Source organism: Nicotiana tabacum, unplaced genomic scaffold (assembly GCF_000715075.1).
Source record: "Nicotiana tabacum cultivar K326 unplaced genomic scaffold, ASM71507v2 Un00026, whole genome shotgun sequence".
Taxonomy (NCBI): Eukaryota; Viridiplantae; Streptophyta; class Magnoliopsida; order Solanales; family Solanaceae; genus Nicotiana; species Nicotiana tabacum.
The window spans coordinates 404,939-477,027 of NW_027438264.1; the positions used below are offsets into that span (position 1 = coordinate 404,939).

The 72,089-nt window shown below is 39.9% G+C and overlaps 3 protein-coding genes across 7 annotated transcripts; 1 reads left to right on the top strand and 2 right to left on the bottom strand.

Moving 5' to 3' along the window:
- Nucleotides 1-2,268: 2,268 nt before the first annotated feature.
- On the top strand, nucleotides 2,269-3,805 carry LOC107807549 (uncharacterized). The gene is made up of 2 exons (XM_075248698.1): nucleotides 2,269-2,718; nucleotides 3,794-3,805. Exons 1-2 carry the CDS (start codon nucleotides 2,269-2,271, stop codon nucleotides 3,803-3,805), a joined length of 462 nt encoding a protein of 153 aa, XP_075104799.1.
- Nucleotides 3,806-15,875: 12,070 nt separating this feature from the next.
- Nucleotides 15,876-24,287, bottom strand: LOC107773584 (uncharacterized). 5 transcript variants are annotated; one of them, XR_012707088.1, is made up of 9 exons: nucleotides 23,750-24,287; nucleotides 21,974-22,177; nucleotides 21,300-21,791; nucleotides 20,164-20,274; nucleotides 19,569-19,757; nucleotides 17,661-17,885; nucleotides 16,775-16,895; nucleotides 16,483-16,683; nucleotides 15,876-16,399 (listed from the first exon to the last, which is right to left on the bottom strand). XR_012707088.1 is itself a non-coding variant. In XM_075248701.1 (8 exons), exons 1-8 carry the CDS (start codon nucleotides 24,170-24,172, stop codon nucleotides 16,553-16,555), a joined length of 1,896 nt encoding a protein of 631 aa, XP_075104802.1. In that variant the 5' UTR covers nucleotides 24,173-24,287; the 3' UTR covers nucleotides 16,005-16,552. The 5 variants fall into 5 exon arrangements, 3 of the variants coding, with proteins under 3 accessions (XP_075104802.1, XP_075104801.1, XP_075104803.1); XR_012707087.1 differs by having other exon boundaries at nucleotides 21,300-21,794; nucleotides 23,750-24,277; XM_075248701.1 differs by having other exon boundaries at nucleotides 16,005-16,683.
- Nucleotides 24,288-25,840: 1,553 nt separating this feature from the next.
- On the bottom strand, nucleotides 25,841-26,464 carry LOC142178898 (secreted RxLR effector protein 161-like). The gene is made up of 2 exons (XM_075248699.1): nucleotides 26,111-26,464; nucleotides 25,841-25,939 (listed from the first exon to the last, which is right to left on the bottom strand). Exons 1-2 carry the CDS (start codon nucleotides 26,462-26,464, stop codon nucleotides 25,841-25,843), a joined length of 453 nt encoding a protein of 150 aa, XP_075104800.1.
- Between the last annotated feature and the right edge of the window lie 45,625 nt (nucleotides 26,465-72,089).

Consider the following 72,089-nt stretch of genomic DNA (forward strand, 5'->3'; position numbering starts at 1 on the left):
ATTCGTGATACTCGCAGGGATAGGGAGCAGAGTAAGAGGGCTCGTACTATGGGGTCTTATAGGGAGCCACGAGTTGAGTTTAGGCCCCCACTCCATCGATATCCACCTCGGTCAGCAGGTAGTTTCCCATCACAGATGCAGGGCCAGCGGTTTGATCGTTATATTCAGTCAGGACCGGGGTAGAGCTCAGGCCAGCCCGAGGGCCGTCGACAGGAGCGTTCTGCACAGATGAGACAGCTTACTCCTCCATGTACTCAGTGCGGTAAGCTGCACACCGGGCAATGTAGACAGGGTTCGAGTGCATGTTTTCATTGTGGGCAGACAGGACATTATATTAGCCGGTGCCCGGGGTTAGGCAGAGGTACACCAGCTCAGCCTTCAGGATTCACAGCAGCCTCTTCGCCCTCAGTCCGTGCTCCTCGACCAGGTCCACAGTCTACTCAGGGCCGTGGTAGGGGGAGAGGTGGAGGAGACACCTCAGGTTCTAGTGGTGGCCAAAACCGCTTTTATGCACTCACAGGCCGACAGGATTCAGAGGCATCCCCAGATGTTGTCACAGGTATATTGACAATACATTCTCATGCCATTTATGCATTGATGGATCTCGGCTCTACATTTTCATATATTACTCCATTTATTGCTAGTAAGCTTGACATGAGATCTGAGTTGTTGCCACAGCCAGTTGAGGTGTCTACGCCAGTTGGCGACTCTATTGTAGCTAATCATGTCTATCGAGATTGTACAGTATTAATTAATGACCGTCCAACCTCTGTTGATTTAGTTGAATTGGTTATGCTAGACTTCGATGTCATTATGGGTATGGATTGGTTGACAGCTTCTTATGCTAATATTGATTGTCATGCAAAGTTGGTCCGATTTCATTTTCCTGGTGAGCCTGTCCTTGAATGGAAAGGTAATGCAGCCACGCCCAAGGGTAAGTTTATTTCATACCTTAGGGCTCGGAAGTTTATTGCTAAAGGTTGTATATACCATCTGGTTCATCTTAGGGATATAGATAAGGAGCCAGCGACTCTTCAGTCGGTTCCTATTGTGAATGAATTCCCGACGGTATTCCCTGACGAGCTTCCAGGAATTCCCCCTGAAAGGGAAATCGATTTCGCTATAGATTTGCTTCCTGATGCGCAGCCTATATCCATTCCTCCCTACAGAATGGCTCCTGCAGAGCTAAGGGAATTGAAGGAACAACTGAAAGACTTGCTCGATAAAGGCTTTATTAGGACAAGTACATCCCCATGGGGTGCTCCGGTGCTCTTTGTTCGAAAGAAAGATGGGTCCTTGCGGATGTGCATTGACTACAGGCAACTAAATAAAGTCACTATCAAGAATAAGTATCCTCTTCCACGGATTGATGACTTGTTCGACCAGTTACAAGGTGCCAAATGCTTTTCGAAGATCGACTTGCGATCCGATTATCATCAGCTACGAGTCAGGGATATTGATATCCCAAAAACAGCATTTAGGACGAGGTATGGCCATTTTGAATTCCTTGTCATGTCTTTCGGGCTTACAAATGCCCCAACAGCCTTTATGGATCTTATGAACCGGGTATTCAAACCATTCTTGGATGAATTTGTGATTGTGTTTATTGACGACATCCTGATATATTCACGATCGGAAGCTGAGCATGCGGACTACTTGCGAGCTGTATTGCAGACTCTCCAGGACTACAGGTTATATGCTAAATTCTCTAAATGTAAATTTTGGCTAACTTCTGTAGCTTTTCTTGGTCATGTTATTACCGACGATGGTATCAAGGTTGATGGCCAAAATATTGAAGCTGTGATGACTTGGCCGAGGCCCTTGAATCCGATAGAGGTTCGTAGCTTTTTAGGCTTGGCAGGGTATTACCGAAGGTTTGTGGAGGGATTTTCCTCTATCTCTGCACCATTGACGAAACTGATACATAAGGGAGCTAAGTTTCAGTGGACTGAGGCATGTGAACAAAGTTTTCAGGAACTAAAGAAAAGGCTTACTACAACACCTGTCTTGACTCTTCCGGATGGCACCGAGGGTTATGTTGTATATTGTGATGCCTCGAGAATTGGCCTATGTTGTGTTCTTATGCAGCATGGTAAGGTTATCGCGTACGCCTCCAGACAGTTGCGAAAACATGAACAGAACTATCCTACGCACGATCTTGAGTTAGCCGCAGTTGTATTTGCCCTAAAGATTTGGCGGCATTATCTATATGGGGTTCATATTGATGTTTTCACCGACCACCAGAGCCTTCAGTATTTATTTAAACAGATGGAGCTGAACCTACGACAAATAAGATGGCTAGAATTACTAAAGGACTATGATGTTGATATTTTATATCATCCCGGCAAAGCTAATATTGTTGCTGATGCCCTTAGCCGGAAGTCCATGGGCAGTCTAAGCCATGTTGAAGCTAATAAGGTCAAGATGACCAAATATCTATGCCAGCTAGCTAGTTTGCAGGTGCGTTTGGTAGATGCAGAGGGTGGACGCATTCTCGTTCAGAATACGGCACAATCTTCTTTTGTTACTGAAGTGAAAGAACGACAACACGAGGATTCTGAGCTTATAAAACTGAGGGAAAGTATTCCACAGCAGCGACAACCTTTATTTGAGCTAACTGGAGATGGAGTCCTTAGATACCAGGGCCGCTTATGTGTACCGTCAGTAGGAGAGCTCCATGCCAAGATTCTTTCGGAGGCCCATTATTCTAGATATGCAGTTCATCCCGGAGCGACAAAGATGTATCGGGACCTTCGACAGATCTATTGGTGGAATGGAATAAAAAAAGATATCGCGGAGATGGTAGCCCAATGTCCCAACTGCCAGCAAGTTAAAGCCGAACATCAGAGGCCTGGAGGCCTAACTCAGTGTATTGAGCTTCCATTATGGAAATGGGACATGATAAATATGGACTTCATCACTGGTTTTCCTCGCACTCCACGGAGGTATGATTCTATTTGGGTAATTATTGATAGGCTTACAAAATCTGCTCATTTCCTGCCAGTCAGGACGACATATTCAGCCGAAGATTATGCCAAGCTTTACATTCGAGAGATTGTTCGTCTTCACGGAGTGCCATTATCTATTATCTCTGATCGAGGGGCTCAATTTACAGCATATTTTTGGAAATCTTTTCAGAAGGGTCTAGGCACACAGGTAAATCTTAACACCGCTTTTCATCCGCAAACTGATGGACAGGCAGAGCGCACTATTCAGACAGTTGAGGATATGTTACGTGCCTGCGTGCTAGATTTTAAAGGAAGTTGGGATGATCATCTACCTCTTATTGAGTTCGCTTATAATAACAGCTTCTAAGCTAGTATTCAGATGGCTCATTACGAAGCACTATACGGGCGGAAGTGTAGGTCGCCGATCGGTTAGTTCGAGGTCGGGGAAGCAGAGTTGATAGGTCCTAACTTAGTCCAGCAAGCAATGGAAAAGGTAAAACTTATTAGAGACCGGCTGTGTACAGCACAAAGTCGGCAAAAGTCTTATGCAGATGTTCGACGACGAGACTTAGAGTTTGATGTAGAAGATTGGGTTTTCCTGAAAGTATCGCCTATGAAGGGCGTCATGCTATTTGGAAAGAAGGGGAAGCTCAGCCCCAGGTATGTTGGACCGTATAAGATTATTCGGAGGATTGGTAGGGTGGCGTACGAGCTTGATTTGCCTTTAGAATTGGAAGCAGTCCATCCTGTGTTTCATGTATCTATGTTGCGGAAGTGCATTGGATATCCTTCACGTATTACGCCCATTGAGGATATTCACATTGCTGAAGACTTATCTTATGCAGAGGTACCAGTAGTTATTTTAGATCGGCAGGTAAGGAAGCTTCGAACTAAAGAAGTGGCTTCCGTGAAAGTGTTATGGCGAAATAACAACATCGAGGAAATGACCTGGGAAGTTGAGGAGGAAATGAGGAAGAAGTACCCCCCACCTATTTACGACTTAAGGTGAGTCGCATTTAAATAATTGCCAATTATTTCTTTACAGCAACTTAATTGGATTTTAAATGACTTGAAAGTGCAATTTAAATTTCTTATTGCGAGATAGCTATACGAAGCCTAGTAGTTGGAATCTTCAGAATTTGATTTATGCTTTGCAAATGTAACAAATATAGCCTCGCAAATAACGTATTAGCGGACAAGAAATGAAACCAAAGAATTGACTTGACCCATTCGCGGACGAATGTTCTTAAGGGGGGAGACTGTGAGACCCCAGGTGTTTCTCTCTTCTCTTACGTAATATACGTAACGTGGCGTGGTTATATTAGGTATATATGATTGGGTATAGCACGTTGGGAGAATAAGACTGAAAATGTGTGGTAATATCAAGGAACTAAACTAAAGCTTTAAGTCAAAGGAATCCCTTAAACAAAGGTTCATGGTTAAAGAAATGGCTCGGGTAGCACCCGCGCGCGTTCGGAAGGTTTAAGTTAACTTGCACCTGTGGGATAAGTCTAAGAGTGTATAATATGCTAAGAATAATGTGTTATGAGGTATTATAATATCACACTGGTCACATGTTAAGTTTTGGAGTCAAGCAAGTTGCGAAATAAAGGTCGACAAAAGTTATCGTAAATTTCTCTAATAAATTTTCTAAACTTTGGGTCAAATGTATCAGATCATTTCTCCCAATATATAAAGAGTTATGGGACCCACAACCTACCAAATCGAAGGTCTACGGGTCTAGTTTACAACCAAAGAAATCTCACATCAAACCGACATTGAAGTAAACAGTTAGGACTGTTTTACCGCGGACTGTCCGGGCTGAAATTTGGTCGCGAACCGGGTCGGGTCAAACAAGTGGTATAAGTCGGAAAATCTGACTTTTAAGACCCCAAAACATTTCATCTTCGTCCCAAAACAGTGAGAAAGCTTAAGAGATGGTTTCATGGTGTTTTTTGAGTGATTAAGGTGCGTTTTTAACGATTTCTATCGTTAAAGTTTGCCCTCGTGCCTAGAAGCGCAATCTCTACGCTTTGCAATCGTTTTCCCCTTCTATTAGCTATGTTTGGAGCTATTTTTGGAAGATAGGAAATTGTTGTTCTTGCTGGTTCTTCAGGATTTATACTTGGTTTGCCAAGGTAATCATCTTGGGACTCTTTTATGATCGTTTTTACAAAGTTTTATGGGCGTTTCGTCAAGTTAGGGTCATATGGCAAATCTGCCGATTTAAACTCATTTATGAACTATTTATAGGTGCGTATAAGCTGCATATATATAGTGGTTTCGAAGCTTAGGACATAAGGAACAACTTTCGTGAAGGAACTACAGGCATTCGGACGTTCGTTGGAGAGGTATGTTAAGGCTAAGCTTCGTCCTTCCTTTTAGCACGAATTTTGGAAAATTCCTAAGACGCCAAATATGATATTTTACTATTCTGTTGCTAGAAAGACCTTCTGTGAAAGGCATTGGTATCGTAGCTGAAGTATTTTCATGATGCTATTAGGTTGATATTCCACTCGTTCGGTTAAAAAGGGTATTCGACATCTATATATGTCATTTTGTCGGCTTTCTTAAATATATGTCCATATATATGAATTCTTATTCGTCTTTGGGTTGTGTGACTTAAAAATAAAGGCATTTAGTATTTGCGATCAGTCCTTCTTCCTTGTTAAAGTGTATTTTAAAATCTCTAAAGTGACACGTCGATTTCAAAATTCCCAAATATAATTTTTATGTTTAAACTACTAAAATATTTGATTTTTTTGAAATACTTTCTTTTACTAATTATCAAGAAATCAGGTATAAGGACTAAGTGAAGCACCTTAAGCTTTTTATGAACATATTCAGAGTTAAGTTATCTTTCTAAAAGTCTAGTTAAGTTTTCAAACTTATTAAAAAAGATATGAGGTTCCACGAGACATTTGTATGCGATACGAAGGTGATTATGAGATTATGAGAATAAGAGTGCCAATGAGCCAAGGTTGGCTAAGTTCTTGTTATGGCCTATTATGTGCATTCAAAGTTCATATCATACATGACATATTATGCATGGACTTCGAGCTATAATCGGAGGTAAGGGGCCTACTTGCCCGAAAGACTATATATATTGTACAGATGGCCACAGGTTGGCAATATGATACCGGTTAGCTATCGGGAGAGACCGCCATTGCTAGCATTTGGTTGGGTATGTCATGCATTTACATCAATATATATGTATTCACGACATACGATTACACGATCATACCATGCATATTTTATTACTATGAGGTCGGATGTCGGCCATGGAGGCTATCAGAGTTTCAGTGTCAGGTGGTATCTTTATTACCTTTTTACATCAGCTATGTATGATTCTACTTTCTGCCTTACATACCAGTACATTTTTATTCGTACTGATGTCCCGTTGCTTGGGGACACTGCATTTTTGTTTCGTGCGTGCAGGTCCAGGTAGGGACTCTGATCGACCCCTCCGCTAGGATTTCGGGGTTCAGCTGTGAGTTGGTAAGCTCCACCTCTTCCTGGAGCTTTCATAGGATGGTTACTTTTGTTGTACAGTTTGGGTATAGTTGGGGCCTTATCCCGACAGTGCTTATGACACTCTTAGAGGCTATTGTGGACACAATATTCTGGGTTTCTTTTTGCTGCTTTAAGTCTCTAGCCCATAGGCCTGGCATGTATATATAGGTGTGTAGGCATGTATGTCTTCAGTCGCGGCCTCATCAGCTAGCTAGTATTTTATTATTTTGGCTTGTCTACCTATGTTTATATGGCTTATTGTTATTCATGTCATAATATGGTCCAGGCTTAGTATTTCAGATGTTGTGCTGCCCGATCTGTTAGGCCCCCAATCTAGTTAGCTAGTATGTTTAGTGGCTAACTCGATCGAATACAGTATCGAGTGCCAGTCGTGCCTCCCCTAGTTTGGGGTGTGACAAAGGTATAGCTCGTACCACAGTTGGAGCAGCACTTGTAGTACCACTAGTTGCTCCAGCTCAGGAGTAGATTTCAGATATAGCTGAGCCGACAGGATCAGCTCAGTCACCAGCTGTGCCCATTGAGATTCCAGGCCTTCAAGAGACTTTGGCCCAGATATTGGCAGCCTGCACTGGTCTGGCGCAGGTGGTTTCGGCTCAGGCCGCACCTGCCACTTCTTAGGCCGGGGGAGGTACTCTTACCCCTGTACCCCGTACTCCAGACCAGGTAGTACAGGACTTTAGATACCGGGGGCACTACCAGCCCAGCCGGCTGCAGCCGCTCAGACCCCGGTAGTTCCTGTTATGGCAGATGATGAGCAGAGGAGACTTGAGAGATTTGAGAGGCTTCGACCTCCACCATTTAGAGGTGCTGAGTTAGAGGATGCCCAGAGTTTTCTGGATAAGTGTCAGCGGATGCTTCGGACAACGGGTATTCTAGAGATTAGTGGGGTCTCATTCACTACTTTTCAGTTTACTGGGGCTGCCTTCAGATGGTAGGAGTCTTACGAGATGTGTAGGTCGGTCGGTGCAGTACCCCTTCCCTGGCAGCAGTTCTCTGGTCTATTCCTGGAGAAGTTCGTGCCTCAGTCCCGCAGAGAGGAGCTGCGCAGGCAGTTTGAGCAGCTTCATCAGGGTGATATGTCCGTGACAGAATATGAGGTGAGATTTTCAGAATTGGCCTGCCATGCTATCTGGTTGATTCCCACAGATAGGGAAAGGATCAAGAGATTCATAGATGGCCCCACTTTTCAGCTGCGATTACTCATAACTAGAGAGAGAGTGTCTGGTGCTACTTTCGACGAGGTTGTCGACATTGCTCGTCAGATTGAGATGGTTCGCGGCCAGGAACGGGTTGAGAGGGAGGCTAAGAGGCCTCGTGGTTCTAGTGATTTCAGCGGTGTTCCTTCAGGGGGTCAGTTTTACCGCGGTAGGGGCCGTTCTTACAGACACGCTCAGGCGGGTCGTCCAGCTCATCGTGTTGTATCAGCTAGCCACAGTTCTTACAGTGCTCACTCAGGCCAGTCTTCATTCAGTGCACTACCAGCGCAGAGTTCTCATCATGCCTCGTCTGCTCAAGATTCTACTGGTAATTATTCGGGTTATCAGGAGCAGCAATTCCGTTAGAGGAGGGGTTGTTTCGAGTGCGGAGAATTGGGTCATTTCAAGAGAGATTGTCCTAGGCTGTTGAGTGGGTCTCAACAGCAGAGTTCTCGACCAATGACACCAGCACCAGCAGTTACATCACCCACCCAGCCAGCTCGGGGTGGGGGTCAGGAAGCTATTGGTCGCCCAAGAGGGGGGCCGATCAGGTGGCGGGCAAGCTCGATTCTATGCCTTTCCTGCCAGGCCAGATATTGTTGCCTGAGACGCAGTGATCACATGTATTGTTTCAGTGTGCCACAGGGAGGCTTCTATATTATTTGACCCTGGTTCTACTTATTCATATGTATCATCATATTTTGCTCATTATCTGGATATACCCTGTGAGTCCTTTGTTTTACCTGTTTGTGTATCTACATCGGTGGGCGATATTATTACTGTGGATCGTGTGTATCGGTCGTGTGTGGTAACTATTGGGAAATTGGAGACTAGAGTTGATCTCTTATTACTCGGTATGGTTGATTTCGATGTAATCCTGTCTATGGATTGGTTGTCTCCATGTCATGTTATTCTGGACTGTCACGCAAAAATTATGACATTGACGATGGCGGGGTTGCCAAAGGTTGAATGGAGAGGTTCTCTAGATTTTGTTCCTAGCAGGGTAATTTCTTATTTGAAGGCCCAACGTATGGTTGAAAAGGGATGTCTGTCATATTGGCCTTTGTGAGAGATGTTGATGCTGATACTCCTATTATTGATTCAGTACTGGTCGTGCGAGACTTTCCGGATGTATTTCCTGCAGACCTGCCGGGTATGCCACCCGACAGGGATATTGATTTCGGTATTGACTTGGTGCAGGGCAGTCAACCCGTTTCTATTCCTCCGTATCGTATGGCACCAGCTGAGTTAAAAGAATTAAAAGAACAACTTCAGAAACTCCTTGAAAAGGGCTTTATTAGGCCTAGTGTGTCACCTTGGGGTGCACCGGTTCTGTTTGTGAAAAAGAAGGATGGTACTATACGGATGTGCATCGATTATAGGCAGTTGGACAAAGTTACAATCAAAAATAAAAATCCCTTGCCACGTATTGCTGATTTGTTTGACCAGCTTCAGGAAGCGAGGGTGTTCTCCAAAATTGATTTGAAATCTAGGTATCACCAGTTTAAAATTCGGGATTCGGATATTTTGAAGACAACATTCAGAACTCGTTATGGCCACTATAAACTTCTTGTGATGTCTTTTGGGATAACCAATGCCCCAGCAGCATTTATGCATTTGATGAATAGTGTATTCTAACCATATCTTGATTTATTTGTAGTGGTATTTATTGATGATATTCTGGTGTACTCACGTAGCCAGGAGGAGCATGCCAACACTTGGGTATTGAATTACAGAGGCTGAGAGAGGAGAGACTTTATGCAAAATTCTCTAAGTGCGAGTTTTGGATTAGTTCAGTGGCATTCTTGGGACATATAGTGTCCAGTGAAGGAATTAAGGTGGATCCAAAGAAAATAGAGGCAGTTCATAGTTGGCCCAGGCCATCTTCAGTTATTGAGATTCAGAGTTTTCTCGGCTTGGCCGGTTATTATCGTCGTTTTGTGGAGGGATGCTCGTTTATTGCATCGCCTATGACTAAATTGACCCAGAAAGGTGCTCCGTTCAGGTGGTCGGATGAGTGTGAAGAGAGCTTTCATAAGCTCAAAACAGCTTTAACTACAGCTCCAGTATTGGTGTTGCCTACAGGTTCAGAGTCTTATACTGTGTATTGTGACGCATTGCGTATTGGTCTCGGCGCAGTGCTGATGCAAGATAGTAGAGTGATTGCCTATACATCCATACAGTTAAAGATACATGAGAAGAATTATCCAGTCCATGATCTTGAGTTAGCAGCTATTGTTCATGCCTTGAAACTTTGGCGGCATTACTTGTACGGTGTCCAGTGTGAGGTATATACTGATCATCGGAGTCTACAACATTTGTTTAAACAGAAGGATCTTAACTTGCGGCAGCAAAGGTGGTTGGAGTTGCTTAAGGATTATGATATCACCATTCTCTATCATCCCGGAAAGGCCAATGTGGTGGCCGATGCCTTGAGTCGTAAGGCGGAGAGTTTGGGCAGCTTAGCATACTTACCGGTAGCAGAGAGGCCTTTAGCCTTGGATGTACAGGCCTTGGCTAATCAGTTTGTTAGATTGGATGTTTCCGAGCCGAATCAAGTTTTGGCCTGTGTGGTTTCTCGGTCTTCTTTATATGATCGCATCAGAGAGCGCCAGTATGATGATCCACATCTGCTTGTCCTTAAGGACACGGTTCGACACAGTGATGCCAAGGAAGTCACTATTGGAGCTGACGGTGTATTACGGATGCAGGGCATGCTATGTAGGCCTAATGTAGATGGTTTGCGTGAGCTGATTCTCCAGGAAGCTCACAGTTCGCGGTACTCTATTCATCCAGGCGCCGCAAAGATGTATCAGGATTTGAGGCAGCACTATTGGTGGTGGCGAATGAAGAAAGATATAGTTGGGTTTGTAGCTCGGTGTCTAAATTGTCAACAGGAAAAGTATGAACATCAGAGGCCAGGAGGATTGCTTCAGAGACTTGAAATTCCGGAGTGGAAGTGGGAGCGTATTACCATGGACTTCATAGTTGGGCTCCCACGGACATTGAGAAAGTTTGATGTTGTTTGGGTGATAGTAGATCGGTTGACCAAATCTGCGCATTTTATTCTAGTTGGTACTAATTATTCTTCGGAGCGATTGGCTGGGATTTATATTCGCGAGATTGTTCGCCTACACAGTGTGTCGGTGTCCATTATTTCAGATCGGGGTACGCAGTTTACCTCATAGTTTTGGAGAGCAGTGCAGCAAGAATTGGGCAAACAAGTTCAGTTAAGTACAACATTTTACCCTCAGATGGACGGACAGTCCGAGCGCACTATTCAGATATTGGAGGATATGCTACGCGCTTGTGTCATTGATTTTGGAGGTTCTTGGGATCAATTTCTGCCACTCGCGGAGTTTGATTACAATAATAACTACCAGTCAAGCATTCAGATGGCTCCGTATGAAGCTTTATATGGGAGACGGTGTCAGTCTCCGGTTGGTTGGTTTGAGCCTGGTAAGGTTAGACTATTGGGTACTGACTTGGTTCAGGATGCTTTAGAGAAGGTCAAAGTAATTCAGGAACGGCTTCGCACGGCACAGCCTAGACAGAAGAGTTATGACGATAGAAAGGTTCGTGATGTTGTTCACATGATTGGGGAGAAGGTTCTGCTCAAGATTTCACCCATGAAGGGTGTGTTGAGATTCGGGGAAAAGGGCAAGTTGAGCCCTCAGTATATTGGGCCTTTTGAGATATTTAAGAAAATTGGGGAGGTGGCTTATGAACTTGCTTTGCCACCTAGTCTATCAGGTGTTCATCCAGTGTTCCATGTATCCATGCTCCGAAAGTATGTCGGGGATCCGTCTCACATTCTGGATTTCAGTACCGTACAGTTGGACGGTAATTTGACTTATGATGTGGAGCCGGTGGCTATTTTAGACCGGCAGGTTCGAATGCTGAGGTCAAAGAACATAGCATTAGTGAAGGTGCAATGGAAAGCCCAGCCAGTCGGAGAAGCTACTTGGGAGATTGATCAGGAGATGCAGAACAAATATCAACACTTATTTGAGACTCCAGGTATTATTCTAAACTCGTTCGAGGACGAACGTTTGTTTAAGAGGGGGAGAATGTAACGACCCAGCCAGTCATTTTGAATATCATAACCCCTTTCCCCCATTTACTGCTCAATTTATGCCTTGCAATTGATTTATGACTTATCAGGTTAGTTGGTTCGGGTCCGGAAGGAATTCGAAATGAAATGAGACACTTAGTCTCATAATTAAAAATTTAAGTTAGAAAAGTGGATTGGATATGGACCTATGTGTAAATAACCTCGGATTTGAATTTTGATGATTCCAATAGCTCCGTATGATAATTTTGGACTTAGGAGCGTGTCCCGAAAATTATTTGGAGGTCCGTAGAGGAATTATGTTTGAAATGCCGAAAGTTGAATTTTTGGAAAGTTTGACACAGGGATTGACTTTTTTATATCAGGGTCGAAATCTAATTCTGAAAATTTTAATAGGTCTGTTATGTCATTTATGACTTGTGTGCAAAAATTGAGGTTAATCGGACGTGATTTGATAGGTTTCGGCGTTGTTTGTAGAAATAAAAAGTTTCAAAATTCATTAGGCTTGAATCTATGTGTGATTCGTGTTTTTATTGTTGTTGGATTTGATTTGAAGACTCGACTAAGTCCGTATGATGTTTTAGGACTTGTTGGTATATTTGGTTGAGGTCCCGAGGGCCTCGGTTGAGTTTCGGATGGTTAACGGATCAAAAATTGAACTACAACAGCTGCTGCAATTTCCTTCTGTTGGAAATTCTTCAGCCAGATTCGAGCCCAGAATCGAGCCCAAAAATCAAACCCAGAATCAAGCCACGATCGAGCCCAGGGTTGAGGGCCACGATCGAATGCAGGGTCGAAGACATGATCGAGGGCCAGGGTCGAGGGTCAGAATCGAGGCCCAGTATTGAGGATCTCGATCAAAGGCCAAAATACAAGGCCAAGATCGAGGCAAAACCGAGGCTGTTTGGGCAGAATTATAAAGGAGGGACTTCGTCCTATTCGCCATTTTTGACAAATTGGAGCTTGAGGAGAAGCGAGTTTTGGTAGATTTTAAAGGAAAACTTGAGGTAAGTCCCTTGTGATCATTTCTACTCCATAATATTGAATTATCATTGACTAATCAGACTAGATTACGTGATTTTGAGGTGTAAATCGGAGATCGGAACTTAGAAATTTGAAAATAAGATTTGTAGATTTGAGGGTTGAGTTGAGGTCGAATTTTGGTGAAATTGGTATGGGTAGACTCGTGGTTGAATGGGCTTTCGGATTTTGTAACTTTTGTCAGGCTCCGAGACGTGGGCCCTACGGGCGATTTTTGAGCTAAATTTCAGATTTTTATGAAAAATTAGTATTTTCTTATGGAATTAATTCCAATAAATTTTATTGACTGAAACGAATTATTTGTGACTAGATTCGAGGCATTCAGAGGCCGATTTGCGAGGCAAAGGCATAGCAGAGTAAAGAATTTCACGTTTTGAGGTAAGTAACAGTTATAAATCTTGTCCTGAGGGTATGAAACCCCGGACTTTGTGTCATGTGATTATTTTGGAGGTGACGCGCATGCTAGGTGACGGGCGTGTTGGCGTACACCGAAGGGATTGTGACTTGGTCCGTCCCGTAAAACTGTAAAGTTGAATAACTTGTTATTAGTTATAAGCTCTCTTTGTGTTGAAGAAATTTGACTGTAAATCATGTTAAAAATCATGCTTAGGCTATGTGATAGTGCTGTTGGGACCCACATAGGTCGCGTACTTGTTGAATTATTTTCTAATTAATGTCTTGTACTCAGTCATGATTTTACTTGTGCATCATACCTCAGTCTTTCTTGATATTTGTTGATTTACTATGTTATCTTTGTTTGGGCTTATCTTTGTGATTTTCGAGAGCCCGAGAGACTAGAGAGGTTGAGGGCTGAGTAAGGCCGATGGCCTGTCGGTGAGGTAAGGATATATGGCATGTGAGTTGTCCGTGCAGGATATTATAACACATGAGTTGTTCATGCAGTACGTGAGTTGTCCGTGCGGATTATGGCGCTTGGGATGTAGGAGCCCATCCGGAGTCTGTATACCCCCAGTGAGCGCGGGTACCCATTGAGTGTGAGTGTTGAGGGCTGAGAGCCGAGTGGTTGAGCTGTTGTGATGAGTTTAGTGACTGTCGCTTGAGAAGTTGTACTTGCTTTGCATTTGTTATTGCACTTGATTGCTATCTGTCATCGTTGTGAAATCTTTGAAAGATTTTATATCCGGATGACATGAAATTGAACTGTATAAAATTTATTTGACTTAAACTGCCGGATTTGGAAGCATGTCTATTCTTTGCTGGAATTACTGAAAATGAATTGTAACTGTGTAGCTCGCCATTATCTTCAGTTCCTTATTTATTATTGTTACTTGTTGAGTTGGTTGTACTCATACTACACCCTGCACTTCGTGTGCAGATCCAGGTGTTCCCGGACATAGCGGGTGTTGAACATTTCGCGCAGTTGATTTTCAGGAGATTCAGAGGTAGCTGTCGTGTTTCGCAAACCTTGTCTCTCTTTCCCTACCTCTTCATTTACCGTATTTTGGTCTTAGACTATTATAGACCGTATTTTTCCAGACTTGTATTCATATTAGATGCTCATGTACTTAGTGACACCAGATTTTGGGAAGTGTTCGTGTCAGTATTTGTGAAATTTTGTATTGTATTAAATTATTGTATTTTCAAACTTAAGAGATTTGTGGTTTATCGAGATTTTCGGCTTGCCTAGTATCGAGATAGGCGCCATCACGACAGGTTGGGATTTTGGGTCGTGACATTTAGATATTCACCAATAAGTGCTAAGTACTTAATAGAATGAACTATAATTATCGTTTAAATTGATTAGAAGGAGTAAATATTTTTTATACCGTCAATGCTCAAAACTGAAGCTATTACGTTATGTACGTTTATTTCTTTTTCTTGTTTGTGATGATAGCTAAATCAAAATTTTCACTTTGAGTTATGGACCTCAACATCTGATAGTCCACCACTTTATTTTTTGTGCTCTTCCTATTTTTTTTTTCGAAATTCGCTTTTTTTTTTTTTGTCTTAAATAATTAATTTGTTATTTAAAAAGCAAATTTTGCTGTTAGTGTAAATATTTTATAAAATAAATTTAAGGACCTCTCAATATGGTTTCGCCTTATGCCACGAGATCCGTTGAACCGCCCCTGATTGTTCGATGGCGGCCAGTGGTGACATACGTGCTGAAACGATGAATGATAGCCGCTAGTGATGGAGGTGGTTAGTGGTGGTGGTTGTGCATTTAAGTTGGCGGAGAAATGGCTCATGGGGGTGACTAGTAGCAATGGTGAGTAGTGCTGGGAATTAGCAGGAGTGATTGTGTGGAGGCTGGCGGTGGAAGTAGAGATGATTGATGGCAAGTGACTAATAATGGCTAGTGAAGGTGGTTGATGGTGGTGGTTCGTTGTTTTGTGTAAACGGTTGACAATAGATGTCGTGCAGCGAAGGGTAGTCACAAAGGTGGTTAGTGGTGGTAGTTTGTGGATTGATTGGTGGCAGTGGTGGCTGATGATGGTGGTTGGCAAATGATGTGAAGCCATGAAGTTAAAATTGGTAGTCTTTAGCCAAGATTGATAACATTAAGTTGACTCAAAAAGTGCTCGATAAAAATCATTCTTTTCCATAAAGCCACATTATTAATCTATATCCTCGTCGAATTATGTATACCTCCATATTAGGTAAATTACACAACAAAATAGCGGTCAAACTCCTGATATGCACGAGCCGCTGAAGATGCGGTACGCATCCTCGCCATCCACGAGAGAACAGAATAAAAGGGTCTAATCAACAATGATAGAATAAAATCGTACGACAAAGAAGAATAGAAATGAAACTATTCCTAACTCCATAGCCTCCGGAAGATAAGTACAGAGGTTACTCTTATAAAAAGGGTTACATATCCCCTTAAAAGAGATCTCAAAATATGAGATCATCTCTTTAATCCCATAAACTTATGGGATATTCACAAAGAGATCAAGATGCGGCTGGATAGACATAATTTCTATATGGAATTTGTGGTATTTGTACTAGCCAAGCAGTCAATTGCACGGTCATTGAACTGATTGGTAATGGTAATTAATGGACTATAAAATTCTGAACTACACATTGGTGGAAACCAATGTACTAGAATTACTTTCAAAAAGCTCTCAATTTTACGAAATTCTTTGTTCTTCCACTTTATGTTCTTCCGCTAATGGTAACATCAATAGTCAGCATGACATGTTCAGAAGTTAAGGAATGCAGCAAAAGAGGAACTGAAAGTCAGGAACTGAATTAATTCACTTGCATCTTTCTTCTTTTTCAAATCATAGGTCTGGTGACTTCACAGTAAACTTTTTCTGTAACATCTTACTGCAGTACTGAGCAAAGATGACCGGACAAAGCTTCTCAGTTTAGTCAAAACCATTTTAGAGGAAGCACTTCTTGTATGGAACAAAAGTTATGATATCTTGGCCTTCCGTTGGTGCTTACAACTTGCCCCGGGGAAGGGGAGGAGGGCCTTCGAATTTACATGGTTAGTGATGGACTAGGTGTTTTACTACCTTCCACCAAATGGTCTTTCAATGCATTGTGAGTCGGCCACAGTTACTACAGACAGACTGAGGAAGTTCGGGTTGTGTACAAAAGTTGTCAACACATTGTGTCATTTCATCAACCGCACTACTCTGCAGCGATGCCAAGAAAACTCACATGACAGTTAAGTAAAGAGGGAACCCAAAGTATTGTAAATTCCTCTAATCCTTTATACCTGGAACAAGGCTTGCCCATCTCTGTAACTAGTTGTACAAGTATTGAATGTGAAGGTGCAAACATGTTCATCAACAGTTTTCAGCAATCGCATTAACTGGTCTTACCAAAGCAAAAGAACTTTGAGGATTTACTGACATCAATAGTTCCAGTACAATAACATCGCCTGGATGGCTTATCTTGAGACCTCGTTCTATCAAGCCTGCATCCAACAATCATCCTAGCTAAGTAACTGATATTTTCATAGATTAGACCATCAATTAATGAAACAGCTAGTATGAATGTTTGTATACCAGGAGAAAGTTTTGTCCCTCCATAGAGCTCTTTCACCAAAGGGTTTGCTGCCCATTGATTAACAGCAACACGACTGGTCGGCTGGAAGCCAACAATTTTACCATCCTCAGATAAAACAACCTGATTGGCACACGTATATAACCACATCAACTATGATAAGCACATCCAAACCAACAACTTCCAGGAACATATGAAAAAGTCAATTGAAAATGTTCATGACAAATCTATAGCCATACTTTTAACTGGCAACTATAGACTTGGAACACCCAACCATAGGAATTAAGCATGAAAAATTAGAATTGACATCAAGGAATATTTTAGAAGTGGCAGGAAAAGCCATACGCATGATCTAGAAGTAGTATGAAGTAACCTAAACACATTTACAGCAAGAGTTGAAATCCAGATGAGGATAATTAGTTTAAAAAGCACAAAAAGGCCTTGACAAGAAAAAAGAAAAACTAAAATCAAAAGCGTTACGAGCAGAGAAAAAACAATGTAGCAATGACAATAGGATCTTCAGTGCTTAATTTTTGTAATTCGGAAATCCTATTAACTCAAAATGCAAATCTAACTCAAAGGGGGTCCTACATTTGTGAACAGGATTATGGCAAGACCTACGCTAGAGCAAGTTTCAAGATTGACAGCTAGCTTGTTTAATTGTGCATGTCCATAACATGCAGTTGTTAGCTCTTATATTCCTCACTTGTTCCCAATTGAATATACATGGTTCAATGTTCATACGACCAAAGCCTTCCCTTGTCCTTGATTCTGACCATGACTAGCATGCAACCATGCTAATGCTCATTATAATTATTGTAGTAGTTCTAAGTTCACAACAGAAATAACGAGGCAATAAACCCAGAAAGTGCATCCAAAAAAAGAGACCTGATAACTGGCAATATCTTGTGCAGCTGCCTTCATGTCATCTTCAATTCCTTCTGATGGCGTGGAGCTGGAATTAAGATCTAAATCTTTGGAGTCCATCTCATACCTCAGGTATATGGGAAGCTCCCCAACCGATGCAGAGCTTCCAGAACCCATCACTATGTCTCCGGGCCAACAGTAAAATTCTTTGATTCTCCTAATGATCGAGATGCAATATTCTTCCAACTACAGAAAGAAAGAGCACTTGGCACTGTGATGATTTGAACAATATTACCTACCGATTAAAAGAGAAAGAATGGCTAGTGGAAAAACAGATAAATGTGGCGAATAATGCAAAGTGTGTGTCATCTATTAGATGGTCAGAATAATTACGAAACACAAACAAGCATGGAAGTAGAAACTTCTTATTTTGGACAAGTAAAAGAACTGAGCAGTATTAGTTCAGCGGTGTTACCCAAAAGGCGGACGGGGATGTGAGGCTTGATACGCAAGTCATTCCAAGGAGAGAGAGTTTCAAGTATCTGGGATCTATAATTCAAAAGGATGGGGAAATAGATGAGGATGTCACACACCGTACCGGAACAGGGTGGATGAAGTGGAGGCTCGCTTCCGGTGTCTTGTGTGATAAAAATGTGCCGTTGAGACTTAAGGGTAAGTTCTACAAGGTAGTGGTTAGACCGACTATGTTGTATGGGGCAGAGTGTTGGCCAGTCAAAAACTTCTATGTCCGGTAGATGAAAGTAGCTGAAATGAGATGTTGAGATGGATGTGTGGGCATACTAGGTTGGATAGAATTAGGAATGAAGTTATTCGGGACAAGGTAGGAGTGGCCCCTATGGAGGCAAAGATGCATGAGGCGAGGTTGAGATGGTTCGGGCATATTAAGAGGAGAAGCACAGATGCCCCAGTCAGGAGATGTGAGAGGTTGGCATTGGGAGGTGAGAGGAGGGGTAGAGGTAGGCCAAAAAAGTCTTGGGGAGAGGTGATCAGGCGGGATATGGCGCAGCTTGAGCTAAACCGAGGACATGACCCTGGATAGAAGGGGTGGAGGTTGAAGATTAGGGTAGAAGGTTAGTAGGTAGTCGTGCGTTTCCCTGTCTTCTATAGTTCGATAGTATTAGTGCTAGTACGGTACCCTTTTTTCCTTAGTTTGCTATATTCGCATGTCTTGTTCTGTTATTACTTGCCATCGCTAATTCCATAGTTTGCTGGCAGTACTTCGTTCATATTCTCGTTTGTTGCCTTGGATTTAGTTTTCTAAATATATTGTCTTGCTATTACTTGTTATCGGTACCTCTTTCATATTCTCTGTTGCTATCTTCGATTTAGTTTTCTAATTATTTGTCTTGCTATTACTTGCTATCAAGGCTTCTTTCACCTTTTTTTTTTTTGATAACCGTGGTGTCCGGGCCAGCTTGCGCGCACCTCGACTAATTCCACGGGATAACTGTCACCTCCCACCAGCAACAAGTGTCAGGTAACTCTATTCACCAAGGCTTGGATAGATGGGAAGAAATCACCTAGTATTTGCCTCCGCTGGGATTTGAACCTGAGACCTCATGGTTCTCACCCACTTCATTGACCACTAGGCCACACCCTTGGGTGCTCTTCTTTCACCTTCTTTAGTCGAGGGTCTATCAGAAACAGTCTCTCTGCCCTGCCAGGGTAGGGGTAAGGCTGCGTACATCCTACCCTCCCCATACCCCACTTGTGGGATTATACTGGGTGGTTGTTGTTGTTGCTGCTTAGGAAACACTAATTAATTCTTGAATGACACAATAAATAATCAAAGATTTTAAACACAGATGAGGTGAACTACTTTAAAGAAGTAATTGTTCAAAGCAGAACAGTCAGACAACAAATGAACTCGGAAGAGACAAGACCAGATTTAACTAATAACATCCATACCTTGCTAGATTCCATAGACTGATGCTGAATAGAGATCATGTCACATGAGTTGACTGGATAAATTTCCTGCTGATAGTTCTTTCTACTGGGGAGATGAGGAAGATGACATTGACTAAGAACTCTTATAGCAACAAGAAAAATTCCACTTACAAGGACCATGGAGATTGCCTTTGACATAGAAATGCTTATCTATAACCCATAAAGAGAGAATATTATAGTCCATTTGATTCAACAAGACATCTTTTGTACTTAAAGTAGTCATTTAGATAAAAGAAAACTTAAATTCATATCTCATGCTCCCAACAGATAGAGAATGCATGAATGTGAAGGAAAGCAAGATAAAAAAGAAGACAGCAACTAGCCATTTAAGGCCTCACGTGTGAACACACACACACAACAATTTGGAACCCCCCCCCCCCCCAAAAGGTAGTTCAAATAATTGAAGTAGCTAACTTTATAAGGATGCTTCATTAAATCTGTGTTCTTTTACAAAATTTAAATTCTTTTTTTAAAAAAAGGGATTGTTTACAGAAGAAAATCACTTCATGACAAAACCAAATAAAGCAGACATATAAAGACCTTGTACATGCCAAACCTTGTTATCGGGCGAATTGAAAGATTTTGCAACAACACCGGATGACAACTGCTTGTTGGGAAGTGTATAGACATCTTCATAATATATATCTAGAATGTCACTTAGACCAACCTGAAAAAATAAAAAAGATCAATTAACTGTTAGAAATAATCACATGCCCATCAAGTGTGGAGTTTGCATGAAAATTGTTCAACTAGATGACAACAAAACTTAATCTGAAACTTATAAACAGACCAAAAGGCATTGCATTTGGGGAACATCTAGGTAGATCGAAGCACTTGATGCATTTGGAGAAAGTCTAGGCTTCATGGACTCCAGTTCCTTGCACTATTAATACACACATGACACACCTAGTAGGAGGGCTTAAAAGGGCAGCCGGGTGCACTAAGCTCCCGCTATGCGCGGGGTCCGGGGAAGGGTCGGACCACAAGGGTCTATTATACGCAAACTTACCCTGCATTTCTGCAAGAGGTTGTTTCCACGGCTTGAATCCATGACCTCTAAACTAAAATAACATGGATGACCTAATACACGTATCACCGAGAAGTCAAGGTTGCAAATTTTAGATCCTTATGCTATGGGGATAAAGCCTTTAGGAAAGACCAAAACAAGGTGCAAGTGGTAATATCTTCAGCACCTACAACTTTGTCTAAATAATCTTGACATGAAAAAATGTAACTATATGTATGGAATCAGAGAGCTATTAAGAAAAGTATCTTGAGTGGAACTTACTGGAGTTTTCAATGGAAGCGAAAATGAAATGAAACTGAAGAAGTGAAATGTGCAGAAGGTAATCCACTTGCAAATTTATTACAAATGCATTAGCTTACAAAATCCCCATTGGGTGACTGGTTATTTTTCCTTTGATGCTAGGGAAGCCACATATAAATATTGGAAAAATTTAATGGCTGTGGATTAATTAATCAACAGAGCAAAGCACAAGACAGTGAAACAAATACTCATCAAATGCATGGAACTCTGGATAATCGTCCACAAACACGAAAACAACATGAAACACCAACGGTAAGTAATTATCTTTGTATGGTATTTTTTGATGAAGTAGCTGTTGTCTAATATACATCCCATTAACCCTCAATGAGGTGTAAGAGACAAAGATGCAGAGAAAATGGAGTTACCATTTGGGAGTGAGTCAGGAAAACCTCCCATGTGTTTATTGCTGATTCCTTCCACCCTTCAAATTTCACATTGCCAAGCTTCTCAGCATCAATTTGCAATTTGTAAGCGGGTACATACTCGCTCAGCCAAGAAATAAATTCAGGGCCTCCAATTTGTTCCAATTTGGAGTATGCACTTGAAGTTAACCAGTTGCTCGTCCATCTTCCCTCCCTTGGTCTGTAATTTGCCCTTTCTGAAGAAAATTTCTGGAGCAAAATATTGGCATTTGCAACTATCTGAGATTCCAGTAAGTTGTATAGAGTAACGGAGGAATCTTTTGAGACAATACATTTATGATTGTGAAACCAAGGGAAAAACTTCTGCACTGCCCCTCCAGGAGTTTCGTTAAGCAAATGTCTTCTAGTGCTTTCGAGAGAAGAAATACAAATAACCTCTGAAATAACAGAAATGACTCGTTCATCTGATGAGGTGATGGCAAAAGATGGAGGTACCTGCTGATAGGAAAGGAATAACAGAACTGAACCTATCAGTATCATGTAGCACCTGCAAGGCAGACATTATAAATCTGATATTACAAAAGAGCATAATGAATGGAAAGACAGTTTAAAAAGATAGAAACACAGACAGGGAGGGAGTAGGCATAGGTAACATCCAAAAATAAAAAGTTCCCCACCTCTCTCGGTGTTTCAAGATCATCCATATTTCTTTCTGCCCCTGGTATAAAAAGTACCAGTTCAAAGTTCCAAAGATTCTGCAGAAGCACTTGTCTAAATGTCATGGCAAGTATATTTGTAGATGTCGTGCCGGACAGAATCTCTTTAGTTAGGGCACTTTTAAGCTTTTGGGCTTTCTCCATAACTTTTCTTGCAGGTAAGAACTGTCAGAATGTCAAGCTTTAGACACACTATAATAATATTTTGTAATACATTATTCATATCAGCAATAAACAGAACACGTAACCAAATCAAAAACAAGGGCAAATGTCTACCAATATCTGGGAAGATAGGCATTAAACTTCGGCAAAGAAAGTGAAGACCACCCGCGTCATTATTAACTTCAACAACAAGGCTTCAAGCTATCAATATAAGTTACGAATAATACAACCGTACAACAATTTCTGCGCGACTCAAATGGGCAGCCCGGTGCACTAAGCTCCCGCTATGCGCGGGGTCCGGGGAAAGGCTAGACCACAAGGGTCTATTGTACGCAGCCTTACCCTGTATTTTTGCAAGAGGCTGTTTCCAAATAAGCCAAAATATGTCAGAAAAAAATTTGTGTATTAACACGGATCCTTCATTAATTAGTCTCCAGATGCATGAGAATTAGTCTGTCCAACTAATCCACCCCTTCGGCAGATTCTTGAAAAGGCTGATGGCATTTGAATACAAATAGTTTAAAAAACAGAGAAAAAAGGCCCCGTTCAAATGGAAGATTGAATAATTACAACCCATCCAAAGACCACAACTATATATGTAATCCTATTATTCTTTTTCTATTTTTTCTTTCATAGGATATGATCTACTACTCTTGTTTGTTACTCCATTAGTTTCTTTAAAAGAAAGGCTTCGAATAATGAAACTACTTCCACAAATATGAAAAGAAAAATTCCTGCAAATTGAAGGAAAAGGAACATTGGTTGTGCTGGACATATTTCAGCTTGAATAACAGCTTAATTATTCTATGAGCTATGTAAGCGGCATACAAATACAGACCCCCGGCCTTTAGTTTAGTGGTAAGAGTGCATGGTAAGAGTTCAGTATATGATGTGTGGGTAATGCGCACGTCACGAGTTTGAACCATTGACTTATTATCCACACTTAGCTCAGACCAAAAAGATAATTTGATGTTGCATAAAAGAAGCAAAGATACATACTTGGCTCATACCAAAAGAAAACTTGGCAAGCACAAAGGTGGCATTTTGGAGACAAATTAATTTACTTGGATCGTTCTAAAAAGATCTCAACACATTTCACGCCCTCATGAACTATAAGCAGCATGTATTGCATTTACATTAAAATGATTTGTGACAACTAATTACCATGTCAAGTATGAAGATTAATGAATATCAGGTCCAAAAAGCCGCTACTTCCTTGTTATTATAAACAGATGCTTATTGTCGGGGAGCTTAAAGATGTAGGATACAGGGCCTAACCCATGCACAAAGTGCTCCCCTACTACCACAGGGACAGGTGAAGAATGGGCATGTATTGTATGCACCTTCCCTACATTTTTACAAAGAGGCTGCTTTCACGCCTCAAACTTATGACCATAGGCCACCAAAGGAGAAACTTTATTGTTGCAACAAGGCTCGCCCTCGCTTAACCATGCCGGATATACAGAATTAAACTAAATATTCAGATAGACTAAACATTAAATTAACATATGCATAAAAGAAATCTAATTATTCAAATATAAGCACCACTACAATAGTGCCTCTAAATCAACTCACCAGTCTAGTAGAAACAGTACTATGCTCATCATAAGGCCCCGGAAACAACGTTTCAACAACCATAGCTGGCACACCGGCGGCAATATGTTCATTAGCAGCTTCACCGCCGTCCGCTGCCGCAGCAGTGAGAGCCTGCTGGAAGTCAACAGCTCCAACTAAGCTGAGTCGAGCTAAGTCGTTCTCGTAAGTTCTCACACAAGGTGGAAGCGATTTCTCTGCTCCGTTAAAATCAGCTACAGCTTCTAGAATGTTCTCTTCTGTCATAAATGGCTTCTGCGCCGAGCAGGAAATGGCAGTGTGGGAGTTTTTGGGAAATCGGAAGGGTAATTTGGGGAAGTGAAGTGGCCATTTTTTTATTAGGGAATTGGTTTTGGGTGAGAGAGAAGTTGAGGGAGACAAGGAAAGAGTGAGAGTGAAAGCCATTGTAGAAGCGGTTACAGAGGGGCTAGGGTTTATTTCAAAATTCGGCGCTTTCTGGCGGGGTCCTCCATAGTTGGGGCTTAGCTGGGTTCGGAGGTGTTTGCTTTAGAAACAAGTTATCCCATTAGTTATTTCACTCTATAAAAAATATTATAATTTCAGAATAATTAATAACAAAATTAGTTGTACCACAGTTTTATTTTAACTAAACGTAGGATAAACTTATCTCAAATTTAATCTCGTAATTCATTATTCCTTATCCCTCGTATCAAACGACTAAGGTGTTTAAATGGAAATGCTAAAAGAATGAAAATCGGGTGCAAATTTAAGTAGCTACGAGGGTGTTTTGCCTTATTTGAAGATATAAATTTGTGTTTTATTCATGCTAAGATGGTTTATGCCTAAGGATATTCAGCTTGCTAGGAATTAGGGTGAAATGGTTTAAAAGTATTCGGACCGATCTTCTCTTTTGTTTGTAATTGGACATGCCCGAAACAAAGGAATCTTGGCGTAAGAACCCTCTTGATTAGAGAGATCCAAATAAGAGCTTGTTGCATATGCGTAAGAGACCAACTATGCGGTGTGAGAAAAGCCCACTTGACTTTAGAATGCCAACCTCCCTTAGCTTAGCCCTTTACGACCTTTTCCGTTGGAGGAACCTTTTATAAACCACTATTTAAGAAAATAGCCCTGCGTTAAAATTTTAAAGCACGCTGGTTAGAATTCCTGACGATTACCAAATTTTTCAGTCACAATGTGAAAAGTACTGGTAATTAGTCAAATTTTTGTGGCCAATTGAAGAAAAATATGGTAACCAACAGAATTTTATGATAATCACCATAACGTGCAAAATTATGGCAAACGTCATAATTATAAACGAATCACTATTAGACTTAACCCATAATTTCTGACCGGCGTACTTCAAATTTTTGACAAGAGATTATTTTCCTAAGACTTTTGTTATTGAGGTCAAAATTTATACAATGGCACCAAATATTCCTATTTATGTCATTCTCCCTAAAAGTATCATCTTAGTTGGTGGTTCTTTGTAGGAATTGAATTTTAGAATCAAATGATAGTTAATATGCTGTATTTTGAGAAATTTTATTGTAAAAATGGGAATTTCCTTCCCTCCAAGAACATTATTAAACATTAGGTATTAAGAAATGTAGCTCAAAGTAACAATATAAAACAAGAAGATAAGTAGAATAAGAGAAGAAGAGATAACTTTCTTATTTCATCAAGTATTCAAGTGTATCTCATATCATATTTCATGCCTCTATTTATACTATTACATAGAAGATTACAAAAGGATTGTCTTAAACATGACATTAACAATTGAGATCATGGGAGGAGTTATGGAGGTGTGGGAGTTACAATCATAGTAGTGATGAGTAGTGAGAGGTTATTTACATCATGGGTGAAAGTAGTAGGAGTAGCGGGCATCCACAATTACTATAAGTTTTACAACACTCCCCCTTGGATGTACAAAATAGATAATATGCCTCGTTAAAACCTTACTAAGAAAAAATCATGTGGGAAAAAATCTAATGCCTTAGTGAACCGATTAGCCAAATTTTCACATGAACGAATCTATTGAACATTAATTTCACCATTTTGTTGAAGATCATGCGTGAAAAAGAACTTTGGTGAAATGTGCTTTGTTCTGTCTCATTTGATGTATCCTCCTTTCAGTTGAGCAATGCAAGAAACATTGTATTCATATAGTGTAGTTGGATTATCTTTTTTCATAAGAAAACCACACATTTCCTGCATATGTTGAATCACTGATCTCAACCAAACACATTCTCAGTTAGCTTCATGAATAATAACTATTATCTCAGCATGATTTGAAGATGTGGTAGCTATTGTTTGTTTCATTTAACACCATGATATAGATGTACCTCCATATGTAAACAAATAGCCTGTTTGAGATCAGACTTTATGTGGATCAGACAAATAACCTGCATCGGCATAGCCAATCATTCCTGACTTGAATTCATTAGAATAAAACAATCTCATATCTAGAGTTCCCCGAAGATATCTAAATATATGATTAACACCATTCCAATGTCTTCTTGTTGGGGAGGAACTGAATCTTGCTATTAAACTTACTATAAAAGTAATATTTGGCCGGGTATTATTAGCAAGATACATCAGTAACCCAACTGCACTAAGATATGGAGTGTTATCACCAACGAGTTCTTCGTCATTTTCTTGAGGCCGAAATGGATCTTTATTTATGTCAAGCGATTTCACAACCATTGGGGTACTCAATGGATGTGCATTATCCATGTAAAATCGCTTTAAAACCTTTCCAGTGTATGTTCATTGATGGACAAAAAATCCATTTGTTACATGTTCAATTTGTAGGCCAAGAAATATTTTTGTCTTACCAAGATCTTTCATTTCAAATTCTTTCTTCAAGCACTCTATAGTCTTTGAAGCTCTTTAGAAGTGCCAATGATATTCAAGTCATCAACATACACATCTATGATGACAAATTCAGATCCCGACCTCTTAATAAAGACACAAGGGCAAATAGGATCATTTTTGTACCCTTCCTTTAACAAATACTCGTTAAGGCGATTGTACCACATCCTCCCTGATTGCTTCAATATGTATAAGAATTTCTGAAGCTTTATTGAACAACTTCCCATTGAACTTTTATGTGCTTCAGAAACTTTAAATCCTTTAGGGATTTTCATAAAAAATTCATTGTCCAATGAGCCATATAAGTAGGCTGTGATAACATCCATCAATTGTATATCAAGCTTTTCATGGACTGCCAGATTTATTAGATACCTGAAGGTAATTGCATCCACCACAAGAGAATATGCCTCCATATAATCAATATCAGGCCTTCGCGAAAATCCTTGTGCCACAAGTCGTGCTTTATATCTTACGACTTCACCTTTCTCATTTCGTTTTCGCACAAAGCCCCATTTGTACCCCACTGGCTTGACACCTTCAGTCGTTCGGACTATTGGTCCGAAAACTTTACGTTTTTCAAGTGAAGCCAATACTGCTTGAATTGCATTTTTTCATTTTGGCCAGTCATTTCTCTGTCTACATTCATCGAGAGATTTAGGCTCAAGATCTTCATCTTGTTGCATTATTTCAACTGCAATATTATATGCAAAATTGTTGCCAACAGCAACATTATTTTGGTTCCACCTTTTTTCCGTAGAGACATAACTTATTGAGATCTCTTCATTAAAATCATTTCCAGGTACTAGAACCTCCTGTGAGGTCTTATCAATTATTATGTCTTTTTGCTCCTCTTAAGCAATTGCCTCCATGTTATGATCAACTTGATCATTTGCTCCTTTCCTTCTCTGGGGATTCTTATCATTGGAACCAATTGGTCTACCACGTTTAAGGCATGACCTAGATTCATTTGCATTATCATATTGTCCAGCTGGGACATCAACTCAAATTGGAGCATTTACATATGGAATATGCAATTTAGTAACCCATGGAAGGTTAGTAAATGCATCTGGCAATTGATTTGCAATATTCTGTATATAAATGGTCTTTTGAACTTGTTGTTCACATTGATTTATACGATGATCCAAATGAGACAGAGATAATACGTTCCAATCTATTTATTTTTCCAGATGTTTATTTTCTCCCCCTAATGTTGGAAAAACTGATTCATCAAAATGACAATCAGCAAATCTAGCTATAAACAAATCTCCTGTCATAGGCTCCAGATGTTTAATAATAGAATGAGATTCATAACCAACATATACTCCCAACCTTCTTTGGGGACCCATCTTTGTGCGTTGTGGTAGAGCAATTTGAAATATATACCGCACATCCAAAATTCTTAGATGAGAAATATTTGGATCATGACCAAAAGCCAACTGTAATGGGGAGACTTCATGATAACTGGTTGGCCTTATAAGCACAAGTGTTGCTGCATGCAAAATAACATGTCCCCACACTAAAAGGGAAAGTTTTGCCCTCATTGGCAATGGTCTAACTATTAATTGGAGGCATTTAATCAATGATTCTGCTAGACCATTTTGAGTATGAACATGAACAATCGGATGCTCAACTTTTATTCCAGTGGCCATACAATAATCAGTAAAGGCCTGAGATGTAAATTCACCAGCATTATCAAGACGAATTGTCTTAATTGCATAATATAAAAATTGTGCTCTTAACCTTATTATTTGGGCCAACAATCTCGTAAATGTCATATTACGAGTTGATAATAAACACGCATGTGACCATCTTGTAGATGGGTCTATCAAGACCATAAAATACTTGAATGGTCCACATGGAGGGTGCATAGACTCACATATATCACCCTGAATACGTTCCAGAAATGCAGGGGATTCAATCCCAACTTTAGTTGCTGATGGTTTAATAACCAATTTACCCTGAGAACAAGCAGAACAAGAGAATTCCTTAAATTAAGAATCTTCTTGTTCTTCAATGTGTGCCCGTTTGAATTCTCTATTATTCTGCGCATCATGTTATAACCGAGATGGCCTAACCGATCATGCCAAATGATAAAATCATTATAAGTAGTAAACCTTTTGTTTACTATGGCATGTGATTCAACCACACCAATGTTTGTGTAGTACAACCCAGAAGAAAATATGGGTAATTTTTCGTGCACACATTTTTTCTCCACTTTTATTATAGTAATATAAAGGTATTCAACCTTTCCTTCATTAGAGGTCTCAACATGGTAGCCATTTTGGCGAGTTTCTTTGAGACTTACTATAATATAATGCATTATTAATAGTTAGTATCGTTCCTCCAGGTAGTAATAAGGACGCTCTTCCAGATCCCTCAATTAACTTTGTATTACCAGATATTGTATTAACATAGGCCTTTTTCGTAACCAAATAAGAGAAAAATTTCTTTTCTCTTAATATTGTGTGAGTTATAGCACTATCCAAAAGACATAAATCTTCATTACTCATCTTGGATCCAATTGAAGACTGGAAAATTTTATTTTCTTCATAAAAAAATAAAAGTACACCATGAGAAATACAGAAAAACTAACAATACCAACACCAACAACAACATAAGACAACTTAAGTACTACTTGAAAATAAAAATAACTTTAGAACGAGACAAAAAAATACTGAATAAAAATAACAACATAATTGCATTCTCCAGTAAAATGATCAAACTTTAGTTTTGATCTCCAAACAAGTCTTCAACTTGCAAATGAGTAAGATCATCGAAGCCTTCAAAATCATTATCATTCAAAGCAAGATTTGCCTGGGCATTGTCATCATATTTGTTTGAAAGCCCTGCCTCAAAATTATTTTTAAAGGTCAAGTGAGACTCCACTGGGGTATTAGCAGAAGATGCTCCAACATTATTTGCCTTTCTTTTGATGAAGTTTTGATAAAGCCTAACAAAATGCTCAGGTGCACGACATTCAATTTTCCAATGACCTTTCATGCCACATCAGTGACAGTTATCGTTTTTGCCTCTTGAAGGATTATTTTGAGAACCCATATTGTTCTCTCGTTTGCCATGACCACCACGATGATGATTATTATATCGTCTCTTTCCATTGCCATGCCCACGTACATTCATATGGTCGTGATAATTATTCTGTCTTTTTTCAGACTTATCACGTCTCGCTATCATATTCGCTTCAGGAAGCAGAGCTGACCCTGTGGGACGAGTTTCATGATTTTTCAGCAAAAGGGTATTATATTGCTCAGCCACCAGAAGGCATTAGATCAATTCAGAATACTTTTTAAAATCACTTTCACGTTATTGCTGCTGTAATATCATATTTGAGGCATGAAAAGTCGTAAGAGTCTTTTCCAACAAATCCTCATCATTCATAACATCCTCACATAATTTTAATTGGGAAGCTATTCGAAATACAACAGAGTTATACTCACTTACGGTTTAAAAAACTTGCAACTGTAAGTGCATCCACTCATATCGAGCCTTGGCAATACCGTAACCTTAAGGTGATCATACCTTCCCTTCAGGCCAGTCCACAATTCAAGTGGATCTTTCACTGTCAAATATTCAATCTTCAAACCTTTATCCATATAATGAAGAAGGAAAATCATGGCCTTGACTTTGTTCTGGCTTGATGCCTCATTACCCTGAGTAATGGTATCACCAAGGTCTTTAGCGGCTAAGTGAATCTCAACATCGAGAATCCATGATAGGTAATTCTTTCCGAAAATGTCAAGTTCCATAAACTCAAGCTTTGACAAATTCAACATAGTGAAAACTATCAAAGAAGATAAATAATTAGAAATCATTAGCAAATAAACTATTAGGTTATTCACCTAGGTCATGCAAATAACTTAAAATAAAGAAACATAGTTTTTATTTTTATTTTTACACATATCCAGAGATGTGAGAAATTATAAAACTGCATATTAAAGACACTAATCATGAAATCAAAATATACAACGAAGAAAACAGAACGAACAAATATACCTGAATAACGAAAAGAGCTCAACTTCATGTTGATAACGTATTAAAAAATATAGCTCAAAGTAACAATATAAAACAAGAAGATAAGTGTTACATCCCAAACTACCCCTGGACGTGATTGACACCCAGCTAACACCACCAGCTAGGCGAACCTTTTTCTCAAATATTTAGCCATTTACTCAAACTCTAGGAGAACAATTAAGTGCAGAGCTAAAAGTATTATTAATGATTAAAGACGAAATAATTATCACCCAATACCTTCGTCAATTGATAGAAAAATCAACAATTACTCAAATAATAAAACTCTAGCCCAAATCCCACACTAAGACCTTGCAAACCCCCAAAGAAAAAGGAAATAACTAACACGAACTAGACAAAACTGAAACGAAAGCTTCCACGAACAATGCAGTGGCTCATCTCAACAATAGGATCCACTCGAACAGACTCGTCAGCCACTAACTCTATCTCCTGCAACAGTATCTGCATAGAGATACATGTAAGGAGTGAGTTATACGTAAATATAACTCAGTAAGATCTTCGACCCGCTACTCTGAGTACCTCTGGAACAAATGTTAGAAAATACAAATACATCATAACAAGAACATTATACTAAACTCAATAATTATACAATAACACAATATATAGGTATCAACATAGTTAATAATAGTTAACTAACAAGAACACATATATCTCAACCCACTACACACTAAGGGCTTATCATAACTACAGTGAAAGAATTTAACCAACACCTCTATAAGTCCACAACGGCACCGCAATACCTCAAATATGTAACAGAGCATACACAATGCTCCAAATATATATCAAGAAGCATACACAATGCTCGGGTGATGTACAAAGGCATACACAATACCCCCAATATCATGGCTCACAACCGTATCAAACTCAATAACATGGCTCACAGCCGTATCAAACTCAACACCATGGCTCACAGCCTTATCAAAGTATCAAACTCAACATCATGGCTCACAGCCGTATCAAAGTATCAAACTCAATATCATGGCTCACAGCCGTATCAAAGTATCAAATTCAACACCATGGCTCACAGCCGTATCAAAGTATCAAACTCAACACCATGGCTCACAGCCGTATCAAACTCAACATTATGGCTCACAGCCATATCACGCCATCAAACAACTTATAAAATATATATTTTTAATTTTGTATTGTTCATAAAATAATATATTTGCGGCTAGTCTAAGACCACCGATTCTGCCAAGCGCACGCTTGTTCCAACACATGAACCAGGCAGACAATTTTTTTTTTCAAAACGGGTTTTAGAAAAAGCAAGCATCAAAGCTTAAAGTCTCACTTACCTCGCTAGAGGAAAGTTTCCCAACCTTGCAATATCTAAGACACCAACAAAACGGCCTCCAATGGCCACAATCTATCCAAAATATTGAATAACACATCCTAATTAGTCTAGATGAATAATTTTCATGATATTAGGACAAGTCAAAATTAAAGTCAATCCCCCGTCCAATTACTAAAAATCTGTGCAAAATTATCAAACGCCGAACGTTAAAAGAATGCCGAAGCAGTGGAACTTCAGAATGTATTACAATGGCTTAATCCACCCAACACCATCTAATCATTGGCAATCATGAATAATCATTACTTTATTTCCTTATTATTACATAAATAATCTTCCTAATTTTTGTATAGAGTCCACAGAACGTGTGGTTTCCCTTTTCCTTTTCTTTCCTCTTCTTCCTTTTTTTTTTTTAAATTAAGACTTAAATTACTCCTTTTCCTACACCTTAGGTCTTTTGTACATGGGCCAATGAGAAAAATATATGGGTTTAGCCCATTTCTTTACCATTAATCATTGTCTTAGTTATTTTACTATCCAACTTAATATGTATACTAGTTAATTAGGTTCACTAAATATTTAATAAATTTTATAACTCGTAAATTAATACTTATGCATACAAAGTTCGGTTATTACGTTCTCCCCACTTAAACACACGTTCGTTCTCGAACGGGTTAGAAAGTGTACGTACATGACATCTCAAGCATCTGTAGGTAATTGATCTACATGTCTATCCCCAACCACAACGTAGCTTTCTCAATTGGATGGTTGCGCTATAATACTTTCACTTAAGCAACTTTTTTCGAGCTCAATTATCGCACTCGCCTATCAACAATAACTGTGAGACCTCCGTCATATTCAAATTTTTCATCTAGTTCCCTTTCTTTGGACTGAATTTTATATGACTCTTGTCGTAAACACATAAAACACAAGATGTACAACTGAAAGTCACGAGGGTAAGGCAAGTCTATATGCCACTAACCCAATCTCATTCAAAATCTCATTAACTCCTTTCATGGAAAAATCTTCTAAGACTTTTTTTTTTACCTTCCATTTACTCCAAATCCCAATATCGTTTCTTGACATAACAATATTTTTTTATAATGTGCTAGACCACTTAGGTATTTAGTGCAACATGATCCAAGGCTTCTAAATCAAATTTGGATCCAGTAATTGTGACTTACCGTTTCAACCAACTAAATAGAGCAAGACACTCACATTCATATAAAGCCTAAAATGATAAGATATGCATATCTAGTTAGTAAAACTACTATCATGCACGAACTCGGTCAAAAGCAACTGATCATGAACAACTCTAATATATAATATCTGTTTTCCTGGTGTTGGGACTGAACCCATATTTTCTTACGACTCTATTATATTAGAGCATATCTACGCGTCATAATCATAGTTCTACAGTGGAACACATCCACAATTTTTATATACGGCAGTGTTAGAACACATCCAAACACTCCTACATAATACTCTCGCGTATGGTAGTGATGGAACACATCCAGACATCCTTATGTAAAAATTTCATGCAATGGTAATCTTGTCACAGTGACGATACGAGCATCTTGTGATATTGCATAATATCTCTAACATATCACTTTATAGGATAATATGATGTATAAGTAATTTAGACTGAATTTAGCCTATCACAATTATTGCAACTAGTATCATAACTTTCTCAACTAATATGATATACTAACCCACGGAGTCTACAATGGTATATTTTCACTTTCTTTTAGAGTTAATCATCTTTACGGTAATTTGAGTCTCTAACATTCGTATTTAATATATGAACAATTCAAATAACAAAGAACAATATTTTTGATATCTCGTATCACCCATTGTCATTGTTAGCTTTCATTCTCTAATTCCAAGTTATATTTGTGGAATTTTATAAACATTGCATCTCTTGGAGTACTAATCTCCTCAAGTCAACCCCTACGATTGTATACACATTCAACTCTTTAGCCAAAGTGTTCTATAGTTATTCACTTTCAAGTAGGTTTCGCCTCTAATAGAGGATGACTAACCCCTCCAATAAAGTCAGGACTCTCACACCGATAAACTTTGATTGCCCAAATAATGACAATTATGATATCACATGTGCTCTAGCCTTAGCAAGCATAATACCGTCACCATTTTACTAGACATCACAAGGCCCAAAATATCATAATATAAGAATTAAAATTTACAACTATAGCCCCAGTATTAATCGATATTTTCTCAATGCCCATAGGACCCTCCTCAATTACTGCACATAGTCTTATCCACTACGAAAATATTCACATGTGTCATTAATAAATATAATAAAAAGGAATGCTAAGGGACTATTTGAATATCTAGTTTATCTAGACCATCACAATTACTAACCATAACAAGTTTAGGAACATGTATTCAAAATATCAAATACTACTATTTTCCATTCATGATGTCCCGATCACAAGTCTTATCTTAGAATATGAGGTAACACCCTATAAGTGGAGGTATAAATCATCTGAGTATGACAAAAGATCTTGCTTTATATGACACTCTACTTCATTTGTCTATTATCGATAATCATGCATAAATCCATTGTTCTTCTCAACGAACATAACTTAAGCACCTCAAAATGATATATTTGGTCTAGTGACCTCTTAATCCCCGAAGCCTTGCATTTTTTTTACCCTTTGACTACACAGAGCCATTCTATAATAGAGAACAAGAGTATACTAAGTTTCTAAAAATATATTAGTATTCAAGTCTATCTCCTTAATAAGCGGTACACTCGATAAGTCTTCTGAAAATACATTTGGAAATTCATTAATCACAATGACTAATTCAATAGTCAATTACTCTACTATGGTACCCCGAGTTATAGTTAAATAAACACACAACCTTACCTATCATGTGTAGAACCTTTATTGACGAGGTAGCTTTGCCTAGAGGCATACCAAGTGAATCCTCTATACTAGGCTCAATCGAAATAGAAAATTCGACTATCTTTCATGGCAAGCAAGTGCAGGAAATCACAAAGTCGACTAATCCAAGCCAAGATGACCTCAAGTCAACCATGCTAAGTTATCACAAGTTCGTAAGTGTATCACAACTCTAAACCATATCCACATATATCTGATAGATCGTTCCAATATTAAGACCCTCCCACTTAGGTTAAAACTAAATGATAGATCCAAGTACTCAAATTTTTTCCCCCACATATATAACTCATAACGTGTTGCTCTTCTTCCTTAAATATATGTTTTATCGAACACAACATATGATAATAAAACGGTATATACTGATTACTTTTCTCTAAGATAATCATGTTATTTTATTTTTTTTATACTCAACTTCATTTAGTGTTCATCTATTTCATTCCGATGTGTGCCAGTGTCACTACTCCATATATAATGCTACTATGTGCTAAGTTTCATACCTAACTTTTTACTATATTGGTGTATAGCCACATACTTAAGTCTTATTTGCTCTCACAAGCTAGTATTCCTACACGAACTCTCACCATCAACAAGTTTTACACATGTAGTGCCAGTACCATAATTATACTTAATGCATTTGAATAATTCATTCTTACGCCACAGTCACACATATAACATCGTTATCACGATACCACTAATACTATCAAATCACTCCAAGAGGCATTAGGTTGAGAACTATATAACTACTTTCCTCAAATATATTTCACCATCAAGTCCAATAACCTAGATGTGGATAATTTATTACACCTCTTACGTTACCGCTCAAATCGTTTTCTCTCCTTCCCAAACTCATAAGGGACGGTTGTATCCACAAACTTGAATGTTGAATAATTCGCTTTTAGGCAAAAATCATATTCTATATCACTTTACCATTCATATAGAGTCTCGACGTTCAAATATTTGACTAACTATCTACTTAATTTTTTTATTTTTTTTTTGCAGGTGTTCCTTTGTAACTCGTGTTATCCCAAAATTTATAACCAACCGATTGTCAAAATAGAACCAATGCACACAACGGCCCATGTACTCAAGGCCACTCTCAATCTCATATATTTTGTTCAAAAATAAATCTCAAGTCAACTGTGTCACCCTGCAAAGGAGGATATGCATGTGCTAGCCATCCGCGAAAAAGGGACATCCCAAGTTTAAACTCGATATAACTTAACGCACGAATGAGGAATGAAAGCAGGGAAAATATCCTAAATGTTCAGTAGCCTCAAGGCCATAACTATGGACATCTACATACCCATGAACAAGACTCTACCAAACACTGCTCCATGACCCAGGACTTAAAGCCTAGACTCTAATACCAACTTTGTCACGTCCCAAACTACCCGTGAATATGATTGGCACCCAGCTAACACCACCAGTTAGGCGAACATTTTTCTCAAACATTTAGCCATTCACTCAAACACTGGGAGAACAATTAAGTGCAGAGCTAAAAGTATTATTAATGATTAAAGACGAAATAATTATCACCCAATACCTTAGTCAATTGATAGAAAAACTAACAATTACTCAAATAATAAAACTCTAGCCCAAATCCCACACTAAGACCTTGGAGCATCTAATAGAGTAATATGAGTTTTATTGACGGGTATGCAAACCCCCAAAGAAAAAGAAAATAACTAACACGAACTAGACAAAACTGAAACAAAAGCCTCCACGAACAATGCGGTAGCTCGTCTTAGCAATAAGATCCACTCAAACAGACTCGTCAACCACTAACTCTATCTCCTGCAACGATATCTGCATAGAACATGCAAGGAGTGAGTTATACGTAAATATAACCCAATAAGATTCTCGACCCGCCACTCTGAGTACTTCTGAAACAAGTGTTAGAAAATACAAATACATCATAACAAGAACAGTATACTAAACTCAATAATTATACAATAACACAATATATAGGTATCAACAGAGTTAATAATAGTTAACTAACAAGAACACACATATCTCATCCCACTACACACTAAGGGCTTGTCATAACTACAATGAAAGAATTTAACCAATACCTCTATAAGTCTACAACGGCGCCACAATGCCTCAAATATGTAACAGAGCATACACAATACTCCAAATATATATCAAGAAGCATATACAATGCTCGGGTGATGAACAAAGGCATACACAATGCCCCCAATATCATGGCTCACAGCCATATCAAACTCAACACCATGGCTTACAGCCGTATCAAACTCAATACCATGGCTCACAACCGTATCAAAGTATCAAACTCAACATCATGGCTCACAGCCGCATCAAAGTATCAAACTCAACACCATGGTTCACAGCCGTATCAAAGTATCAAACTCAACACCATTGCTCACAGCCATAACAAACTTAACATCATGGCTCACAGACGTATCATGCCATCAAACAACTTATAAAATAGTTTTTTTAATTTTATATTTTTCATAAAATAATATATTTGCGGCTAGTCTAAGATTACCGATTCTGCCAAGTGCACGTTTGTTCCAACACATGGACCATGCAGATAATTTTTTTTTTTTCCAAAACGAGTTTTAGAAAAAGCAAGTATCAAAGTTTAAAGTCTCACCTACCTTGCTAGCGGAAAATTTTCCAACCTTGCAACGTCTAGAACAATAACAAAACGGCCACCAATGGTCACAACCTATCCAAAATATTGAATAATACATCCTAATTAATTTAGATGAATAATTTTTATAATATTAGGACAAGTCAAAATTAAAGTCAACCCTCAGTCCAATTACTAAAAATTTGTGCAAAATTATCAAACGCCGAACGTTAAAAGAATGCCGAAGCAGTGGAACTTCAGAATGTATTACAATGGCTTAATCCACCCAACACCATCTAATCATTGGCAATCATGAATAATCATTACTTTATGTCCTTATTATTACATAAATTATCTTCCTAATTTTTGTATAGACAGAGAACTCTCGGCCGCCGTCAATCTCCTCTAACCCAACCAGTGGCGAAGCTAGAAAATACAAAAACAGTATACTAAACTCAATAATTATACAATAACACAACATATAGGTATCAACAGAGTTAATAATAGTTAACTAACAAAAACACACATATCTCATCCCACTACACACTAAGGACTTGTCATAACTACAATGAAAGAATTTAACCAATACCTCTATAAGTCCACAACGGTGCCACAATGCCTCAAATATATAACTGAGCATACACAATGCTCCAAATATATATCAAGAAGCATATACAATGCTCGGGTAATGAACAAAGGCATACACAATGCCCCCAATATCATGGCTCACAGCCATATCAAACTCAACACCATGGCTTACAGCCGTATCAAACTCAACACCATGGCTTACAGCCGTATCAAACTCAACACCATGGCTCACAGCCGTATCAAAGTATCAAACTCAACACCATGACTCACAGCCGTATCAAAGTATCAAACTCAACACCATGGCTCACAGCCGTATCAAACTCAACATTATGGCTCACAGCCGTATCACGCCATCAAACAACTTATAAAATATATTTTTTTAATTTTGTATTGTTCATAAAATAATATATTTACGGCTAATCTAAGACCACCGATTCTGCCAAGCGCACGCTTGCTCCAACATATGGACCAGGCAGACAATTTTTTTTTTCAAAACGGGTTTTAGAAAAAGAAAGCATCAAAGCTTAAAGTCTCGCTTACCTCGCTAGAGGGAAGTTTCCCAACCTTGCAATGTCTAAGACACCAACAAAACGGCCTCCAATGGTCACAATCTATCCAAAATATTGAATAACACATCCTAATTAGTCTAGATGAATAATTTTCATGATATTAGGACAAGTCAAAATTAAAGTCAATCCCCCGTCCAATTACTAAAAATCTGTGCAAAATTATCAAACGCCGAACGTTAAAAGAATGCCGAAGCAGTGGAACTTCAGAATGTATTACAATGGCTTAATCCACCCAACACCATCTAATCATTGGCAATCATGAATAATCATTACTTTATGTTCTTATTATTACATAAATTATCTTCCTAATTTTTGTATAGACAGAGAACTCTCGGCCCGCCGTCAATCTCCTCTGACCCAATCAGTAGCAAAGCTAGAAAAATATTTCAAGGGTGTTCAAACTTGTACAAGAAAAATAAAAATTGTGAAGAGTGAAGTTCGAACCCGCACCCATGAGGCCCTTTTGACCACCCTTTGCAACTGAGCTATGAATCTTCATTGTTGTAAGGGTGTTCAATATGTATTACATGCATGTAAATCCAAAATTTTACCTATATACACAGTGTTAATTTTTCGACATTTTCCGACGACTTGCTACACTGTAGCTTCGCCCCTGAACCTAACGTGTGTTTTCCCTTTTTCTTTTCTTTCCTCTTCTTCCTTTTTTTTTATTTTTTTTAAATTAAGACCTAAATTACTCCTTTTCCTACACCAAAGGTCTTTGTACATGGGCCAATAAGAAAAATATATGGGTTTACCCCATTTCTTTACCATTAATCATTGTCTTAGTTATTTTATTATCCAACTTAATATGTATACTAGTTAATTAGGTTCACTAACCATTTAATAAATTTTATAGCATACAAATTTCGGTTATTACAATAAGTAGAATAAGAGAAGAAGAAATAACTTTCTAATTTCATCAAGTGTTCAAGTGTATCCCATATCACATTTTTTAAACATGACATTAACAATTGAGATTATGGGAGATGAGGAGGGGTTATGGAGGTGTGAGAATTACAATCATAATAATGATGAGTAGTGTGAGATTATTTACATCATGGGTGAAAATAGTGGGGTAGTGGACATCCACAATTACTATAGATTTTTCAACATTAAGGAATTTATGCGTCAGCTTTTACAAGTGGTGTTTTTTTATTGCATATATTATCTTAGCCATATTCCCATACTTCTATTTGATTTCATCAAAGGCAATACGTGTTAAGCTAACGTATTAAAACTTCCCATCTAAAATTAGTTTTGGGCTTCCCCATTTTCTCCTTATATTATTCTCAATCACATAAGTTCTTAGTTTAAATTAAAGCATCAAAATTTGGTAGGTAATTTTACTACAACTCCTATACTCTACTGAGGAAATTACCACTTGCCACACAATAATACTTTTTGAGAGAATCTTTTTCTAAAGTAGGTCGCATGTTTTTATATTGTCACACTCCCTTTTTACCCCAAAAGATATGTATGTTATGTATTGTGGGTTAAATAATTTCTCCAATTAAAGTGACAAACTTGAGTAAGGATTATTTTATTTACAGAGTCGCCACTTGGAATTGATTTTTTTGTGTGTTCCAAATCACTTTTTATTTAAATCCCTAGTCAAATGAAGGTTTGACTATATTATTATTTGTCTGCGAAAATAAAGTTCGAGTAAGGAATTTTATTGACCGGGGAGAAGGTATAAGGCATTCCCCGAGTCACGTGATTCTAGCACGGTCACTTTATTGATTACAACTTGGCTTGAATTAATTATATATATATTATTGTGTTTGTTGGAAGTTTTATGCATTTTTGCCTTAAAACGATTTTAGTTACTTGATCATGGCGTTATGGAATTATCTTGAAACGAACCAAGTGTGTGTGAATCCGTTTATTCAGTGTGCTAAAAATTATATCACGCTTACGTGTACACAATTAATAAAACTTTATTTATATTAAGATTATTTTTGCCAAAGTTACGTGAACGCATACCTTGATTTATTTTTAGGTCGTAATTATGTCACACGAACGTATACGTAATCACGATAGTTGATTGAATTAAGAATGTGCCTAAAGCATATTCACGATTAATGAGAATTGTTTTTTTTTCTAAACTACATCAATATTATTGTAAGGCTAAAGTTATGGAATATTATTGTGGGAAAGGTGAAGTAATTTAGTTATGAGATGAGCTAGCTATAGGTAGACCCAATTAAACTTAAAGAAAGATTTATTCTCATTATCATCCAAGAAGAAAGAAAGCAAATTCTCCTACCCTCTTTATTGACGTAGGGAAAAAATATTGGAAAAAATAACAATAACACTGCTATAATATTATTTGTAAGCAGATATATGAATTAGCTTGAGTCGTGCTGGGCACTATCCTAAGAAACTATTTTAGCAGTGTGAAATATTTTTCCAGGATTAAACAAGCTTACCTCTATTTTATTTAGAGGATGCAGGAATAAGCAAAATATTAAATTACAAATCCAGTTAATTGGAAGAGAAAGAGCGACTAATATATTATGCCAATTAAAATATATAGAAGAAGATATTAGAATGTGAAAGATGTATAAGAGGGAAAGAATATAGAAGTATTTCTGCAAGTTGCTAATGATGAAAAGGAGAGATTGACGGTGGCTATTTATAGCCTCATTTGCATGAAGCTTTGTTTTGCATGGCAAAACTTGGTTGATAGAATTTGCCACTTTACCAAGGCATTTTGTCATCTTTCTAATGGCGTCTAGAAGGGATGACACATGGTTTTGATTATGATATTTGTCAACAAAGGCTTTAAAATATTGCCAAATTTTCCTATTTTAAAGACTTTTTGAAATAAACTTGCTGGATTTGTATGATCTAAATGTGATAGGTTTGGTGTCTTTTGGACTATGAGCCAAACTTAGATCGATAAAGCTTGACCCACAGAATTACTGGTGAAATATAATATTTTTATGAAACAATAATTCTTATCGTAAGTCAAAGATTTTATCAATCACATTTCGACCCTCACAATTTTGCTGTTCAGCGCGATTTTGCACCCAGTAGGCCATGCGCGTGCCTGGTTATTCATGAGAGTTCTAGAGACTAGGCCAAAATCTCATAGGAGTGGCCCCACTTCACTCTCATATAGGTGAATTCATCAAATGTATAATGCTTTTAAATATACCATCCATAAGGAATATGAACTCATTAAGAGTTATAACTCAACCTCTCAATTAGTAGCAGTCAAGCACTCTCTTTTAGTGCTTCAGTGTCAATATCAACTTATTATTACCCATATGAACCTATTTCATGGGATCTCCAATCACATAGGTTGGGTTACCATCTCTATTGACAACATGTCGGCCTTAACCCCATCTCTTTTGAGGTTTGAAGAATTAATTTTCTTCCCACAGGTTTAGTTAGTGGATCGGCCAAATTTATCTCGGACTTTACATAGTTAATGAAAATTATTCTATCTCTTAACATTTGTTTTATGACATCATGTCTCAATTTCATGTGTCTTCTTTTACAATTAAAAGATTCATTCTTTGCAATAGCTATTACCGCTTGACAATCACAATGCATAGACACAGGAGGCAATACGTCCTTTATTAAAGGTAATATTAGCTAAGAAGTTTCTTAGCCACTCAACCTCAGAACTAGCTAACTCCAGAGCTATAAACTCCGATTCCATAGTCGTTCTAGCAATGATCGTCTGTTTAGCTGATTTCCATGATATTGCATCACCACCAAGGGTGAATACATAACCACTAGTGAATTTTGTCTCATCTGAATCAGAAATCGAGTTTGCATCACTGTACCCTTCTAAAGTAGAAGGAAATCCACTATATAGGATACCATAATTCATGGTTCCTCTCAAATATTTTATTAGTCTAGCTAATGCAGACTAATTCTCTCTGTTGGGATTATGAGTATATCTACTCACTCTACACACAACATAGGCTATATCAGGGATACTCACAGGTGTGACATTAAAATATTCGAACTTCTTAAGAAGTCTCTCAACATAATGTTCTTGTGACAACATTATTCCATCTTCACTCCTTATTACTTTAACTCCCAATATTGTATATACTTCACCCAAATCTTTCATATCAAAATTAGCAGACATAAATAATTTAGTACTTTGTACAATATTTAAACTTGTACCAAATATAAGTATGTCATCAACATATAGACATATTATTACATAATTATTATCTACCACTTTAGTATAAACACATTTATCAACCTCAACTGAAGAAAAACCGTCTCTCAAGACTTGTTCAAATTTCTCATACCACTACTTAGCAGCTTGTTTAAGGTCATAAAGAGATTTAATTAATTTACAAACTTTATTTTTTTTATCCATGAATGACATAGTCTTCATGTTGAACCATATAAATTTTTTCTTCTAAATCACCATTTAAAAAGGCTTTTTGACATCCATTTGATGGACAAAAAACTTACGAGTTGAAACTAAGGCAATTAAAATTCGAATAAAAGAAATTCTAGTCACCGGTACAAATGTATCAAAATAATCTATATTTTATTTTTGAGAAAATTCTTTTGCTAATAACCGAGCTTTATATTTATCTAAAGATCCATCATGTCACGGCCCGAATTTCCCACCTTCGGGGCCGTGATGACGCCTAACATTTCACTTGCTAGGCAAGCCAACACAGAATAATCTTAACCAATTTTAAATAAATTAAATTAAACAGAAGTCAATTACTGAAATAAAGTGCGGAAGACCATAACAACCGAATCATCCAAATACATCCCTGAATCTGGTGTCACAAGTGCGTGAGCTACTAGAATAATACAAATAAAGGTCTGAATAAAATTTAAGTTGTTTGAAAGATAATACACAACTAAGATAAGATAGAAGGGGACTTCAGAACTGCGGATATTGTGCAGTTATACCTCAAGTCTCCTATGGATAGCTGAATCCGTGCAAGTCTATGGTACGCCGCTGGAACCAACTCCAAAATCTGCACAAGAAGTGCAGAGTGTAGTATGAGTACAACCGACCCCATGTACTCCGTAAGTGTCGAGCCTAACCTCGACGAAGTAATGACAAGGCTATGACAAGACACGTACGTAAATAACTTGTACAAGTATATACAAATACGAAGCAATAATAACACAATAAATAACAATTTATAAATTTGGGAGGGAACATGCGAAGTGGAATGATATAGAATCTTCAGCAGGAGAAGTGTCACGTAGCAGCCAATTAATTCATCAACAATAAAATGAGCAGCTGATAACATGAGAATGGCACAACACCACCCTTCGTGCTTTTACTCTCATTCTTCCCATGAATTTATAAATAAATAATAAGATTGGCACGACATCACCCTTCGTACTTTAGATCTCTTTTCTGCCATGAATTGATAAATAAATAATAAGATTGGCACGGCATCACCCTTCGTGCTTTAACTCTCTTCTGGCACGGCATCACCCTTCGTGCTTTTACACTCTTGGAATATGGCACGGCATCACCCTTCGTTCTTTTACACTCTTTCTCACCATGACAAGTATAATATAAATAATATAAATGGCACGGCATCACCCTTCGTGCTTTTACACTCTTCCACAATATTCAACAATTATTAAATAAATAATAATTTCATGAATAATAATCAAATAATTAATAATAAACTTAAGTAGGAATATCTTAATTAAATAGACAATTATTCAAAATGAACAAATTCCCCCAGCATGCTTTGACTCAACCACAACGCATAAGTACTCGTCACCTCACATATACGTTGTGCCCACACATTAAATCAAGTAGCAAATAGACAAACAAGTCCTACTCCATCAAGTCAAAGTTAACCACGACACTTACCTCGATTTGCAACCAACTGAAGATTCCAATACATCTTTGCCTCGCGAATTATTGTCTGAATGCCTCAAATATAGTCACAAACAATTCAATATACTCAATACGAATTATAGAAACCAATTCTATATGAAAATACTAAATTTTCCAATTAAAATCCGAAATTGCACTCAAATATTGTCTGTGGGGCCCACATCTCGGAACCCGACAAAAGTTATAAAACCTGAAAGCCCATTCAACCACGAGTCTAACCATGCAAATTTCACCAAATTCTGACATCAACTCGACCCTCAAATCTTCAAATTAAACCAAGAGGGTTTTCATAATTTTTCAACTTAAATCACCAATTAAATGTTAAAAATAACCATGGATTCGGGTAATTTGACCAAAATAGAGTTAAGAACACTTACCCCGTTATTTTCCTTAAAAATATCCCAAAAATCACCTCTCCCCAAGCTCCAAATCGGTAAAAATGAAGTCACATTTTCAGAACTTAAACACACTGCCCAGACTTTTCTTCTTCGCGAACGCGGAAGCTTCCTCGCGTTCGCGAAGCACAAAAATTCACTGTCCGAAATTCCTCTTAAGCGAACGTGAGGGTCCTCCCGCGAACGCGATGACTAGGGATCCCAGGCCTTCGCGAACGCGACACCTCACTCGCGAATGCGTAGGCCAACACGTGAAGTCCACCTCAGCCCTCACTCTTCTTCGCGAACACGTCTGCTTTCTCGTGTTCACGATGCACACTGGCCCTCAACCTTCGCGAATGCATCCAATGCTTCGCGAACACGAAGAAGTAATCTTCTCCTGCCTTCAGTTGCCCTTCGCGAACGCGTGACTCCCATGGATTCGGGAAATTTGACCAAAATAGAGTTAAGAACACTTACCCCGTTATTTTCCTTGGATATATCCCAAAAATCACCTCTCCCCAAGCTCCAAATCGGTAAAAATGAAGTCCCATTTTCAGAACTTAAACTCACTGCCCAGACTTTTTTTTTTCGCGAACGCGGAAGCTTCCTCGCGTTCGCGAAGCACAAAAATTCACTGTTCGAAATTCCTCTTACACGAATGTAAGGGTCCTCTCGCGAACGCGATGACTAGGGATCCCAGGCCTTCGCGAACGCGACGCCTCACTCGCGAACGCGTAGGCCAACGCATGAAGTCCACCTCAGCCCTCACTCTTCTTCACGAACACGTCTGCTTTCTCGCGTTCGCGATGCACACTGGCCCTCAACCTTCGCAAACGCGTCTAATGCTTCGCGAACGCGAAGAAGAAATCTTCTCCTGCCTTCAGTTTCCCTTCGCGAACATGTGACTCCCATCGTGAATGCGAAGAAGAAAGCCAGACACCAGAAATTTGTTGCGTCAGCCATCTTTCAAGTCCAAAAATTGGTCCGTTAACCGTCCGAACCTCACCCGAGGCTCCCAGGACCTCAACCAAATATACCAACAAGTCCTAAAACATCATACTAACTTAGTCAAAACCTCAAATCACATAAAACAACGCTAAAACCATGAATCATACCCCAATTCAAGCTTAATGAAACTTAAGAATTTTCAACTTCTACATTCGATGCCGAAACCTATCAAATCAAGTCCGATTGACCTCAAAATTTGCACACAAGTCATAAATGACATAACGGACCTATTCCAATTTCCAAAATAGGATTCTGACCTCGATATCAAAAAGGTAACTCCCCGGTCAAACTTTCAAGCTTAAATTTCTATTTTAGCCATTTCAAGCCTAATTTAACTACGGACCTCCAAATAACTTTCCGGATACACTCCTAAGTCTAAAATCACAATTGTCACGATCCAAAACCTAACCCGTAGCGATAGCGCCTATCGTTATACTAGGCAAGCTGACCTTTTCAAAACACTTTCAAAATTTAACCAAAATGAATTAAGACATTTAAAATAATCGGAGTTTTCTAAAAAAATGGGGGTAAAACCCAAATAAAACATAAGTACGGAAAAATAGCCCGACATCGGGGTGTCATTAAGTCATGAGCATCTAATAACCAATCTAGAAATGGAGTCTACTACAGTCTGTGCCAAATGCTAATACAAGAGAGAAAAGATAATAAGAAAGGAGAAACAAGGACTGCGGATGCTGGCATCTACCTCATAAGTCTCCAATAATCAACCCGCGCACGAACGCAGCGACCGCCAGAACCGTACACACCTAGATCTGCACATGAAGTGCAGGGTATAGCATGAGTACAACCAACTCAGCAAGTAACAGAATTAAACAAGGAATTGAGAAGCAGTGAGGAACTATAATAATACAGATCATTTCAAAAGCTTTTAGTAAAGATTGAACATGCTTTCAAATCCGGTGGTATAAGTCAAATCAGTTCGAGCTCAAGTAAAACAGATATGAATCTCCCAGAAATTTTACAATGACATCAGATAGAAACTAAGTGCAACAATAAATAAAAGCAAGTACAGCCTCTCAAGGCAGCAGTCACTCAACTCATCTCATCAGCTCATACTCTCGACTCTCAGCCCTCAATACACACTCTCAATAGGTACTTGCACTCACTGGGGGTGTACAGACTCCGGAGGGGCTCCTTCCAGCCAAAGCGCTATATCGCTGTGGCGTGCAGCCTGAGTCATATAAGTAGCCATACGGATCGTTGCGGCGTGCAACCCGATCCATATGCCCTCACATAGTTCACATCACGAAACTCAGGCCCTATCTCAGTCACTAACCTCTCCAGCCCCTCGGGCTCACAGATTATCATAATAATCGGCCCAAACAGAGAATACAACAAGTATTAACAAGAAAATAGAGGGAACAGAGATATAACACACAAGTAAGACTGTGACTGAGTACAAGACAATAATTAGCATTCAATTCAACAAGTATACGACCGATGCGGGTCCCAACAGTGATATCATATGGCCTAAGCATGGTTTCTAACATGAAAGGAAGTCAATTGCTCAAGACAAGGAAAAACAAGTAATAACAATGGCTATTCGACTTTACAGTCTCACGTGACGGACCAAGTCACAATCCCTCGTGGTGCACGCTCACACGTCCGTCACCTAGCATGTGTGTCACCTCCAAACACTCACATCATACCAATTCTCGGGGTTTCATACCCTCAAAACCAGATTTAAGACTGTTACTTACCTCAAACGCGCAAAATCCTACTCCGCAATGCCTTTTCCCCTCGAATTAATCTCCAACCGCTTCGAATCTAGCCATAAGTAGTATGATATAATTAATATAAGCCAACAAAATCAATACCACAAGAAAAACACAGAATTATAAGCCAAAATCCGAAATAGGCCCAAACCGGCCCCCGTTCCCACGTCTCGAAATTCGACAAAAGTCACAAAATATGAACACCCATCCACTCACGAGTCCAACCATACAAGAATTACTCGAATCACCTTCCAAAACTCGAAATTTAGCCTATGAAGTTTCTACCATTTCCCCCCAAATTTACAACTCAAATCCCTAATTAGATGATGGAGAAAGCCATAGATTCACGAAATTTAGACTAATCCGGGTTAGAATTACTTACCCCAACATTTTCCTTGAAAATCCTCAAAATATCGCCTATCTCCCGAGCTTCTCAAGTCCAAAATCGAAAATGAAAGTCCAACCCTCGAGCTGGTGTTTTTCTGCCCAGAAATACTGCACCTGCGGTCCTCTTGTCGCTTCTGCAATGCTGCACCTGCGAAAATTCCATCGCAGGTGCAGATTTCACTTAAAAATCCGGACTTCGCTCCTGCGGCCCCAAGACCGCATCTGCGCCTATCGCAGGTGCGGGAATCCATCGCACCTGTGGCCATCCTTCGTACCTACGCCCAGCTGCCCGCATCTGCGACCCTCGCAGGTGCAGGAAAATCTTCGCACCTGCGGCTCCTGCCTAGCTCCTTTTTGGCTGCATCTGTGGCTCCTACTTCACTTCTGCGGACTCGCACCTACGGTTACCACTCCGCAGGTGCGGTTACACTAGTAGCAGCAGCTTCAGCTGCATTTCCTTAACTCCCTTCAGGCCGTTAACCACCAGAAATCACCCTGAGCCCCTCGGGACCTCAACCAAACATGCCAACAGATCCTATAACCCGATACAAACTTAGTCGAACATTCGAATCACTCCAATCAACACCAAAACACCAAATTATACCCGGATTCAAGCCTAAAGAACTTCTAAACTTCCGAATTCCACAAATGACGCCGAAACCTACCAAACCACGTCCGATTGACCTCAAATTTTACACACAAGTTAAAATGATACCACAAACCTACTCCAACTTCCGAAAATCTATTTCGACCCCGATATCAAAATTTCCATTATAGGCCAAAGTCGCCAAAATTCCAACCTTCACCAATTCAAGCCTAATTCTACTACAGACCTCCAAATCACATTCCGGACGCGCTCCTAAGTCTAAAATCACCAAACAAAGCTAACAGAATCATCAAAATTCAAATTCGAGGTTATTTACACACAAGTCGACATCCTGTCGACTTTTTCCAACTAAAGCTTCCAATTAAGAGACTAAGTGTCTCAATTCACTCCGAAATCACTTCGGACCCGAACCAACCAACCTGGTAGGATATAATACAGTTGTAAAGCACAAAAGAAGCAGAAATTGGAGAAACGAGGCTATAACTCTCAAAATGACCGGCCGGGTCGTTACATCCTCCCCCTCTTAAACAAACATTCATCCTCGAACGAGTCTAGAAACATACATGGAGTCTCAAATAGGCGTGGATATCTACTCTGCATTTCCCGCTCGGTCTCCCAATTGGCCTTCTCCATAGGCTGACCTCTCCACTGCACCTTCAGTGAAGCTATATCCTTTGACCTCAACTTCCGAACCTGCCGCTCCAAAATAGCCACCGATTCCACATCATAAGTCATATCACCATCCAACTGAACCGTGCTGAAATCCAAAACATAGGACGGATCGCCGATATACTTTCGGAGCATAGAAACATGAAATACTGGATGCACACTAGACAAGCTAGGTGGCAAGGCAAGCTTGTAAGCCACCTCCCCTATCCTCTGAAGTACCTCAAAAGGCCCAATGAATCAGGGGCTTAACTTGACCCTCTTCCCAAACCTCATAACACCCTTCATGGGTGATACCTTCAGCAGAACCTTCTCCCCGACCATGAAAGACACATTACAGACCTTCCTGTCAGCAAAGCTTTTCTGCCTAGACTATGCTGTGCGAAGCCGCTCCTGAATCAATTTCACCTTTTCTAATGCATCCTGGACCAAGTCTGTACCCAAGAGCCTAGCCTCACCCGACTCAAACCATCCCACTGCAGATGTACACCGCCTCCCATATAAAGCATCGTACGGAGCCATCTGAATGCTCGACTGATAACTGTTGTTATATGCAAACTCCGCGAGCGGCAGAAATTAGTCCCATGAACCCCCAAAATCAATGACACAAGCGCGTAACATGTCCTCTAATATCTAGATAGTACGCTCGGACTGTCTATCCATCTGAGGGTGAAAGGCTGTGCTCAACTCAACCTGAGTACCCAACTCTCACTGCACGACCCTCCAAAACTGCAATGTAAACTGTGTGCCTCTATCTGAAATGATGGAAACTGGGACACCATGAAGGAGAACAATCTCTCGGATGTAAATCTCAGCCAACCGCTCTGAAGAATAAGTAGTGCCAACTGGAATGAAATGCGCGGACTTGGTTAGCCGATCCACAATCACCCAAATAGCATCGAACTTCCTCGAAGTTCGTGGGAGCCCAACTACGAAATCCATGGTGATCTGCTCCCACTTCCACTCTGGGATCTCTAACCTCTGAAGCAAGCCACCCAGTCTCTGATTCTCATACTTAACTTGCTGACAGTTGAGACACCGAGCCACAAACCCAACTATATCCTTCTTCATCCTCCTCCACCAATAGTGCTGTCTCAAATCCTGGTACATCTTCGCGGCACCCGGATGAATGGAATACCGCGAGCTGTGGGCCTCCTCAAGAATCAACTCCCGAAACCCATCCACATTGGGCACACATATCCGGCTCTACATCCTCAACACGCCATCCTCACCAATAGTGACCTTTTTAGCATCACCGTGCTGGACTGTGTCCTTAAGGACAAGCAGATGGGGGTCCTCATACTGACGCTCCCTGATACGATCATAAAGAGAAGACCTAGAGACCACACAAGCCAATACCCGACTCGGCTCTGAAATATCCAATCTGACAAGCTGGCTAGCTAAGGCCTGAACATCCAATGCCAAGGGTCTCTCTGCTGCTGGAAGATACGCTAAACTCCCCAACCTCTCCGCCCTGCGACTTAAGGTATCGGCCACCACATTGGCCTTCCCGAGATGGTAAAATGGTGATATCGTAGTCTTTAAGAAGCTCCAACTACCTCCGTTGACACAAGTTAAGATCCTTCTATTTGAACAGATGCTGCAAACTCCGATGATCAGTGTAAATCTCACAATGGACCCCGTACAAATAGTGCCGCCAAATCTTTAAGGCACGGACAATAGCTGCCAACTCAATGTCATGGATAGGATAGTTTTTCTCGTGGGGCTTCAACTAGCACGAAGCATAAGCAATCACTCTACCCTCCTGAATCAGAGCACACCCAATACCAATCCGCGAGGCATCACAATACACTGTGTAGGAACCAGAAGCTGATGGTAGAACTAGAACTGGAGCCGTGATCAAAGCAGTCTTGAGCTTCTGAAAGCTCTCCTCGAACTCATCCGACTACCTGAATGGAGCACCCTTTTGGGTCAATTTGGTTAAGGGCGATGTAATAGATGAAAAACCCTCCACAAAACAACGGTAATAGCCCGCTAAACCCAGAAAGCTCCTAATCTCCGTGGCTGAGGACGGTCTGGGCCAACTCTGTACCGCCTCTATCTTTTTCGGATCCACCGGAATACCCTCGCTGGACACCACGTGCCCCAAGAAAGCCACTGAACCGAGCCAAAACTCATACTTGGAGAACTTTGCATAAAGATTCTCCTCCCTCAATCTCTGTAACACAATCCTCAGATGCTGGGCATGCTCCCCCTGGCTACGAAAGTACACCAGGATATCATCAATGAATACAATAACGAACGAGTCCAAATAAGGTCGAAACATACTGTTCATCAAATGCATGAACGCTGTTGGGGCGTTGGTCAGCCCAAAAGACATCACAAGAAACTCATAATGGCTATATCGGGTCCTGAAAGATGTCTTAAGAATATCTGAATCCCGAATCTTCAGCCGGTGATACCCTGACAATAAATAAATCTTGGAGAACACCCTCGCCCCCTGAAGCTGGTCAAATAGATCATCAATACGTGGCAAAGGATACTTGTTCTTGATTGTGACCTTGTTCAACTGCCTGTAGTCAATGCACATTCTCATAGTACCATCATTCTTCTTTACAAATAGAACCGGTGCACCCCAATGTGACACGCTAGGCCGGATAAATCCCTTATCAAGGAGTTCTTGAAGCTGTTCCTTCAACTCCTTTAACTCTGCCGATGCCATACGATACAGTGAAATAGAAATGGATATCGAAGTCAATGTCCCTATCAGGCGGCATGCTCGGTAGGTCTGCAGGAAACATATCTGGGAAATCACACACCACAGAAACATAATCAATAGCAGGGACCTCTGTACTAACATCCCTCACAAAAGCCAAATAAGATAGACAACCCTTCTCAACCATCCGCTGAGCCTTCAAGTATGAAATCACTCTACTGGGAAAATAGTCTATAGAACCGCTCTACTCAACTCTCAGCAACCCCGACATCGCTAACGTCACAGTCTTAGAGTGATAATCTAGAACATCATGACATGGAGACAACCAATCCATACCCAATATCACATCAAAATCGACCATACTGAGTAGCAAAAGATCCACTCTGGTCTCCAGACCCCCAATGGTCACCATACATGACTGATATACGCGGTCCATAATAATAGTATCGCCCACAAGAGTAGATACATGAACATATGAAACTAAAAACTCACGGGGCATATCCAGAAAATGAGCAAAATACGAGGAAATATATGAATAAGTGGAACTAGGGTCAAATAATACAAAGGCATCTCTGTGGCAAACTCAGACAATACCTGTAATCACAGCATCCGAAGCCATGGCATCTGGTATGGAAGGAAGAGCATAGAAATGGGCCTGGCCACCCCCGATCGGCCTCCCCCTCTCGGTTGACCCCTAACTGACTGGGCTCCACCCCAAGCTGGTTGAGTGGGTGGTGAAGAGACTGGTGCTAATGTCGTAGACTGACTCCTCTGCTGAGTCAGACCTCCCTTAAGGTGGGGAAAATGTCTCCTGATGTGGCCAAACTCTCCACACTCATAGCAACTCCCCAGTGCTGGTGCTGGGGACTGAAGGGAGTCCCGAGCACCGGGATGACTAGTAAAAGGACCTGGCATAGATGAGCCCTGATCCGATGGAGCACGGGACGAATTCTGAGCTGGGAAGGCACTGGGAGATGAATGGCCCTGCTGATAACTGTGTGAACCATGGCCAGATGATGCACCACAGTGGACTGGGTGAGCCGTCTGAGCATGTCTAAAAGGACGACCCCTACTGTGGTGGAACTGCCCCCAGAAAGAACGCCGCTTAATCCACCCTGTCCACGAGGCCTCTTGGCCTCCCTCTCAACCCTCTCCTAACTGCGAACCATCTCAATCTGACGAGCAATGTCGACAACCTCATCAAAAGTAGCACCAGACACTCTCTCTCTGGTCATAAGCAATCACAACTGAAAAGTGAGGCCATCTATAAACCTCCCAATCCTCTCCCTGTCTGTGGGAACCAACCAGATAGCATGACGGGCCAACTCCGAGAATCGCATCTCATACTGCATCACAAACATATCACCCTGACGAAGCTGCTCAAATTGTCTGCGCAGCTCCTCTCTGTGGGACTATAGCACGAACTTCTCCAGGAATAGAACGGAGAGCTGCTGCCATGTAAGGGGTGCTGCACCGACCGGCCTACGCCTCTCGTAATCCTTCCACCAACTGAAGGCATCCCCAGAGAACTGAAAAGTAGTGAACGAGACCCTACTGGCCTCTAGAATACCTGCTGTACGGAGTATCCTCTGACACATGTCTAAGAAACCCTGTGCATCCTCTCCTTCTGCACCACTGAAAAATGGAGGCTGGAGTCTCCCAAACCTCTCCAATATACGTTGCTCATCCTCAGGCATAGCAAGAACCACATAGTCCTGAGCAGCTGCAATCGGCTGGGCTGGTGGTGCTCCCGGTATCTGGAATCCCTGTACCACCTGCTCTGGTGTGCGGGCAGCGGGAGTCTAAGCACCTCCCCCGGCCTAAGAAGTGGCTGCTGCGGCCGGAATAGAGACCGCCTGAGCAAGACTGGTACACGTGGTCAGAATCTGAGTTAAGGCCTCCTGAATGCCTGAAATCACAATAGGCACATGTGGTGCCTGAGCTAGTGCATCAACAACTGGAATCTAGTCCTGATCTGGGGCAATTGGTGGATCTGCAGGTACTGCCCTAGATGCTATGCAAGCTGCACCTCTTCCCCTACCGCGGCCTCTACCGCGACCTCGGCCTCTCGCGGCCCTGGGTGGGGGTACTGGTGGCCACATCTGCGACCCTTACAGGTGCGGGAAAATCTTCACACCTGCGGCTCCTGCCCAGCTCCTTCTTGGCCGCATATGCGGCTCCTTATTCGCTTCTGCGGACTCACACCTGCCGTTACCACTCCGCAGGTGCGGTTACACCAGTAGCAGCAGCTTCAGCTGCATTTCCTTAACTCCCTTCAGGCTGTTAACCACCCGAAATCACCCTAAGGTCCTCGGGACCTCAACCAAACACACCAACAGATCCTATAACCCGATACGAACTTAGTCGAACATTTGAATCACTCCAATCAATACCAAAATACTAAATTACACCCGGATTCAAGCCTAAAGAACTTCTAAACTCCCAAATTCTACAAACGATGCCGAAACCTACCAAACCATGTCCGATTGACCTCATGTTCTACACACAAGTCAAAAATGACACAAGGAACCTACTCCAACTTCCGAAAATCCATTCCGACCCCGATATCAAAATTTTCACTGCCGGCCAAAGTCGCCAAAATTGCAACCTTCGCCAATTCAAGCTTAATTCTACTACGGACCTCTAAATCATATTCTGGACGCGCTCTTAAGTCCAAAATTACCTACATCAGCTAACAGAACCATCAAAATTCAAATCCGAGGTCGTTTACACATAAATCGACATCTGGTCAACTTTTTCCAACTTAAGCTTCCAATTAAGAGACTAAGTGTCTCAATTCACTCTGAAACCACTCCGGACCCAAACCAACCAACCCAGTAGGACATAATACAGTTGTAAAGCACAAAAAAGCAGAAATGAAGAAAATATGGCTATAACTCTCGAAACGGCCGGCTGGGTCGTTACAACCATACGGACCCATCGGGACCGTCAAAATACTGATCCGGGTGCATTTGCTCAAAATGTTGACCGAAGTCAACTTAAGTGAGTTTCAAAGTACAAATTCACATTTTTATTTATTCTTCACATAAAAGCTTCCAAAAAAATTATACGGACTGCACACGCAAGTCGAGAAAAGCTGAATGGTGCTATTTGAGGTTTTAGAACACATAAATAAATATTAATTTAAAGATGACTTTTCAGGTCATCACACATCAGAATTTAATATCCTTTTGAAAATCCATTTACAATAAATAGGCTTTACACGAGAAGGCAAATCTATTAAAATCCATGTTTTATTTTTCACAATAGAATCAATTTCAACTTTTATTGCCTCTTTCCAATAATTAGCTTCTAAAGAAGATATAACTTCAAAATAATTTGATGGTTCATTATCAATAAGAAAAGTTTGAAAATTATTTCCATAAGAAAAATATTCTTTCCTGGGCCTTTTGCTCCTTCTTAGTTCCTCGTTAGAGATACTTTCATTATTTGTTTCAATAGGTGTATGAAAAATTTTATCAGACAATGGATAAATATATTCAAAGAACTCAACATTCTTTGTCTCAATTATAGTATTGCTATTAAGCACATCACTTTTTAAAACAAGAAATGTATGCAGCACTATGTTCAGCATATCCAATAAGCATGTAATTAGCAGTTTTAGAACCCATTTTTCTCTTTTTAGGTTCAGGCAAAAGGACTTTAGCAAGGAACCCCCACACTTTTAAATATTTTAAGTTAGGTTTAAAACCCTTTCAAAATTCATAAGGAGTTTTGCAAGTTCTTCTATGTGGTATTCTATTTTGTAAGTGACAAGCAGATAATATAGTTTCACCCCACAAATTATCAGGAGCATTAGAACTAACTAACATAGAGTTCATCATCTCTTTCAATGTTCTATTTTCCCTTCCAGCTACTCCATTTGACTCGGGTGAATAAGGCGGAGTTACTTCATGAATAATTCCATTCTTTTCACAAAAAATATTTAAAGATAAATATTATCCACCTCTATCAGATCTAATACTCTTGATTTTTCTACTAAGTTGATTTTCAACCTCAGTTTTATAAGAAATAAAAGCATTAAAGGCATCATCTTTATTTCTAAGCAAATACAACTTAATAAATCTAGAAAAATTATCAATAAAAGTCACATAATATCTTTTACCACCTCTAGTCATAGTCTGCTTTAGATTGCCTAAATAAGTGTGAATCAAAGATAATAATTCAGTTTCTCTATTTACAGAAAAACAAGCCTTTTTAGTACTTTTAGCTGCAACACATATTCCACACTTGTCTATATTGTTTGAGTCTAAACCAGATATTAAACCTAATGACTGTATTTTCTTATATATACGATATTAACATGTCCTAATCTTGCATACCATAAAGAAATAGACTCAACTATATAAGCAGAAGCAAATGCATTTTTATTGATAACATCAGAAACATTAAGTACAAAGAGTCCGTGGTTACAATAGCCTTTTCCCACAAACACCTTATTTTTGGTCATTATAATCTTATCAGATTCAAATGACACTTTCACTCTGGATCTTTCCAATAAAGATACAGAGATCAAGTTTGCCCTCATAGTAAGAACATGCAGTACATCAACAAGGGTTAAAGTTTTCCCCAAAGTGAGTTTCAGGAGAGCTTTACCCGCACCCAAGATTTTGGTAGTACTTGAGTCTCCAAGGTAGACCTTTTTTCTATCATCCTCTACAGGAGTATAAGAAGAAAATACTTCTTGATTTGCACAAATGTGCCGAGTAGCCCAAAATCTACCGCCCATTCTTTTGCATATGCTACAATGTTTACTTGTGAAATGACAGCTGCAATAATATTACCTCCTTAAGCTAAGTTAGCCTTAGGAGTATTAGTTTTCTTTTGTCATTTCCTACTATGTACCTGCATTGTGAGGCATGATGGCCAGGTTTTTCACAAACAAAATAAGAGCCTTTTTTTTTTCTTTTAAGGTTAGGATTCTTGGGCTTGTAACCTTGAGACTTATTCTCATACCTTTTGCAGTTGTTGCTGCTACTTTGCACAAAGTTTGCTTTAAGTGATGTCATCCTAGATTTGTCAGATTCTTTTCTGTTGGAATTTTCAATTAGGATGTGGGTCACAATTTCTTCAACTGTAAAATTTTTCTGTTTGTGCTTTAAGTTGTTCTTGTAGTCACTCTATGAGTCAGACAACTTCTCAATTAGCACTCCAGACACCACCAACAAACTTTTCTGGTAAAGATATCCCTTCAGTCTTCAAGTCTTCTAGTAATTTTTGATATTCGTTGATTTGCACGTTCATCTCTTTATCATCTCTCATCTGCCACTGATAAAATTTTTCTACTACAAAATTTTGTTTTGTAGCATTTTCAGCAGTGAATTTTTTAATTAAGGCTTCCGAGATAGCTTTTGCTTCCTTATAACTGCAATACACGTCAAACAGTTCATTAGAAATAGTTTGTAATATATTATGATGACATATCTTGTTGGCATGTTGCCATGATTCTACTATTTTATTATCAGTATTTGCACTAGGTTGTGGATGCAATAATGCATGTGCAACACCATGGACATCAAGCAATGAAAAAAATACGTTCTTGCCAACGCTTGAAATTTTCATTGGAAAAAATTTCAATATTTGACACATCTGAAAATGGCCTGGCATATGATAGTGCAACTAGAAATGGAGCAGCGGAGGTAGCGCCAATATTAGTAGTATCAGTAGTATTTTTAGCATCAATGTTGTTTGCCATAGTTTCTTAGATTGTAGGAAAATAACACGAAAAAAATAATAATAACACTGCTATAATATTATTTGTAAGCAGATACACGAATTAGCTTGAGTCGTGCTGGGCACTGTCCTAAGAAATTATTTCAGCAGTGTAAAATATTTTTTCAGGATTAAACAAGCTTACCTCTATTTTATTTAGAGGATACAGGAATAAACAAAATATTAAATTACAAACCCAACTAATTGGAAGAGAAAAAGCGACTAATATCTTATGCCAATTAAAATATATAGAAGAAGATATTAGAAGGAGAAGAATATGTAAGAGGAAAAGAAGATAGAAGTATTTATTTTGTCTTGCAAGTTGCCAATGATGAAAAGAAGAGATTGACAGTGGCTATTTATAGCCTCATTTGCATGAAGCTTTATTACAAAACGTGGTTGATGGAATTTGCCACTTTACCAAGGCATTTTGCCATCTTTCTAATGGCTTCTAGAATGAATGCCACATGATTTTGATTATGATATTTATCAACAAAGGCTTTAAAATATTTTCACAATTGAAACAGTTTCATCTACAATTAATCTCAAATCCAATTATCATTGTTTTAAGTCTAAACATGACCCATTAATATGACACTAGACCCTTTAATTCTAAACAAATCTTATTCAACTAATCTATTTAGCAATTAACTTTATACCTACAGAAGAAATCTAAAGCTATGACAAAGAGGAACAACTGTAATGAAGAAACCAGCGTAGCAAATCCTCACGTGAACTCCCATTTTCACATAAAAATACCAAGAACAATATTCAGCAATTTGAACAAGAATCTCATAACATCATTCGCAAATATTAACTCAAACATCATTCACATGATAATAAAGATAGAATTATAACATAATCACAGTAATATTTGATCTGGCTAAAATAAATATTGAGAACATTAAAATAATATATTTATGCCATAACATAAATAGTAGAGCAAGAGATTTGACCTTTATTGCTAAAATTTCCAGCAGGTACAATGAAGAAGAAGCTCACAAACAGTAATCCTCAAGCGAAGCTAGGAACTAGAAACTCGAATTGGAATCGGCAACCCCGGACGGACTCAGATCGACTGAGTTTGGACTGTAGTTTCGTGCTGATTTTCACGCTGATTTTGGAGGTTTGAGTGGCGATGACAAGGTTGTTTAGTGGTGAGCTTAGAGGTTGGTCTCAAGTTGAAAACATGGTTGTTTTAGGTGCTGATTTCGCGGCTGGAACAATGATGTTTTATAGCTATTAAGAGTGTAGGAAGAGGGTGATAGGATAAGGGAATAGTGAAAAGTGGAATGAGATGTGATATGTGAATAGTATAGTTGGTGGGTGATGGGACACAGAAATAGTATAGGGGAGTGAGATATGACACGTGAATAGTATAGTAGGTGGGTGATGGGACACGAAAATATTGTAGGGGAGTGAGATGTGACACATGAATAGTATAGTAGGTGGGTAATGAGACAAGAAAATAATGTAGGTAAGGTAGGAAGTAATTTTATTAGATTTGGTCAGTGATTAAAATAAATTCTTCCGCCCTCTATGTAATAGGCTTTGCTAAAAATATTACATATTCTCTAATAAAGCCTACCAATAAAAATAATATAAAAGTTAAAATATCAAGATTAAACCTAGAAAATATTAATACAAAAAAGTGATGAAGATTCAAATATAGTAAAAAATTAGGTGATCACATATGCGATCTACTAATATAAGAAATTTTGATAAAATTTTAAATTAAAAAAAGATTGACCTGAACTTTAGTTAAACGTTGCAATTTAAAACTTCTTTTTGCTAGTGTTAATAGTATTAGCAATATTAACAATTATTGTATTTCTTCACCTAGCAAGTCTTACTTTCTTTTTCCCAGGCTTTTGGATGGTGATGCCTCCTGTAAGAATGATATTTCAGCAATCAAGGGCAACTTTGTTGCGCATGTCATAGACAAGATTGGTGGTTGGTTTGTGGTACCCTGGCATTACATACCTACTTCACTCGATCGAAAGAAAGCGTTCCCACAGATACTGAAAGTGACCTCATCGACCCTAAGAACAACCCACATGGTTATCTGAATCAGCGACAATCGAGGAGAGCAGAACGTTAAAAATAAGAGTGATGGAGATGTTTGAGGCATGGTCTAACGTAAGGGAGCCTCCTAGCTCAATTCCCGATTTTTCTGAAATTGACATGAGACAATCCCCGAAGAGTATGATGTGCCCGACCTTGCTTCTCTGGATCCCCACCCACCTTCTGTAGAGGCGGGTCAATATCAATATCTATACCAGAGATTGCTTTTAGCTTTATCTTACTCCCCGAGCAGCGGGCGCCACACAAGTTTCAGTATTGGACTCATTCTTCGCATTTTGGTACTATGACTCAATAAAATTAGTGGCCTAAAGCTAAATTTTAATAAGAAGCCTTATACTTTTTATATTAATATATGTATACACACACATATGAAAAACAAATAGTGTTATCATTTTTTTTCCTACTTGTTGTTTATAGTATAATATTCTTAAATAACATGAAGTCTTCGCTTCACATAGTAATATTATTATTTATATTTATAAGGAGTAATTTTAATAAATAAGATGTTATGCATTTATTTATAATATATTTTCTTTGATATTGTTGTAAAAAATTTATATTTACTAATATGAATATTTAAGTAGTTTAATTCGATGTTCTAAAATATTTTTATTGTTAAAGAGTAGATAATCTTTTTGTTAAAATTTGTGTACTTTTGTATTTTTTTCTGCAAATTTTAATATCGTTTAAACTAAAATAAAATCATAAAATCCACTGTTAAAAATTTTTGGGGCCTCAAAATCTCAAGGGCCTAAATCGAGGCTTTACTAGCCTCCCCTCCTTGAGCCATCCGTCCAACCCTAACATTCTCAATCAAATTTTATAGAATCTCAATTAAAATAAGACAACAATGATAAGAACATTAAAGAAAATAAGTGTTTCATTTAGAATACCAATTGTGAATGAAGCCAGTTGAACAACATATTTGTGAGGCAGTGGTCTCAATGAAACTGGTGGCCTAAAATTAAAATATATTAAAAGAACCTTAAACTTCTTTAAAAAAAGTTCATATAATAATGAGACACAAAAACCTACATGGCTTTGATCGGGTGGAGAGTGCACTCATAATGTGTAGGTCAAACGCACATCATGTATTGAACTCTCCCATGTACAAAAATATGGTACTACGTGAAAATGATAAAGGGGTGAGCCCATTATTCATCGAGTTTTGAACATCGGGATACTTGCCTAAAAAATTTCTTAGTTAAAAAAATGAGACACAAAACAATGGGCTTTCTGATGTATTGATCAATCAAATGTGATAAAAAGGAATAGCTAATTTAGAAAATCTGATTGCCTCTCTAACAACCCGATCGGTCGTTTTGAGCATTTACACTTCGCTTGGTTGTTTGAGGCATGAGTAGCTCCGTATGATGTAATATGGCTTATGTGAATCGTCGATTTTGGTTTTCAGGTTATTCAGAATTGATTAGAAAGAATGATTCCAAGCTAGAAGCTTTAAATTTGAAAGAGTCGACCAAGTTTGACTTTTTATGAATTTAAACCCGGAACGGAGTTTTGATTGTTCCATTAGCTCCCTTGTCTGATTTCGGGTCCGGATTGTGATTTGGAGATCCATAGTTGAATTTGGCTCGAAATTGCGAAAGTTAAAATTTTGAAAAGTTTGATCGGGAGCGGACTTTTTGTTATCGGGGTCGGATTCCTATTTTCTAAAGTTGAAACAAGTCCGTAATATCGAATGTGACTTGTATGCAAAATTTGAGTTTAATCGGACGTGATTTGATAGGTTTCGGTATCGGGTTGTGAAAGTTTAAAGTTTCAAGGTTCATTGATTTTGAGTTGAGATGTGATTTATTGTGTTGATGTTGTTATGCGTGTTTTGATGCCTCAAGTAGGTCCGTATTGTATTATGAAACTTGTTGGCATGTTCGGACGGGGTCCCGAGTGGCTCTGATGAGTTTTGGACGAGGTTCAGATCATTTTCAATTCATGTTGCTATTGCTGGTTCTGGCGTGACTGCACCTGCAGCTGCTTTGCGCAGGTGCGATGGCCGCATAAGCGACAAAGACGTCACAGAGGCGAGGTGAGTGCTGGGTGAGGAAGACCGCAGAAGCGGAGATTTGGGCGCATATGCGGATGCGCAGGTGCGAAGTGATGAAGCGCAGGAGCGAGGTATTCCGTAGGTCGGATGGTGGCTCGCACCTACGATGGCGCAGAAGCGAATATTTTGTCCGCAGGTGCGAGGGTCGAGTTCTGAGCTGATTCTGCAGAAGCGGAGGTTATGTCGCAGAAACGGCTAATGTGTCGCAAGTGCGAAAGTGCTGGACAGAATGATAAATACAAGGGTTCGCGATTTTGGCTTCATTTTAACATTTCCAAGCTCGGATTGAGGCGATTTTTCTAGCAAATGTCACCATATGCACTGGGGTAACTGTTCTCTACTCGGTTTTGGTTATATTTCATGAATCTACCTTCGTTTTTGGTAATTGGATTGTGAATTTTAAGGAGGAAATTGAGGGTTTTGGCCTAAAGTTTTATAATATGAATTTTTGAGTTTTGAATATCGAATTGGACTCTTAATTGAATGGGTTGTTGAATTTTGTCAATTTTGTCGAGTTCCGAGGTGCGGGATCGGGTTGGGCTTTTGGCCGATTTTGGGCTTTTTGATTCAAGATTTGATTTTTTTCGATCGGTATTGGTTCCTTTAGCATTGTTTGATGTATTTGAGTTATTTTTTGTTAGTTTTGAGCCGTTCGGAGGTCGGAACGCGCGAGATGGCATTTTGGAGCAACGCTTGGCTTGCTCGTTGTTGGAATTGGCTTGTTCGAGGTAAGTAACTCTTTTAATCTTAGAGTTGAGGGTATGAAACCCCGAAATACGTGTTATGTGATTAGTGTTGAGGTGACGCACATACTAGGTGACGGGCGTGTGGGCGTTCACCATGTGAATTGAGATTCTGTTGTTCCCACGACACTGTATAGTGGTCCTACTTTGTTGATATCCGTGTTCTCACCATGTGATAAAGTAGTTAAGCTGTCAATCATGATAAATATCATGTTTAGGCATTATGCCGATACTGGTTGGGCCAATAATGGTCGTTTCTTACTGTCATCTCACTGATTTCATTGATATTTCATACTCAGTCATATCCATGCATTCATACCATATCTCAGTCTCAGATATTATTTATTGATACATCATATCATTATTGTCGGGCTAGTTTCATGACATTGTGATCCCGTGAGTGAGACTGGAGAGATTGATGACTGAGTGAGGCCGAGGGCCTAAGTGAGACTAACATTTTGGGATCAGGCTGCACGCCGCAGCATATTATATTGATTATATTTTATATGGATCGGGTTGCACGCCGCAACGAGCCCGAGGGCTGTATGTATAGGGACCGGGTTGCACGCTGCAACGAGCCTTATGGCTATTTATATGTTATGGGATCGGGTTGCACGCCGCATCGATATAACGCTTGGGCTGAAGGAGCCCCTCCGGAGTCTGCACACCCCTAGTGAGTGCAGTCGACTATATATATGTGGATCGGGTTGCATGCCGCAACGGGCCTTATGGTTATATATGGATCGGGCTGCACGCTGCAACAGGTATTGTACAACACTGAGTGATTGAGTGTGCTGAGCATTGAGCATAGTGAGAGAGAATGCGAGACAGTGAGATTGAGAACTCTGAGAGTGTGAGTACATGAGCTCATCATTAAGATGCATTGCATTTGACATGCGTACTTGAGATACATGTATAGAGATGCATTTCTTTCTTCTACCCGGTGCTGGTGACATTTATGATTCTACATGTATCTTGACATGTAGGCATCAAGACGTACTTTTATCATGATATATGAAAATGAAATATCTTACTTATTATTGAAAGGAGTTTTGGGAAAAATCACAGTTTTGAAACTTACTCGTATTTTGGCATTTTCGGTAAAAGATTTGGATTTTCGCTGAGATACTTGAAAAAAAATGCTTATTTTTCTGGAACTATGAACGAACTGAGCATTTTATTTATGAGATACCTCTTTTATTACTTGTACTATGCTGTTATGAACTGTTGTGGAATATTGGTGTTGGACCCGACCCTTTTTTTGTTAGCTCGTCACTACTTTCAACCTAAGGTTAGGTTTGTTACTTATTGAGTACATGAGGTCGGTTCTACTCATACTACACTTCTGCACCTTGCGTGCAGATGTTGGTTGCTGATGTTGCTGTGTTCGATGGGAGCTGGATTGAAGATGTACCTGCATCTCGGTTGTAGATTCCCCTTGTTCGTGGTAGCTTTAGGTCTATGAAACTCTGTTTATGTACTTTTAAAATAGATGATGTATTTATTTTATTCCAGCTTTGTAAATTCTATTCTTAGAAGCTCATGATTTGTACTACCAGTCTTTAGGGAATGCATAAGATTCAGATAATTTCTTTTGATTAATTGTCCTGTTAAATATTATTGAAATTGGATAGTTATTAGTTGGCTTACCTAGCGGGTTGGGTTTGGTGCCATCACGACTAGTGAAATTTGGGACGTGACAAGTTGGTATCAGAGCTCTAGGTTCATAGGTTCTATAAGTCATGAGCAAGTGTCTAGTAGAATCTTGCGGATCGATATGATGATGTCCATACCTATCTTCGAGAGGCTACAGGACATTTAGGATATATTCCCATCTTTCTTTCCTTATCGTGCGTCATTGATTCAGCTTGAAGCGTAACTCTTTGAATTCCTTCCACGCATTCATATGTGCACATGAGCGCTCGGTACCAGCTGTGCATCGCCGGCATGTGATTCTATGTACACGGTTCAAGATGTGTATTATGTATTTTGGTCTGGGCTAGTCTGGAGGACTTGAGGCCGGGTTTTGACGGTGGCTTGAGCACGAAGATTTCAGTTGTGTGAGCATGTGTTTTTGGGACTTATATGTCTAGTGGTGTCCCTGTTAGAGGAATTTGTGATTGGATGACTATGTGGTGAGTATGATGAGATTGTGATATATGTTCAGATTATTCGAATGTGACGAGAAGAGTTTACTTGAGATGTAGCAAGGACTATGGGGTGTTTGATTTCTGTCTTGATTTGGTGTATGGTCTCGAGTTTTGGGTGTGTTAAGGGATCTCTCATGTTGTTTAGTTATGGAGTGAAGTAGATTCTCATGTCTTGTTGATGAGTTCAGAATCAAGAAGATTAAGTGATTGCGTAGTAGTCGTGACTGTGGAAGGGTATAGAGATATGTTAGTTTGAGGCAGAGCAGGCGGGTTATCTCTTGCAAGGTGTCCTGAGGTTGTGTGGTCCTTATGATGTTTTGTAGAGAGTTCTCTTTTACCAGTGAATGATATATGTTGCAATTTGAGTTTGGATCGCTTATGGAAGTTGGCTTGACTATTACAAGGGTGAATGCGAGATTTGCAAACGATTTGAGGTATTATATGATTTGTGTTACATGGGCTTGCGAAGAATTTAGTTGAATTTCAGTGCGGGATTCTGGCAGTATTAGAGTATGGGTATCGTGATGTTATCGACTATTTTGTTCTATGGCTTTGAGCCAAGTGGGGGAGTCTGCTATCGACAAGTTGTTTGCACGGTTATGTGTCGTATTGGTTTTGGTTCGGGGTATACTGGTGAATCAGTTATGAATTGTAGAGGTCGAGATCGAGGATAACTCGGGTAAAGGAATTTCTGGATACAGGTTGTATTACGCTCTATGAGTATATGGGAATCATAAAATAATTGAGTGATTATTCGTGAAGGATGTAGGGTACATGGAGTAGGAATTTGCTCGATTGCTTAGGAGTATGGACTACTCCCTTGGGTGTTAGTGTACTAATGGGGCACATGTCGTTTCGTCCGTTCAATTGAGATTTGAGTAGAGTGGATGACTCTCGAGAATGGTTCTAATGGATTCAAGAATTATATGTAGAAATTGAGAATTTTGGATTGATATATGGCTAGGATCTCATATTTGCATGGGATGGTGTCGAGACTTGTGGCATTTTTATATCGTTGTGGATTATGCATTTCAGTATCAAGAAGGTGAAGGAAATATTTTTAGGTTCGCATAAGGTCTCTTTAGAGTGGGTATCTCGGTTGTGGTGCTTTGGGGTGCTTAAGAGGGAAGTCAGCAGCTTATGGGCCTTAGGGCGTGGTGGTTTTATACTAGGGCCTCTTGTGTGGTGAATTTTGGTTAAGGATCGTGGTGCTCCAACAAGGAGAAATATCAACTTGAAGGCAATTTAGAAAGGACTTGGAGAAATAGGACAGCGTAGTAGTAGGTTGGGTTAGCACAGTAATGAGTATGATTGGTTTTTTGGGTACTTATGACGTGGCTAGTCTCTACAGGTGTTTCGTGGCAATGCTCTTGGGTTTTGGAAACCTGTGTGGCTGGGTTGAGTTAGAGAGATTTGGTTCAGATAGCTTGGCTATGTGTAAATGGGTTTCGAAAATTTCTCAATGGTTTTTACCAAGGTTCGAGAGGTATATTTCCTGCTGGTGTGAGGAGCATGTGGTGTAGTGTCATGACCCAAAACTAACCCCTGTCGTGATCGCGCCTATCATGGAACTAGGCAAGCCGACTCATTTCCAAAACAACCGATATTTTATTTTAAAGATAATTTCAAGGTTATTTGACATAAAACCTCCATTAAAAGAGTTCAAATCAAAGAAAAACAGAAGTGCGAAAAAGAAAAGCCCGACATCGGGGTGTCACTAGTCATGAGCATCTACTACAATCTGTCTAACAATATCAAGGCTAACTCAGCCCGAAAAATAGCTAAATACAACTAGAGGAAGATAAGAAGGAGAAGAGCAGGGTCTGCGATCACCAAACAACTACCTTGCTATCTCCAAGAAAATTTGCAACCAGAACACTCAATAACCGCTACTTTGTCCAGCTACACCTGGATCTGCACAGGAGGTGCAGGGAGTAATGTGAGTACGCCAACTCAGTAAGTAACAACAATAAATAAAGACTGAGCAGTAGTGATGAGCAATAAAGCATATAACGTTCATATCAGGAAATCTCAGTAAAATACCACATGCTCTTAAAAATCAGGATTTGAATCAAACATCTCGTTTAAACCCAGTTCCAGTAAAAACCATTTTTATAGACATTTTTCCAACAGTTTTTCAAACAAAGGTTCAATACAAAGGTGAGCAAAATTGATGAAATCATAAACAGCCCCTCGGGAAAACCTCACAGTCACTCGTGCCACTCGGGCATACCTCACAATCACTCTTGCCACTCGGGCATACCTCACAATCACTCTTTCCACTCGGGCATACCTCACAATCACTCTTGCCTCCCACTCACTCAGCACTCGGCACTCGCACTCAGTAGGTACCTGCGCTCACTAGGGGTGTGTACAGACTCCGGAGGGGCTCCTTCAGCCCAAGCGCTATAATCTGCACGGATAACTCACATGCGATAATAATAAAGTATGCTGTAGGCGGGCTCCTACAGCAGCCCCGATCCACACTCATCCTCACCAATCAGGCCCTCGACCTCATTCAGTCATAAGTATGCTGCAGGCGGGCAGCCCCGATCCACACTCATCCTCACAAATCAGGCCCTCGGCCTCACTCAGTCATAAACCTCTCAAGCCACTCGGGTATTTCAGTAAAATAGGGCATTCGGCCGAAAACATTTTTATGCATCAAAATAGAGTCATAAAATAGAGTTATGCGGTAAACAAGTATAAACATGACTGAGTATAGATTTTCAATCGAAAACAATGAGAGGATGGTAAGAAACAGCCCCTAAGGGTCCAAACAGCATTGGCGTAAGGCCCAAACATGGCATTCAACCCAATTTACAGAAATTCTATCTAAAACATATAAGTATCATATGGTTTCAACAAAGTATGCAACTTTACAATTGCTACGGGATGGACCAAGTCACAAATCCCCAACAGTACACGCCCACACGCCCATCACCTAGCATGTGTGTCACTAATAATAGTAGAATGATACAAAATTCGGGGTTTCATTCCCTCAGGACTAGATTTACAATCGTTACTTACCTCAAACCGGTCAAATCTCTAACCCGCAATGATCTTGCCTCTGGACTCGGCTTCCAAATGCTCTAAATCTATTCACAATCAGTACAATACCATCAATACGCGCTAATGGAATGAATTCCACAAGAAAAACTACAAAAATTAGACCAAAACCCGAAATTGGCTCAAACACGGCCCCGGGCCCACGTATCGAAATCCGACAAAATTTACAAAACTAGAAAGCTCATTCACTCACGAGTCTAACCATACCAAATTCATCAAAATCCGACATCGTTTGGTCGTTCAAATCCTTAAATCACTCTACAAAAATTCCAAGCCCTAACCCCTCATTTCCACAAATTACAATGATTAAAACAATGGGAAATCACCATATATACAAGTATTAGGGCTCAAGTAACTTACCTCAACGAAACCCCCTTGATTCCCTCTTTAAACCTCTCCCAAAAGCTCCAAAAACCGAGTTGAAATTGTGAAGAATGACCAAAATTCGCGAAAGGGTTCTATTTATGGTTTCTGTCCAGGTTTTTCGCACCTGCGGCCATTTTCTCGCACCCGCGCGACCGCACCTGCGGTCCAAGAAGACGCACCTGCGCAACTCACTTAATCACCCAGATTCCGCACCTGCGGGCCCCTTCCTCACACCTGCGGACTCGCATCTGCGAAACCAGTCCAAACTTCTCATCTCCGCTCAAAGCCTCGCACCTGCGGGCTCGCAGATGCGGCTAATTCTTCGCACCTGCGTTCCCAGCCTTGGCCCAGCATCTCCCGCACCTGTGCACTCCCCACGCGCACCAGCGGCCTCGCACCTGCACCCCTTTCTTCCGCAGGTGCAGAAATAGCAGAAGCAGCAGCTCCAGCTGCAATTCCAATTTCAACAAATCCGTTAACCACCCGAAATCACCCCGAGGCCCTCGGGACCTCAACCAAAAATACCAACAAGTCATATATCAACATACCAACATAGTAGAACCTTCGAATCACTCAAAACAACATCAAATCATCAAATTACCGTCAGATTCAAGCCTAAGAACTTTTAAATTTCTAAATTCGGCAACCGATGCCAAAACCAACCAAACCACGTCTGAATGACCTCAAATTTTGCACACACGTCAAAAATGACACTACGAACCTACTCCAACTTCCGGAATTCCATTCCGCCCCCGATATGAAATTTTTCACTGCCGATTGAAATCATTAAATTTCCAATTTCGCCAATTCAAGCCTAATTCTACCACAGACCTCCAAATCACATTCCGAACGCACTCCTAAGTCAAAAATCACCTAATGGAGCTAACGGAACCATCAAAATTCAAATCCGAGATCATTTACACATAGGTCAACATCCGGTTGACTTTTCCAACTTAAGTTTCTACTTAAGAGACTAAGTGTCTCAATTAACTCCGAGTTCCCTACGGACCCGAACCAACTAACCCGATATAACATAATATAGCTGAATAACACAAAAGGAAGTAGAAATGGGGAAAACAGGGCTATAACTCTCAAAACGACCGGCCGGGTCGTTATATCCTCTCCATTTTAAACATTCGTTCGTCCTCGAACGGGTCTAGAAACATACCTGGAGTCTCGAATAGGCGTGGATATCTACTCCGCATCTTCCACTCGGTCTCCCAGGTGGCCTCCTCCACAGGCTGACCTCTCCATTGCACCTTCACTGAAGTTATATCCTTTGACCTCAACCTTCGAACCTGCCGATCCAAAATAGCCACCGGCTCCACATCATAAGTCATATCACCCTCCAAGTGAACCGTGATGAAATCCAAAACATGGGACGAATCTCCAATATACATGGAAACATGAAACACTGGATGCACACTCGACAAGCTGGGTGTCAAGGCAAGCTTATAAGCCACCTCTCCTATCCTCTGAAGCACCTCAAAAGGCCCAATGAACCGGGGGCTCAACTTGCCCCTCTTCCCAAACCTCATAACACCCTTCACGGGTGATACCTTCAGCAAAACCTTCTCCCCAACCATAAAAGACGCATCATAGACCTTCCTATCCGTGTAGCTCTTCTGCCTGGATTGCGCCATGCGAAGATGCTCCTGAATTAATTTCACCTTATCTAATGCGTCCTAGACCAAGTCTGTACCTAAGAGCTTAGCCTCACCCGGCTCAAACCATCCAACCGGAGATCTACACCTCCTCCCATACAAAGCCTCGTACGGAGCCATCTGAATACTCGACTGATAACTGTTGTTATATGCAAACTCCGCGAGTGGAAAAAACTGGTCCCATAAACCCCCAAAGTCAATGACACAAGCATGCAACATATCCTCCAATATCTGAATAGTGCACTCGGACTGCCCGTCCGTCTGAGGGTGAAAAGCTGTGCTTAACTCAACCTGAGTACCCAACTCTCGCTGCACAACCCTCCAAAACTTGCAATGTGAACTGAGTACCCCTATCTGAAATGATGGAAACTGGACACCATGCAGGCAAACGATCTCTCGGATGTAAATCTCAGCCAACCGCTCTGAAGAGTAAGTAGTACCAACTGGAATGAAGTGCGCGGACTTGGTCAGCCGATCCGCAATAACCCAAATAGCGTCGAACTTCCTCGAAGTCCATGGAAGCCCAACTACAAAGTCCATAGTGATCCGCTCCCACTTCCACTCTGGGATCTCTAACCTCTGAAGCAAGCCACCCGATCTCTGATGCTCATACTTAACCTGCTGACAGTTTAGACACTGAGACAAACCCAACTATATCCTTCTTCATCCGCCTCCACCAATAGTGCTGCCTCAAATCCTGGTACATATTCGCGGCACCCGGATGGGTGGAATACCGCGAGCTGTGGGCCTCCTCAAGAATCACTCTCGAAGCCCATCTACATTAGGCACACATATCCGGCCCTGCATCCTCAACACGCCGTCATCACCAATAGTCACATCCCTAGCATCACCTCTCCGAACCCTGTCCTGAAGATCAAGAAAGTGGGGGTCATCATACTGACGCTCCCTGATACGGTCATAAAGAGAAGACCTGGAGACCACACAAGCCAATACCCGTCTAGGCTCCGAAATATCTAATCTGACAAGCTGGCCCGCTAAGGTCTGAACATCCAATGCCAAAGGTCTCTCTGCTGCTGGAAGATATGCTAAACTCCCTAAACTCTCTTCCCGGCGACTCAAAGCATAGACCACCACATTGGCCTTTCCCAGATGGTACAAAATAATGATATCATAGTCCTTAAGATGCTCCAACCATCTCCGCTGACGCAAATTAAGATCCTTCTGCTTTAACAGCAACTGCAAACTCCGGTGATCATTATAGATCTCATAATGAACCCCATACAAATAATGACGCCAAATCTTCAAGGCGTGAACAATGGCTGCTAACTCAAGATCATGGATAGGATAGTTCTTCTCATGTGTCTTCAACAGGCGCGAGTCATAGGCAATCACCCTACCCTCCTGCATCAAAATACAACCAATGCCTATCCTCGAGGCATCACAATACACGGTGTAAGAACCTGAAGCTAATGGCAAAACTAACACTGGAGCTGTGGTCAAAGCAGTCTTGAGCTTCTAAAAGCTCTCCTCACATTCATCCGACCACCTGAATGGAGCACCCTTTTGGGTCAATTTGGTCATGGGCGATGCAATAGATGAAAATCCCTTCACAAAACGATGGTAATAACCCGCCAAACCAAGAAAGCTCCTAATCTCCGTGGCTGAGGACGGTCTAGGCCAACTTTGCACCGCCTCTATCTTCTTTGGATCCACCTGAATACCCTCGCTGGACACCACGTGCCCCAAGAATGCTACTTAACTGAGCCAAAACTCACATTTGGAGAATTTTGCATAAAGCTTGTCCTCCCTCAATCTCTGTAATGCAATCTTCAAATGCTGAGCGTGCTCCTCCTGGCTACGAGAGTACACCAGGATGTCATCAATGAATACAACGATGAATGAGTCCAAATAGGGCTGGAATACACTGTTCAACAAATGCATGAACGCTGCTGGGGCATTGGTCAGCCCAAAAGACATCACCAAGAACTCATAATGGACATATCGGGTTCTAAAAGCTATTTTGAGAATATCTGAATCTCGAATCTTCAGTTGGTGATAACCGGACCTCAAATCAATCTTTGAGAATACCCTCGCTCCCTGAAGCTGGTCGAATAAATCATCAATGCGAGGCAAAGGATACTTGTTCTTGACTGTGACCTTGTTCAACTGCCTGTAATCAATACACATTCTCATGGAATCATCCTTCTTCTTCACAAATAGAACCGGTGCACCCCAAGGTTACACACTAGGCCGAATAAACCCCTTATCGAGGAGTTCTTAAAGTTGTTCTTTCAAATCCTTCAACTCCACTGGTG

Excerpts from the sequence above, each read along its gene's own strand:
- LOC107807549 (XM_075248698.1), top strand. The coding sequence starts at position 2,269 with ATGGAGCTGAACCTACGACAAATAAGATGGCTAGAATTACTAAAGGAC.
- LOC107773584 (XM_075248700.1), bottom strand. The coding sequence starts at position 24,172 with ATGGCTTTCACTCTCACTCTTTCCTTGTCTCCCTCAACTTCTCTCTCA. Across the intron at positions 19,758-20,163 it reads TCAATTCGCCCGATAACAAG|ATAAGCATTTCTATGTCAAA; the intron begins GTTTGGCATGTA and ends TATGGGTTATAG. Across the intron at positions 16,684-16,774 it reads AGGGACAAAACTTTCTCCTG|GCTTGATAGAACGAGGTCTC; the intron begins GTATACAAACAT and ends TGTTGGATGCAG.
- LOC142178898 (XM_075248699.1), bottom strand. The coding sequence starts at position 26,464 with ATGGATAATGCACATCCATTGAGTACCCCAATGGTTGTGAAATCGCTT. Across the intron at positions 25,940-26,110 it reads ATTTGTCTGATCCACATAAA|GAAATGTGTGGTTTTCTTAT; the intron begins GTCTGATCTCAA and ends CAACATATGCAG.